This window comes from Vanellus vanellus (assembly GCF_965231255.1).
Source record: "Vanellus vanellus genome assembly, chromosome: 7".
Taxonomy (NCBI): Eukaryota; Metazoa; Chordata; class Aves; order Charadriiformes; family Charadriidae; genus Vanellus; species Vanellus vanellus.
In genome coordinates, this window is record NC_138912.1 from 37,860,239 (window position 1) to 37,921,586 (window position 61,348).

Below are 61,348 nucleotides of genomic sequence, written 5' to 3' on the forward strand. Positions count from 1 at the left end.
AAGCTGCCAGGGCCCACGACCCTTGTTTTTGTCAGGCCACTTGGTTTCAAGGACAAACACGGAGTCAAAGCAGGATTATTCTGGCCCAACTCTTGAGTTTTCAAATCTAATTCATGCCAGGCTTCTCCATGCATTGGCTAGCAATGGGTTGTCTCTTCCAGCACCAGTTTGACACAGGGGAAGGCAAGGGTAGCAACGTGCACTCGGGTGCTTTGGACTCAGGTTTGCATCACCCTCCTCCTCTGGGACACATCCCTTCAATGCAGTGCTTCTTCACTCCCAGATGCTATCATATTCCACCATCTTGCACACAGTTGTCTCCCACTTTGGTATTCACGTTTTCTATGCATTAGAAGTGGTTATGCCACTTTTATTTCCTTTTTTTTTTTTCCTTTTTCATTCTAGCCTTCTCCAGCGCTACCTGCACACTGCCTGACATGAAGGCCCCTTATCTAAAGCATCGTGTGAGCAGACCAGAGAAGCCATGATTTGTACCAGCCTCCGATTTATTTTGTTCATTGTGCTGAGGCTAATTCCCAGCCCTCACTGACTTTGATAAAATGATGCTACAAGAGGAAGTCTCACACAGGAATAATTAACGATTCATCTCTATTTATTGGGCCCTTTTGTCAACTTAAACTTGTCACAACCGCCATAAATCCCCTCCAGTGCTAAACAAACTCTTTAATTAAATCTATTGTGCCACAAAAGCAATGCTTCAGATACCAGTGGAGTAGTCAATGATGAAAGAGTTTGGCCCACCGTGGCTTAAAACACCCTTTGGGGGCTGAGGTTCACCAGGGGACTGTGACCCTGTCCCAAGCTACTCACTCAAATGCCGTTAGCAAACTAAAAATGTATTCCTGGTGAATTCCTGAGGCGCTGCAGCTGGTTAATTGTTTTCCTGCTGACTAAGCAGTTGTTCCACCCTGCCCACAACATATGAGTTTCAGTCTCATCACAAAAGCAACATCAAAGCCATAAATACATGGACGATTCAGTACCCACCAGGAAAAAATTTGTTCCCCCACCTTGTGGGCTGCTGACTGTCCTCCTGCCCTGGGTCTCCCCATCCAGGGAAAAGAGGTGAAGCATAGCATGCCCTACTCCCTCACGAGCGGTGGGAAGAAGGAACGGCAGATGGTGCCAGACCTGAAGAAGAGCCAAGCTGCATCAGTTAAAGGTGAAGCAAGCTAACAGCACTCAGGATTTTCTAAAGGCCTCCCAAAGGGACTTCCTGACACAGGATCTAGTTCACACCCTGTCTCCAGCTACAGCCAGAAGCGGACCTGGGAAACGCAAGGACAGAGCAAGCACAAACGTAGCTTCTCCCTGTTTCTGCCTTCACCTACTTTCAGCCCAGGAGATCCTCACTTGATGTGTGTTTTCCATTTAGTGCAAGACCACCAACTGGGTCCCTCCTGAACATGACAGACAAACCTCTCCCATGCTGTGCTGGAGGACACCCACCCTTCTTCCAAAGTACAATATAAAACAAACACCCAGCCCTGTGAGACCTTCTCAGCCCGTGCCATCAGCAAACATCCCGCTGCTGAGTCAGTAGCTCTGCTAACAGCCCGTCCACCGCAAACTTGCACTGCAGCAAACAAGATGGTAAAAGCCACAACTTTCTTTGCTGGTTAATCCCATTTGCCCCATGAGAGGGCCCAAGATGCAACGGCAGAGCAAATTTACCATGACCTGAACCATGCTAATGCTCACCCCATGGGTCAGCGGTTCCCAAGGGACGCCTGGAAAAGCACACCTGCAGGAAGATGACAATGAGCACATTTTTAATACCGTTAAGTGAGGAGGCAGCACAGACTATGGGGAAGGAAAAAAAAAAAAAGAGGGAAAGAAAAAAAAACAAACCACATGAAGGAAAAAAAAACAAACACCACACAAACACACCAAAAAGCAACCCAGACGACACTTGTTGCTGTGTCGGAGAGTCCCAGGCTCCTGCAAGCAACAAGGATCATGCTCTCCACATCTCTGATGTGATTGCAAGCAGTCCCACGTTGCAGCCAACACTCTCAGAGAAGGAAGCTAGCCCCTCTCTTCCCTCAAAGGGACCAAGAAAATGTTTTGGGGAACACAAAATGAGAAAGAGGGGAGGGGGGAATTCAAAAAGCAAATCTTGAGAAGACAGTACAGCAGCTTTCAGGGTCAGATCCACTTTGTTAAAGAGGTACTAACAAAATAAAAATAATAGTTGGTGATACAAAAGCTCCCTCCAAATATGCAGAAGCCCCTGTGGGTCCGTAACAGCAATGTACACCTGTGGGTTTAGCTGCCATTGACCTAGCCAAAAGAAGCACAGCTCTAAACTAGACAAAAAGGCAAGAAACAAGAGCAAAAATCTGTTCCCAGTAAAGAAGCACGTCCCTTGCACAGGGCTGCAAACTGCTCTGAGCAAACACCTTGCCCAACATCACTCAATTAATCATTAAAAGCAAATCTAAGGGGTCCCAGCTCAAAAAAGAGAAATTAAAGCTGTGCGGAGGGGGAGTTACATGCACTTAGGGATTCAGTGGTCGGAGTCAGCCAAACGATCCCCTCAGCCACAATTTCACGCTGTAGACCAAGGAAAATCCCAACTGCCCTGTTGACACTTCTCAGCAAAAGCACATCCCTCCACGAGAGATCTCTCACATGTAAGGCTGGCAGTTAAGGCTTGATTTATAACCTAGGAGGAGAAAATGCCATTACAAAGGAGCTGGGTAATCAGTAGACACAGTATAATTAATCTTTTTTTCTCCCGATGTTCTCCAGCCACAGAAATTCTCACCTCTAATGAGATGAGGTGTCTGTCAGTTGCTCTGTACTGGCAGCACGTGTATTGGCAAGGTAAATCAGACCGACTCCCAGCTGTGCTGGAACAAAATCCAACAGAGGGTAAGTGGGGTACCGTGAGAGATGGGGTATTTGCTTTCTCCCCCATCTCGAAATTGATAGGGAGGCCAACAGAGGCACTGTCACCTAGCCAAGGTGCACGCAAGGCCCTCACAAGTCACCATCATCAAAACACCCACTGCATTTTTTTTTTTTTTTAATAAAACTGCAGCTGAGACCACCTGAACATAACTTATCTGCAGCACCCGTATCTCCACCTGCAACTTCATGACAATATTATTGCTTCCTTTACCTCCTGCTTATGCCAGTATTTACAGGGGCGCTTCTGCTGGGCTGTGCTGATGAAACTGCCCGTCCTGCAGTTCAAACTTATGCCAAGAAAATGTTCTGCTGGCCTTTCCCAACCTTACAAGCAATCCCACCTCCTGATTTCATTGCTGGAAACTGTACAACAGCCCTCCTCTTCTCATCTGTATCAAAGCTTCCAGCTTTGTACCTGCAGACAATAATTTTCTTCTGAAGTACTGCATTACTTTCCAAGTCTTCTCCCCAGACAGACACTCAGGGTCTCCCAGGACACAAAAGATGCTCCTTTTTCCTTTTTATTACCCTGGCAAGCAAATCTACAGAGGGCAAAAAAGGAAAGGAAGAATTTGCTACCCTCTAACTCGCCTGCTGGAGAAACAAATCATCTCTGTGGCACCCACAAACCTTAACAGCAGAAAACAAAATGTGCACAAGAGTATATACAAGGGATGTATGTCACGCTGTATTAAAAAATTTCCAGAATCAGTTGCTTCAAGGGTAAAGAAAGCCATGAGGGTCTACTGGGGTGCTGAATTTCTGTCTACCACGTACATCAGCAGAGTACAAAATTGTTGTCAGCACTGGAAAATTGCCCATCACGTGAGTGAGTTTAGCAGACAAGGAGCTGCAGGACGCGGGCACAAATACGGCAGACCTGGAGAGCAAAAACGCACTGGGGAGCAGCACGCAGCATCCATGCAGACACCGTTCCCTCAGCAACAGGAGAAAACACCTCAAAAATGCTCAGAAGTGTTGTGCTGCACACACTCCCCCCCCCACTACTCCTGGCTCTTGGTCCACGTGCTGTGATATAATCCAGGCTGTCCGCAGACAATGCAGCCCTCAGCTCATGCTTATCACCGCAGAGAGCTCAAAGGGCTGGGGGGCACACATACGCTCAGCAAGGATGACTGTCACATTCGTCACACGTGTCGGCAGCAGCACCAGCTTTAACAGCCTCTTCTCCATCCTGTTCTGCCTTTTCCTTGTGCAACAGGTTAAAAAAAAAGAAAAGGGACCCTACAGGAGAGGGGCGGGTGGTTCAGGGGTGGACACACCACCACTTCAGCGTGCAGGGGTTCAAAGGGACGCTGTTTTAGCATCCCCCATGGCCCCTTGGCGGAGGGGGGGGTGACCGCTGCCAGGCAGCGGTTCTCCGTGGGTGGACCCGTCCCCCTCGCCACGCCTCCCGCCGCCCCGGACAAGTCGCGGCTCCACCGGGCTACGGTACGGTACGGCGTGCACCACCGGGGACGGAGGCCACCGAGACCCGCCGGCCATGGTAAGTCGCTGCTGGGAAATCCAGCTGTTGCTTTGCAGGTTGGTAGCAAAGGACGGGGCAGGAAGGTTTCGGCGGCAGCCCCGGCCTCCGAGATGAAGCAGGAGGCTAGGGAGAAAGGAGCAGAGCTTCTGCGCTGTGGTTAATAAGTAACGCAGGGCGCTCTGCCGGCTGCTGCTGGATTATCAAAGCCAGAGAGCTCCGGGCTCGGTTCCTCTGCCAGGGGGAGGGAAAGGGTCCGTCAGCAAGGCTGTGCCGCCAATGTGACCCCCCAGTCAAATTCTGCATGGCAAGTGTGACCCCCACATACCATGCAACTCACCCTGGCTGGCTGGAAATCAGATTTTTCATGGCAGCAGAGGGGACGGGAGGAAAAGGCGGTGGGCCTCATGGCACACCTCGCTCCAGCCCTGCCTGCAGGTCCTGCTCACGCCAGGGCTGTCCCCTTTACCTCCTCCTAGGTGACAAGTCCCCCTTTAAAAGGGAAGATGTTACTTTGAGCAGACAGGGTTGTTTAATCTCCAGAAAGCCCAAAGCTCTCCCAGTTTCCCATGCTGGTTCCCTTCCCTCGCTTGCACAATGCATATGCTTGATTCCCTGCTGGGAAAAAAAAAAAAAAAAAAGAATAAATATAAAAATCCCAATGCCTTGGCAGTTGAGAGCCAGCAAAAGAAAACAAAATAATTAAGTTTCTCTAATAAGAAGAGTGTGTTTTAAAAGAGTAAGCGCACATGAAAGCATGAACATGCCACACTGACGAAAACAGCAGGCTGGCCAACGTGCTGGGGTGTAGAAGGAGAGAAGGGGAAGGCAGCGGGGTGGAGGGCACGGAGGGTGCTCCGAGCAGAGGGTTCGCCACCACAAGACACAGCTGGAAGAGCCGGCATTCATGCGGTCCATTGGCCAAACCCCAGCCTAGCCATGCCTTGGAGAGGAGCTGGGCCTGGAAAAAGCCCCCAGGGCCCATCTTCCCATGGAGTTGGGATACAGAAAAGGGTTCGGAGAACAATTAAATCCGCATCCCTCCCAAGCAGTCTGGTTTCTTGCTCTGCCCCCGGGGTAGGCTGGCTCAGCACCCAGCCCCCTGCGTGCATACCCCTCTGCTCCGGCCAAGCAGCAGCTCCACCTTTACGCAGCTTTTCCTCTCTTTAGCACCGATACACAAGCAGGAGTTTCCCAAAACCTGGTAGAGCCCCTACCACATTCCCATCAGAGTCACCCCATAGCCTCGGGTGCCCCCCTGCCAGCGGCCCCGTGCAGAGCCAGCCTCCGTCCCCACGTTATCCAGTTGCTAAGCTACCCGCACCCAGCTTATCACGCCATCGCGCAGAAGGGCAACGGCTGAAGGTTTATTGCACTGAGCCGTGTTTACTCACTACCTTCCTTCCAGAGCTCAGGAAGGGACGGGGTTGACATTAGTAGGGAGGGGGTGGTGGAGCCCAGGGCTGGCAGGGGGCCACCCAAAACGCCGCACAAAAGGCTGGGCACGGGTGGGTTGCACGCTAGCAGCAAGGACGGAGGATGCACGGGCAAGGAAGGCATTCCCCAAACATCCACCAAACATGCAGCCGCGACGCTGGGGGGACAGGAACCATCCCACACCCAGCCACCCCTGAGCTAAGGGGTTCAGCACGCACCTTGGAACTCTCCATTTCATGAAGTGCTCTATGGCTGACAGCTTTCCCTAAGCATAAGGGTCACGGCTACGCAGACAGGTAGGCACCCACACAGCCCGATGGCTCAGCAGACCCAGTAACATGGGAATAGGGCATAATCTCTCCAATCTTCCTCAAAACATGCAAAACCAAAGAACAACCCACAAAAAAACATCAGCTCCATGGTTGCCTCTCTGGTTTTGTACAGCCTGTGAATAGGTAAACTATAGGAAAGGATGATTTGCTTTAGTTGCTCAGCTGTTTAAGATGCTACTTCTGAGCATCAATGTCCCATCCCTGGAGGTGTTCAAGGCCAGGCTAGACGGGGCTTGGAGCAACCTGGTCTAGTGGGAGGTGTCCCTGCCCATGGCAGGGGGTTGGAAGTAGATGACCTTCAAGGTTCCTTTCCACCTAAACCATTCTATGATTCTATGCCCAAGCAAAGCATTTAAGAGGCTGCTGACCAAACACCCACAAGAAACAGTGGGCCATATTTGTTGGGACTCATATCTAACTTGCCACGCTTTGCATACAAAGGAAAACAAATTGCAAAGAGATGTTGTTCTTTGTCATTGAGAAACAACAATCCTCCCCAACACGAAAGATCAGATCACCTACTAGGAAAGAATTTTAATTGCCAGAACATAATCCTTCTGATAGAGCAATAACCCTCCACACTCACTCCTGCCTTCCCCACTGAGCCAGAAGATATGCTGACTCACGTTAGCCCCCAGAACTCCATTTTAGTTACATCTTCACCCATATTCACTCCCCAAAGCCAAGAAGAACTACTATTACTCCCCCTTCCCTTTAAAAAAAAAAAATAGCAGCAGCTCTGCCCAAGAAGGGAAGACAATGCTAAATCACAATCCCTCCCCTCTACCCTTTGTTACTCAGACAGAAACAGCCTCTTAATCTCCATCGTAACATAAGGGAGACCAAAAAGGAAAAGGAGCTGAACTCCAATTTAGCGTGACTCATCTCTGATTCACACCGCTTCTTTCTCCTCTAAAGCAGGCTTCCAGCACAGATGACCTGCAAATAAAGCCCTCCCGCTTCAGGAAGGTACTTTGCAAACCTCAAAAGGAAGCAATTCTCAGTTCTAGAAGCCACCACAGAGTTTTGGGTTTTTTTTTTCCCAGAAAATTATATGTAATATATCTGGGAGCTTAACCTCACACAGCCATCATTTCTTAGTACCTCAGGTTACAATGAATACACTGATAAAGAGGTAGCTGTTGCAGGTCAGAGGACAAAAGCGACAAGCTGGACTTCACTTGACCTTGGTACAGGACAGGTTACAGAGGATGGCATCGCTATCCCTTATCATCAGCGCCCCCCAATTCAGGTCCGCACACACGCTCTAACCCTCCCACCTGGTCTGCAGCTGCCCCCATGGACCCATAACTCCTATGCGATTCCTCACTGCCTTGTGCAACTGCTTCATCCTACCTCTGCCACGCTGATCTGCTCCTCTTCCCTTTCCTTTCTGCGGCGTCAGGCAGGAAAAGCCCACAGGCTGAGCGCGGAGGAGAGAGAGCAGCTGCTGCCAAACCTGAGAGCCGTAGGGTGGAACGAGGTGGAAGGCAGAGACGCCATCTTCAAAGAGTTCCACTTCAAGGACTTCAACCGGGTACGAGCATTGGCGGTACAGAGTTTTACAACGCAGGAGACCTGGTTTGCAGAGCAGGGAGTTCCATCTGCAAGGCTCAGCCAAAGAAATCCCTCTGTATTTCTCCTGAAACGTAACGGCTGAGCAAGATAATCTGCCCAAGACACCAAAGTCCTCAACCCAGCACATGGTTTGTCAGGGAAAAGCTCCCCAAAAAGAGGAAAACCCATAGAAAACCCCAACAGAGATACAGAACATCCCAGGCCTTGTATTTAGTTGGGTTACCCAGAAATGTGTGTAAAATTAATAGCCGTGGGGTGAAAAACAATGTATCGCAGGGTAAGTGGTTCAGAGCTAACTTTTTGTCTTACTCCACTGGGCAGGCCTTTGGCTTCATGACCAGAGTGGCTCTACAGGCAGAAAAACTGGATCACCACCCCGAATGGTTCAACGTGTACAATAAGGTAAGAAAGAGGGATGGATAGAGGCAACCAGAACTCTTCAGGGAACGCATCCCTTCCGTGAGGCATAAAACAGCAGCAGCAAGTGCTGTTCAGATCTGTGGGACCTCATTCCTCAGATGCTCTTCCCTTGGCGTATCACAGCCAGCATACAGCTATCACCTACAAATCCTTTCCTCCCCCTTTTTTAACTTGTCCAGCTGAGTAGTAGCTGCCTGTAGGCTGGCACCAGGGTTGCTTTTATAAATCAGTATCAGAGCTAGCAGCAAGGGGAAAAGCTTCTGGAGAAAGAGCTGAAAAGCAGACACAGCTGGCTGCTGTGGCCAAGGCAGTGGTGGCAGTGACAGCTTGCAGCCAGGACGAGCTGTAGGAAGGGGAAAACCAGGCAAAATGCCAGACCACCCTTCCCACCCCAGGAAATTTTGCTAACAAGTCTGGAGAAAGTAATGGTGCTACCTGCCTCATCAGATGCAAACCATCGCAGCACTGGGGGGAACTGTTCCTGCTCTTTCTGCCAGCAACACTTGGTCAGTCTGTCTGTCTGGTTTAGGTTCACATCACCTTGAGCACCCACGAGTGCGGAGGCTTATCGGAGCGTGACATCAACTTGGCCAGCTTCATCGAGCAGGTTGCAGCTTCTCTCTCCTGACTAGAGACACACACACGAAGCCACAAATCAACTCTGCCACTGCCACAACCCGCATCTCGCCTGGATGGCCGCACCTAGAGCCTTCTCCCATATCCAAGCTAGTTCCTGGATCCAGACTGCCTAACGCCATGCCAACCCCCCCTCTGCTGAAGCTCAGATGGATGGAGGCACTTCTTGAGCACCATGCATATATCCAGCTCTGATGTTGCCACTTCCATTCTTAAACCCTTTGTTAGCTGCACGCTACCCAGCCTGCAAACTGCTGAGCCTCTGGGGCTTTCAGCAGAGGTGTCCTTTTACCAGGAGTCCTGTTACACAATTGCACCAGTAAATCTTTCCAGACACTGACCCCATCCAACCACTGTGTTATTGCTTCTTACCTACTGGAATATGTTTTCTACTTAAAAGGTGGTACATGAACCCTTTGGTTTTTCCATACCATATCAGCAACCGTGATGTGCAATTGGGTTATTTCTGTAACCTCTTCCTAGCAGTATTATAAGCAGGCATGTGATCTCACCCCTATTGTAACCGGCCTTTAGTAGGATACCAACTGAAAATGTTTACAATAAAGGTCTTGGTTAACCTGATGTCAGTTTGGAAGGAGGCCTCACTGTCAAAATTATGCCAACAGGTTTTTTTCCCCCCAAGGCAGGTACTGGTCTGATTGCTCTCAATAAGGTGCTTCTGCCATGGAAAAGCTTCTTGACTAGGCAACGCAGAGAAATGGCATGTGCCTTCACAGGCCTGCATCTCAAAGTGAACGGGGTCTGAAAGAGAATGAGATTATCAAAGCCAGAGCAGATCAGATAAAAACGGCTTGTGCTAAAATCATAACCAAGGCACAAACACAGGGAAGGCATGATCAAAAGGCACAAAAGCAGCACAGCATCGGGCCAGGGGCGGCTTACGGTGGAATTGCTCCCAAAAGAGGTTGTAGGTGGCTCTGGTGGTGTAAGATCTTCACTCCAGTAACATAGGGATCTCTGCATTCAGTGAGTCTGCAGCCAAATTGCTGCGTTTTTGCTGTAACAGGAACAATTTGCTATGAAACCAACAATAGCTGCTTTCAGCAAAACAGTCTGGGAGAAACACTATAAACATCCAATTCAGGTCTTTTTGTTTGTTTGTTTTTTTAACCCTTTAAAGTTCTATAAAGTATTAAGAGAAAATCCATAGCTCTTTAATGACAATTTTCAGCATCCTTCAGCATCACACACAAGATGTAGCTATAGACACCACCTTTATCTCGACAGGATGAAAGAGCAGTCGTCGGGCAGAGTTAGTAAGATTCATAAACCATTCTTCCTGCCACAGACCAGGCTGTGCACGAGCAAAAACCAGGAGCGAAAGGTCCCCATTCATTCAAAGGAGCATTGAAACAGAAAAATAAAGAGTTCAATGAGCCTAGATAGCTAAACGCACCATTTTAATACAAACTAGGCCCATTTCACCATCTCTTCAGCTATTTCAGCCTACAGCTTTACAGTGGCAAATTACAGCAATACAGAATACCGCCATCAGATGAGCCCATCCCATTTGTTCATGAAAAAGTCAATGTGTATTTATTGGGCAAGATATTATTGTGTCGTATGCAACCCTTCCACTCCCCCCTCCCTCAAGTCATCAGAAAAGTGCAGATGAAATCCATGGCATGAAGACACACAACTCTTCTTGGTCCATCCCATTGGATATTCTTCAGTCTAGTACCTAAGAGCACGCAAATCCCTTGGGAGTGCTTTGTACAAGCAACAAATTTAGCGTCTCGCTTGGAAAACCTGACAGTAGGAAATCTCGCAGGAATTAATAGTCGCAAAGATCCCTCCAGGTCTAAAGTACCATCCAGTTTCAGATCATAATCCAGTCCATGAAATTCTTCCTTTTTATGTTTTAAATAATTATACAGCCTGTTAATCGCACTGTTTTTCTAACACCATTTGGCACGATAAAGGCAATGCAGATTACATGTTAGATGACAAGGATGAATAAAGACTACCCACCGGTAAATTACAGTGGCCTATTGCTGACCAGAAGTTTACATTTACAGTATAGAACAAATACACATAAAATAATCAAACCCACAAATATTACTAGTAAGTGAAGCCCAGAATGGAATACACTGACTTACAGATAACATCTTCAAATACATCCAAAAAACGTGAAATGGAGCACTGATCTGCTAGATCCGTCTACTTCCTCGGAGGAGAATGCAACCAGGGAAGACGGAGCTTTTCTCTCCTTAACCCCAACCCAATCCATCCCCTCTTTCTTTTAAAGCAGAAACAAAAAGAGTACCTCCCTTTTTTGTTTTGTTTTTTTCTTTTAAATCTCGGTTCAAAAGGGAACCATCACAGTAGCCAGACACTTAAGACTGTCTCCAAAGTATAGCAAACTCAGAGATGCAGTAATGGTCACATTAGCAAGACGTTAACAGAATAAATAGGTCCAACACAAATGCTGACTGCCAGAGCTGGTAACACCATCAAGAGACTATCAGGCGATTCAAATGCGATGTTTTCAAAAGGGCTCAGAGACAGTGCGTGAAGTTACCTGTTTAAGAGCAGAAGGCCAAAACGCTTTTGTCTCCTAGCACTGAGAATAAACCTGTTAAAAAGCAAGTATTCTTCCCACAATCACTGGGCCCCAAGGCTGCTGCACTGGTTTGTGCAGTGGCTGGCAAGTAACCTTCTCGTTCGGGATAATAACTGTGCAAGTGTGTGCTTCGAGCTGTGTTAAGCCAGTGAGGGTCAGCTTTGGGCTAACAAGCCCACTGCAGCAGAGAGACAGATGCCTTAAGATGCCCTGCGCAAGACTGCAGATGTGGCACAAAGTCTTCACCCAAGTGCTGAATCTGCCCAGGAAACTCTCAGTAGCATGCAAAAAAGCTGAGAGGAAACACATAGGAAAACCCTGCAGGAGTGACTCCACCGCTGTTTAACAACTCAAGAGATTCTAGCTTGTCCTTGAGGCCACAACTGCCTCACAAGCTGCACTGGGAAAACTCTCACTGTAAAAACAGCAGAGAAAAAGAAGACAGGTGAGCCATATGCCTAAGGCTTGAATACCTCCAACTTGCTGCATCCTATCATCTACCTCAGAGCTACACCAGCACCTTTGTAATACTGTGAAGGGACCTGGCTCAATATAACTATTATTCTACCTTATAGGCAAGCATACTTTCTCTGAGGCCAGTCTGCCTTTGAGGTTTGGTTTGGGTTTTGTTTTGTTTTGTTTTTTTTTTTTCAGTATAGTACCATAAGGAAATGACCACAGCAAATTCTGCAGTCAACAGCTGAACCCTCAAACTCTCCCTGGCATCCCACAAAAAAAAAAAAGCCAGAGAAGCATCAAGGCACAATGGTGAATGCCCTTTTAAGAATGTGCCTTAAAAGAATCAGTGCAAAGAGCAGAGATTACTACTATTACAAAAGTCGCCTTTTTATACTAAAAAGATCATGGTAAAAAAAGGTCAGCTTTGGCGCCATCCATTTGCACGTGAAGTCCCTAGCCGTGACACAAGCCAGGGCCTGACTGACTCTACTACAGCGTTGTGAGAAAGTGCAAAACCTTCAAGTTATGAGCAGTGAAATCACTGTTTTGCACATCCCTCCAGAATTGTGCACGGTACAACACGCACTCTAGGTGGTAAATGCATGTCTTCTCTAGAAGAGGCAGGGAAGCAAAACAGTTACTGTGTACCTAGGATTTTCAGTACCATCCAGTTCCCCTCCCTACACCACCTGCTTGGTTTCTATTTCTGCTGTTATTCAAACGAAGAGATTCCAGGAACTGATTTAGTGTTGGCTTTTCTTCCCCTCAGCAGACATTGATTGCAGTCGCACCGAGATCTCCAAAGGGAATTTCAAAAAGAGTACACGACCGTCTTTCCTTTGCAAATTTGTCGGCTCTGCATTACACAGATATAAGGTTCCCAGCACAGTCTGTTAAATGCAGTAGCTTGGAGGAATACTCAAAAGAAAACAAAATATTCCATTTATTTTCTACCTTCAACTTCTGGGAAGATTGAAGCTTTGGAACACAACATGAGAACTCAAATCTAACACTTGGCTGGACACCGGCTCAATACCGGTTGCAAGGAGAAGAAACAGCAAGGAATGAAGTGACATGCAGAATACCTGAGGAATTTGGAGTTGTGGAATGGACATTCAATTCACCGTCAATAGTCACGATGAAAATAGGCAGGGAGAAGGGAAGAAAAGCCCTAAAATAAAGTTGGGCATGAAAATAATGCAGATTTCAGAACAGACTAAGACAGGGAAGGAAGTTTTCAAGATCAAGCCGCCATCAGACCTTCAATTGTAGGAACAAAGGATTACTGCAATCTCTTCCCCTAAGAAACTTTTCGAACCACCCCAGTGCTAGTTGGCAAGGCACCGATTGTTGCACTACAGTCAGTGGTGGCCAGGAGAGCCGTTCATGTGCTTTTCACTGCAAGGAACATCCGTGCTGTAGAGGCCATCCAAGTACGCCTGAGAAATCTCCGCTACCAAGCTCCTGTCTGGGACGGACTGGGCCATTCCATAGATGGCTCCCTAAGCAGAGAAGAGGAGGTCATTACATAGGATCATTAATGAAACACACTCACCCCAAACACACCCTCACTATATGGTGGCATCCTTACCATGCCTGTGGTCTTGGCGTTGAGGTCCTTCATGATATCCTCAATGCTGTCTTTGACATCTTTCAGGAACTGTTCAGCAACACCAGGCTTCGTGTGCAACTGCGTAATGCAGAGATGAATGCTGGGCAGGCAGGGGAGAGGGAAGAGATTAACCATCTCAACCATCTACAGCTCCACATTTTCTGAGCAGCCGACAGCAATTTAGTCCTTCACTGGTCAGTGACAACTGTGTAACTCCTTAAAATAGCATTTCAGCAGTATAATGGGAGAAGACTCTCCCAATTCAAGTAATCCCTGCAAAGTACTTGCTAGAACCAAGCTGCGCAGACTTCAGCTCTTCTTCTGCGAAATGGCAAAAATTCTTTCCCGACTTCACCATAAACAGTTAAAGGCCTATAATTTCCTCGCTTCATTCCAGGTACCTCTGGTGAGAAAAATGCAGCTGCCTGCAAGCATGGTGATCCTTGCCATCATTTCCCCTCTCCTTCCTCTCCAGCTTAGATAAGCCATCAGTCACCCACAGCGTGGAAGCGAGCATCTACCAGAAGGAACAGGGCCACTCGCATCTCTGAGCTATCGCTTCAGGCTCTCTAGACTTCGCTTCATGCTAACTGCAAGTCCAAATTTTTTTCAGTGCAGCTACATCTGAGAGCATTTGCCCCTTTTACCCACAGAAAAACAACAACTACCCACTCAGGGAAACTCTCTGACAAACATCCATTTTACACCAGGCTAGAAAGATCACTGAAAATGATCAGCTCTTCATTGTTCTTTCAATTACCTTCCTCTTCAGTGGGCAGCAAGAAGATACTAATAATAAATAAATCAATCCACAAACCCTCAGTTAACATGAGATAAAACCCTGGCTATTTATATTTTTCTGATTGTATTAGACACAGGTAAATAGAAAGGGAGCCTCAGATGTCCTCTGCCAGGTTCATTAAAATTACTGTTGCCTTACCCTCACTGCAACAACCGCTATATACCAGCAATTACAAAAGCAATTCCTTCTCTGCAGAGAAAAAGGTCCAACTTGTGCAAGGTCCTGCACCTAGGTCAGGGCAACCCCTGGTATCAATACAGGCAGAGGGATGAAGGGATTGAGAACAGCTATGCCGAGAAGGACTTGGGGATGTTGGTGGATGAAAAGCTGGACATGAGCCAGCAATGTGCGCTCACAGCCAAGAAGGCCAACCGCATCCTGGGCTGCATTAAAAGAAGCGTGGCCAGCAGAGCAAGGGAGGTGATTCTGCCCCTCTGCTCTGCTCTGGTGAGAACCTCTGCAGTATTGCATCCAGCCCTGGGGCCCCTGACATAAGAAGAACATGGACCTGTTGCAGTGGGTCCAGAGAAGGCCACAAAGATGATCAGAGGGCTGGAGCACCTCTCTTAAGAAGACAGGCTGATAGAGTTGGCGTTGTTAAGCCTGGAGAAGAGAAGGCTCCAGGAAGACCTTATTGCAGTCCTTCAATACTTAAAGGGCGCATATAAGAAAGACGGGGACAAACTTTTTAGCAGAGCCTGTTGTGATAGGACAAGGGGTAACGGCCTTAAACTAAAAGAGGGTAGATTTAGTTTAGATAAGGAAGAAATTTTTTACAATGAGGGTTGTGAAACACTGTCCCAGGTTGTCCGGAGAGGTGGTGGATGCCGCATCCCTGGAAACATTCCAGGTCAGGTTGGACGGGGCTCTGTGCAACCTGATCTAGTTGAAGATGTCCTGCTTACTGCAGGGGGGGTGGAATAGATGGCCTTTAAAGATCCCTTCCAACCCAAACTATTCTATGATCAGACGGATAACACCACTCAGCAAATCGAGAGCACTACGTGGCCTGAAGACGACAATCTTGCATACCCTGGCTATGCACATCACTCCACTGGTCTCCACAAACTCACCTTGATGGGAACTGTAGAACATTTAAGTTCCATCCTTTTGCAGCTAAGAAATTAGATAACCGATAAATGTCGAAAATGTCCGAACCGATGGAGAGGACAGACACTTCAGGTTTCCCAAAAATGAAGATGCTGTCTATTTTTCTCAACCTTAAAAAGAAAAAGGAGAAAAGAGGTGACTGACCGTGGTTACAGGGGCCAGATGTTCTGTCCATCTATCTGGAGCCTTAAAGGAAAAGCTACAGAAGAGAACAGATGACAGCACATCCCTACCAAAAAAAATAAAATAAAATAAAATAAATCACACAACCAGCCCAGGCCATTGGGACTTGCAAGAGGACTCAGGTCATTAGAGGCCCTAAAGTCAATACACTCAGGAAGAAATGGAAAAGAGGGAGGACAGAGAGGCAAGGGAAGACAGAGTAGCAGAGAAGATCAACTTAGCTCACACAGCAACACAAGCACCCCAATAAGAGAGAGTATAACCCTACTTTCGTTATTTTCATTAAGTCCTTCCAGATTCTCCCTCAGCCATGGCTGAGGCAGAAGAAACTCTCACAACAAACTCACAACAGCTAAATAAAGGCGCCTGCACCCCTCCTCTCTGTGCCTCTCAGCTATCTATGCATAAACAAAGCATCATCTCGCATAGCTGCCCGGTGGATCCCCACCCAGCAGGTAACATGCTATAGCTTCTCCATTGAGAAAAAAAAATAAAGTTGCAAGAGAAACAGAAACAGTTTGGCAGAAGGAGTCCAGAAGGGCATTAAAGAGTGGGATCAAAACGCTAAGGCACATACATACTCTGATTCGAGGAAACGAGCTGTTTTAATGATCCTCTTCGTAGCTTCAACGTAGCCTGATTCCCCTATGTGCATCAGAGTTGCCCAGCATGCGGCTATGATTCCACCAGGCCTGGAGCCTGCCACAGAGGGGGAGGCGTATATGCCCCCTTGCCAGTCAGGTGCTATAAAGAACTGGTACCTCCTGTACTTCTTGTCACTGTACAGCACCACTGAGGAGCCCTTGGGAGCGTAGCCATACTGCAAGGAGCACAGAGAGCATTAAAAAGCAGCAGGAGGGCACAGGGAACACATTCAAGCACTCACTGCATGTAGTCACCAAGACCCCACTTGCCCATAGCTTCTGAGTCAGGCAGCCCTTACCCCTGCACTTCAGCGCTCCTCCGCCTAGCGGAGCAGGAATGTCTGAAGACATGGATGGCATGGGGAATTGCTCCCCAGAAATGCATTGGAAGACCTTTCTCCCCTTCTCCTTACCTTGTGGGTATCAGCAGAAATGCTGGTCACACCTTTGACACGGAAGTCAAATGGATGCCTTAGAGGGAACCCTGCCTTGTCCATAAATGCAATGAGAAAACCACCCAGGCAGGCGTCAACGTGGAAGGGGATTTTGTAATTCAGCGCAAGCTGTGTGTGAACAAGAGATTCTGGTGAGTATCATACAATCAGGCAAGAAAACCATGTGGTCAGAGCACCCAAACTCCAGTCACCAAAAGGTACTCTGCATTTCACAATTAAAGGTTTCCTGGACCCCTTTGGAGTCATCCTGCCACTCTCAAGCTGTTGAGGACAGGAGATTTGGAAGGGCTGGGATTGGAGCACCTCCCTTATAAGGAAAGGCTGAGAGAGCTGGGACTCTTTAGCCTGGAGAAGAGAAGGCTGAGGGGAGACCTTATTATGGTGTACAAGTATCTGAAGGGTGGACTGAAGGAGGATGGAGCCAGGCTCTTTTCAGTGGTTCCCAGTGACAGGACGAGGGGTAATGGGCACAAGTTAGAACACAGGAAGTTCCGTTCAAATACACGGAAACACTTCTTTATGGTTCGGGTGACAGAGCACTGGCACAGGCTGCCCAGGGAGATTGTAGAGTCCCCTTCTCTGGAGATTTTCAAGACCCGCCTGGATGCAGTCCTGAGTAATGTGCTCTGGGCAATCCTGCTTTGGCAGGGGAGTTGGACTAGATGATCTCTAGAGGTCCCTTCCAACTCTGAAAATTCTATGATTCCAGGATGCCTTCTCCTGCCTTCCACATATTTGAAGATCGCCAGAAAGAGGAAAAACATTGTATTTTTGCAGTTTGCTGAATTTGCCAAAGAGATGTGACAACTTGGTCTGAAAGGTGTATCCTCAGTAAAGTGTAAGGGCATGATTCAAATGAAAAGAAGGTCAGAGGCCCCAGCTGGTTACATACAAAATAACTGGATTATGGAGGAAAAAAAAAAAAAAAAAAAAAAAAAACAGGAGGTGCATTTGAAAAATAAGATTCCAGCCCTTTGACTCGTACTCCCTCCAGGCATTCCTCCAACCTGTGCACCGAGTTTGTTACAGCCAGTAGGCCCTAAATCAAAGCCTTTTTGCCAGGTGGACTATTTTGCTGTTATTTCCTCTCAGGTATCAAAGAATAAGCCCTTCTGGTTGGACTCGCAGCGGGTGCAACTAAGCTCTAAGTCATGTACACAATACATACCTTCAGTTACAGCAGAATTTTATGGCACAGACTTGAGAGTTCAGAGACAAAGCATGAGCAAAAGGCTCACTGCTTTGCCTTGCTACAACACACCGCGTGCAGCAGCTCAAGTCTGAAACCCAGCCCCACATAAACAACTTTATGATAATGCCCAGAGTTACATTGTGGTATTTAAAGTCCACCTTCTCACAGCAGTTAGAGTGCAAAAAAAAAAAAAACAGTCCCATATTCCTCCACACTTCCAATTGTGTCCTACATACCCAGCTGTTGGTTAACACCTGATTTGAGGACAGTAATACCCTCCCAACCAGTCTGCTCTTCCCACCAGATTCACTGGTTGGCATCCTGCAACGCCTCTGCTCTTCTTGTACATAAGGACATGCTGGTTTGATTGCTACAGCACCCAAATGACCCAGGGGCACCTTACCTCTGCCACCTCTTCAATTGGGTCCATAATTCCATGCGGGAACTGGGGAGCGGAACAGACCAGCATGGCTGTGTTCTTCGAGATAGCTCTCCTCATTGCCTGAAGATTTAAAGAGAGAAGATGCTCACATTCCATTTACCAAGTGCCACCCTGCCAAAAAAGATAAAAAGTGAAAACGTGCAGCGTCTGGTCTTAAAAACCAACACACAAAAGCCTATAGAAAGCAAAGCAATGAGCTGCAAGCATCAGCAGACATCAACTGAGTCATTTAACTCATCCACTTGGAAGTACTAGAACACTTTTGTTCACCCTCATCTGAAATCTGGGGCTATTTCTGAAACACAAATTACTTGATTCTAAATGAATCACACAGGACAAAGGGATGGATTACATCCAATTATTTCAGACAAAACCTCATCTGCAATGACAGGCACTTACTCCTGCCATTTTTCCTTATTTCCAGGAAGCACTCGTCCCTTTCTATAGGTAGATTTCATGCTATTTGCTGCACAATGCTAATTTCCCACAGAAAGAGTGCCGTGCTGCCTAAAGCGATACCTGAACATCCACTTCCATAGCCTTGGTCAACGGTATGTGAATCAACTTCAGCCCAAAGTAGTGTGCTGCCTTGTCAAACGCTGCGTGAGCACTCACTGGGACCAACCTAGAAAAGTAACAGATTGCATACATCAACCCAGGCAGCACCTAAGCCTGAAAGTGAACAGGAGGGAAAAGAGGAAAAAAATTCAACGTGTAGGTATTTCTGTGTGACAGGCCACAAACAGGCCAACTGTATGTTTCCACTAGCTAAGAATCGTACAGACCAAAAAAAAAAAAAAACCAAAAACATTGGGGAAAATGCTCTCTGGGACAGACGAGAGGCCACGTGCTGTTCTGAACTAAAATGATGGACACTCGATCTTGAACAACCCAGAGAAAACCTATTCAAGTAGTTCTATTCCACTGCCTGGTCTTTTGTGAACCAGGAACCAGAGTTCCCAAGTAAGTTAATTTCTTGTCATATCAGTAAATATCGTACCATCTCTAACCAGCTACTATCCCCGAGAGGGGCGTATGACAATATCAAAGGGAAGGAGCAGCATAAATATACCAAATGAACATAGTATTTGCAGTCGCCCATCTCTAATGGCAGTGGCTGAACAGCCTTAATTAATCTTGTTTTCTGAGGCATCATATCTTTATCAGAGCCTTTAATAGCATGCAAAAATCTTAGAGAGGGAAGAAAAGAACCGCAGGAATTCAGCAGAAGATGAACACCACAGTGTTTCATCTCTCTTTGTGTTTTCCCCCCGTAAGCAGTTACCCAGAGAAACATTTTTGATGCACCGTCTAGAAAAAAGAAGCGCATTAGAGAGAGCAAATCCTCTATTAGCAGTGTAATGATTAGCACAATTCTTCATTTCAGCTCCAACCAGCCCCAACTTCAGTTCCAGAGTTTTCAGGCTAAACCCTCTTTGATCTGAATAAATCAAACCCCTTAAACACTTCAAAGGGCCTGACAATCTCTGTTCAAGAGGGGCCCAAAGCAGAAATGAGCAGACTCTGCCTAGAGCAGCACACAGGTATTGCCAAAATACATCTGCACAGCATAGCTACCACAGCCCCCCAGCAACATTCATGCCTCCCAGGCTGCTTAAAGGTTCCTATCCTTTTGCACCACTCCTTTTGACCCAGGTTTCTCTCCTCCAGACACAGATGGACAAGCAGGAGGTAGTAATGAGCTATGAAATGAAGGAATAGCGGGGTCTAGCAGCCACCTTCACTCAGAGAAATAGTAAGCCCCACAAGCTCCCAAAGCAAAAAGCAAGCCACGGAGGTACCACTCACATTTCTGGCTGTTTGATGCCTCTCTCGTAAGCCAGGTCCCGGTACGCTTTGCAGGCCATCAGAATGCTCTCAGTCCCCCCAGATGTCATCTGTTTTGAAAAGAAGCAAACAAGAAAAACAACTGCTTACACGGATGTTGCAGAAGAAAAAAGCAAAAAAGGCATGCTGCCACAGCATCCCTGCCCAGAGATGTTTCAGAGGCAAGAGATGCACAGGACCAGCTCAGGTTTTCAAGGGCAGCAGAACAGCTCAAGGTAGCTTTCTGACATTCAGCTTGAAATTCCACATTTAAATAAATGTTGACTCCTCTCTGTCTAAAGGGGGAGGGGGAAAAGGGAAAACAAAACAAAACAAAAAATATCCAACTCAAAAGCCTGACAAGAGGGAACCATACTGCACAGTCACTAGCTGGCAAACGTGACCGCATCTCATTAAATGACTAGTACATGCTTAGCTCTTGATTACCCAGGGATTGTTTGTCTGGTTTACAGATTAATTATGCCACGTACACAGAAACAACAAAGTTGATTCTGTATTGAGTTAGCTGAAGTCCAGCAGGGTTTATTAGGTCTGGAGCAGCACCACACTGAGGCACAGAGCCAGCTAAGGGCTGGCACTGCTCCTGAGCTACAAAACCTTCCCCAGAACCTGCAGCACTGCAAAGCGCAGAACCCTCTCCCACCTTCTCTTTGCAGAGGTCTGGTCAACGCCAGGCCAGAGGTTGTAAGTTCTCAAAGACGCAAGAAAGGTACACGCACAAGCCGTTCAATCAAGTTTACTATTGCATACTAGAACACAAGAGCTGTTGCAAATAAATAAAAGTCTTTACAGGATAAAATTCCTCAAGTGGGAGGACTGTCTCTTGTTGGCCAGCCTTTATGAGTTCTGACATGCAGCAGACACAAAATTGCCTGGGCACAAACCTTTCAAAGTAAAATTTCAACCTAGTAAAATGTGAGGTTGCTTTTTCAAGTAGCCTGCAGGACTGCCTTACCGCTATGCTGGGTGAGCCATAACTTGAGGATGGCTGACACCTGGGACAGGTACACAGAAGTGCAGGTGAAAGAAAGGAATCAAGAACTACTTATAGTGCTAATGGAGGACTGATTTTGATCCCCATATCTGCTGAACCAACTGCAACTTCCCCTTTTAACCTCTTCCCCCCAATAAATAAACATAAAAAGGCTGCAGTCACATTTGCGTGCCTTATGACATCTGCTAGTCTGGGTTTTCCTTTGTTTTTTCCCCTGCTGACATAGCTGCTAACCCCCAAAATGCAAAGAAGAAGTGTGACTGCGTGACAATGACTAAACATTAAGTACAGAGAAAAAGCACAAAGTTCACAGGCACATAAAACAGCCTGTCACATTTGTTCCTAACATGATCCAAGCCAGCAGCAGCTGCCACCACAGGCAGTGTGGAAGTGACTGTCACACCACAGACAATTTCTGCTTTTTTGGTAGTTTAATAGCAACAGCTGTCACAGATAAACCCTAACAGAGCCTCACAGTGGATAAAGAAATCATTGCATTTATTGTGAAGCAAATAGATGTTAGCAGGAACACCCTGTCCTAAGCATTTTATGGGCTGTGTCATTCACTTCTCAACCCTTTTAATAAAAAGATCTGTGAAGTTGTCAGCTATTACCTTTGGGGAAAAAAAACCCAGCTGGCATAAACATGGATTACCTTCCTATTGCTGGGTGGGAGAAGAGGAATGGGATTATTGCATACTTGTAACACTGCTTGCAACATTGCTCACAACATTGCAATGATTGTGAAAACTTTGCTAGGCATGATTTGGGGATCTTGGGATTCACGTTACTGAACACCAGACACTTCATGCCACCAGGCCTCCTCCTCATTGAGCAAGAAGTCCCTTACCTCTACTTTCATCTAGATAACTTGCTCTTCAAAGAGCAGCCTCTGCACAGTCTTATTCCCATTTCGATCCTTCCACCAAAGCACCAACATCTTGCCCTTACGCACGACAAACCTTTCTTCAAAGCCTGGCTTACCACCTGCATGGAAATGCTGAGCCACACACAATTTTGGGGAAGTCAGAGTCACCACTTTTGAGTAGTTGGTCAGATGCAGGTTAAGGAACAGCATCCAGGATGGATCCTCCTCCCAGGCACCAAGACTGGCATGTAGATAACCACACAGAAAGCTTGTTCAGGCAGCTGAAAATCCACCCCAAAAAAGCTGAATTTCAGCCAGAGCAGCTTCCTGAATTACCCCACAGTCAGCATATCAGTACCAACATGACCGTGCACCACAGAGATGTGCCAGAGCAGCTTGATCTACAGCAGCACCTTCAGCGTGGTGCAGCTACAACAGCAAAAACCCTTATGGGTTCACACGATTTGTACCTGCAGAGGGAGTCTGCTCGTTTACAGGAGGCTTTGTCAGTTTAGCTATCAACAGCAAACTCGTTCTGCTATAGCCAGGGCTTGAATCACTGTCACAGGATACAGCTTCCCCACCGCCTGCGGCATGCCGGCAGCTGGCCAACACGCAGTGATTCAGCACCCGCCAATGGCTCACACAAATATTTTTTTTCCCCCTCTCCTCTAAATGAAAGTCCACAGGTTCAAGCGATGCCATGGGGAAAAGGGGCTGGAAACAGGCATTGTTTTAAGCAGCTTTCCAACCCTGCGCTATCTTCAAAAAGCCAGGCAAAGTATGTGGAAAAAGGCAAGCAAACAGACTTTTTTGTTCTTGATTTATTTATTTTCCATAATGGGAAGGGAGGAGAGAAAGCACAGGGGAAAAAATACCCCTCCTGCTTTCTAAACTCAGTGTATCCCTTCTGTTACTCCCTCCCTCGAAATCCCAGTGCTCTGGAACCTCAACATTAAAACAGCACTAAGAGGTACAGTCCCTATTCCAGGATGATTTCTTTGGCCACGACACTTGCATGTCACTGTCAAACCGTCAGGCATAAAAGAACCACTTTGGTTCATGGTCTCCAAAGTTTTGCTTGCATTTTCACCTCCATTCAGACCCTGGAGACAAAGCTGACCAGAAGTTTCACTGAGCTGAACTACCCCATGAATAAGAACGCAAACTACAATTTATTTCTAAGGTAGCATTAGAGTAAAAGATATACCACAAAACCACTGCATGGTCATAACGTAGCGGCAGGCTCACATAAAACTCCTGTAAACCTTGCAGGTTGTAAATTCCACTAGTTGTCTCTCTCAAGGTGACCTGCTCATCACTACAGATAAAACCTGACAGATCTGCAGAGTTTAAGCCCCCCAAGACACATCACTCACATTTCACCGCTAAAAGTCCTACTTCAAACATGCAGCTATCTCTACCACAAAGTTGGGAAGCCCCAGAATAGGGGAGGAAGACAAGCCAGCTTCTACAAGAGGTTTAGGTTTACATCAGCTGATTTTGCTCCCTCTCCTGTCCTCAGCTGCAGAGAAAGTGAAAAGAAGAATTCATAGAGATTGACATCAAATACACTCCCTACACAATTTTCCCCTGCACTTCAAAGCTGCCCTTTCTTTTTAAAGTTCAAAAATCTACAAAAAAAAAAAAGCAACCCACCATTGAAGCTTGCATAAAAGCAGTGATTTCTCCCCAAATTAGAGGGGAAATCCACAGTGCCAGCACTGCAAAACAAAGCACCTCGTGAACAGGAACATATGCACACATCAGACAAGAACAAACTCCCCCCATTCCTCCTCTCTGTACCGAGCTTAATTAGTCCTTCCAAATTATTGCAAGAACGTGATTAGAATCTCCTGGGAGCCAAATTCACCGATTCCTGTCTCTTTGCTCTTGTGTAACACGATTAAAAGAAAGAACAAAAGTAGTAATTAGTGAGAAATAGGAATCACCCATCCGCTGCTGAAAATGATTGACTTTTAAAAACTGCTTAAAAACCTGAACATCTCTCGATGCAATTTAAGGCAAAAGGCATGTCTGCACCACCCCCATCACAAGGGCATTGTTGGTGGTTTTATGCCCATGCTTAAAATAAGGAGAATTATCGCCCCCACATCTCAAATAAAGGCAAGTCCTGTAAATAACACAAGCTGCTCATCTGACTTCACATTCAGAAATCTAAAAAGACATGTTTCATTTTAGCATTTATTAAAGACACCAAAAACCTTCAAAGAGGAAGCAGGGGATTGCTCTCCAGATACCCTGCTTAGCAAGACGTCCACATGACACTGGGCAGGACTGCACCGGGATCCCCAGGCTGCTGAAAGCCCTGGGCACAGCGCATAGGTGTCACTGGGCTGCTTTTCCCAGACTGGAGCAGCAGAGTATTAGCCCCATTATAGCACTGTTCTGCAACATGCTGTGGAAATCGGAGCACAAAGGAAGTGAAATTGCCTCACTGAGAAGCACAGACAGAAAGTTTTTGGGTTTTGTTTGTTTGGGTTTTTTTTCCACACAGCATAGCCACAGATACACTCTTCAGAAACACCAACAAGCTCCTTCTGCCTTCAGGGACCATTCACCAGGCACCAACAAAATTGGACAAGCAGTCCTAGCTGCTTAAATCAGGTAAATCCAGCAGACAAGGACCTGGCACTAAGAGATACTGCTTTTCAGAAATGGCAGGGATAAAATTCAGGGAGGAAAAAAAAAAAAAAAAAAAAAAAAGGCATTTGGTTTAGTTTGCAACACTGCAAAAATTGAAGCAAGTAAGCCAGAAGCCTTCTCAGTAGAAAAAGGCAGCAGCACCTCCTGAACAGATCAATTTAAAGATAAAGATAACTCAGGGCATTGCACCCTCTCTGGTTTAGCCATCTCTGTTTTATAGCCTCACCAGTTACTGAAGCGTAACTGCAGCAGTCTGAGCGACCAGCTAGAGCAGGGCCTTCCAGAGACAGAAAGAATACCATCAGTTTGAAAAAATGCTCCTTTTAAATGGCTTTGTAACTGTCCAAGCCTCCAGAAATAATTCTGAAATGTTAGTTCCGTTTTGGGGAGAAGAAAATAAGTCTGTGAGCCTGACTACTTCAAGTGCTCTCCATATATCCACCCACATCTCCAACAATGATTAGCAACTCTGGACACTCTTCACAGTCAGGAAGGGCAACGTGGGAGGGAGGAGAAAAAAGTCCACTGGAGAGACTCGTTTGGACAAGATAATTACAGGGATGCAATTAATCTTCTGTTTCCGGCCAATCAACTTTTCAACCCTCCCTCTCATCCTGCAAATTTGACTGTTCAACCAGCTAGAACGTAACTCCACAGCAGGTTACATGCTTCCCCATTTGCTTTGCTTCTGTTTGAATCCCAGCAGCGGCTTTGCAGCGCAATCCTTGGAAGGGAGGGGAAGAAGAAAGGTGCAGAGGGAAAAGCAGGATTCCCCAGACAGCATCGGTGGAGGTCTCACGTTGGCCACGATCGCTGTGATTGTTTTGGAGCAGTTTTTCATCCATTCTGAACTTCTCTTCTTAGGCAATTCTACTTTTAAATTTCAGTGAAAGAGCACACGGGGCCAAGGTTGACACTTGTACAACACACATTTTACGCAACGAAAATTGAACACGTGCATTGCAGGCTTCAGCAAGCAAAGTTCTCCAAGCATACGGTAACTGTCACAGAGCTATCTGACTGTGGTATCAATTGACATCTCAACTGTTGATAACGATGCGTTTCAACAGCTTTAAATCCAGCCTCTTCCCCACTCCAGGGATAATCTCAGCAGTGTTCTCAGCACTGCGAACAAGGGAGGAGATAAGGTGAGGTAAAATGCTTTTTATAAGCAAAGAGGCACGATCCTTCTCTAAACTCAAAGGTGGCACAAGGAATTCAGTACCAAGAAGACAAGTCAGGTCACAGGGTGCGAACTCCTGCTATTAAAAGCAACCACGTCTTATAGTCCCAGACACTGCACAGTCAAGTTTCATCTTTGACCCAGTTGGAGTTTGGTCCCAACTACCCCTACTACAAGGCTACTCCAGTACTCACCTCCTTAACACAAGTCTCCAACTGTCAGATTAAGCCCATTCAAGGCCAGTTCACCTCATAAGCTCTTCTGTCAACTCTGCCTTCCCATATTGATCTTCAGCCGTTGCTGGCCTTCTCCCTCCCTAGCATACTTACAGACAGCAATCACCTCACACCCAGCCTCTGAAAAACCTCATCTGGATTTTTCTCACAAACGGAAGTACTTCCTCACAAGTTAAGCAGCTTGTTTGGATCACAGCTGCACCTGACCACCATGCTAGGAGATAAGACCTCACTGTCCCACACATCACAAACAGGGAGAGAATTTGGCCTAAGGAATTCAGGAACCTTACCAAAAAGGTAATGCAAGAGAAAGGAGAGTAAAAAACCATGGCTCATTTTTCTAACAATAATTCACCATGCAAGTTCACAACTTCTGCTTTTTGACCAACTTTGAAATCATCAATATAAAGGACACACACCTCATTCTTGCTGGGAACTCTATCAAGGCTTTAATGCTGGTTTCCACCCTAGCACGCTGGAAGGCCAAGTAAGTCTGAAAAGACAGCTTTCCAGCTGGACAGATGACAGTACGTGCCATGCCTGCTTGATCACCAATCCTTCAAGCTGCTCGTTGGTGACCAGCCAGCCAGCCTTGTCCTCAATCTTAGCATTCTGGCAGGCTCACAGATTTCCAATTCAGAGATTAAAACTAAAGGGAGCTACTCAAAGTGACACTGCTCTGTTCACCATCCCCCAGCGACGACCAGCCAGGCTACATTACACTGGTTCTCTTTTCCAACCACCATCAAGCCTGCATCATTTAAGAGTGTGAAAAAAAGCAGAAGTAAATGGTCTTGTCTAAAGAACTACGTCCCTGAATTAAACTGTCTCTCATAAAGCCTCACCAAGAAGAGTTGCAATTAGCAACTGTCTTCTGTACAGCTATGTTGGCATGGCACGCACCAGAATGAGCTTGACCTCAGCCTCACCTGGATAGCAGAAGGTGCATTTAAACTTAAATCAAAGTCAGAAACATCCAAAACGTTCACAGGACACTTGACAACAGGCTACTTACAGCACCACAAGAGTCAGGGCCCCCGTTGAAGAGCGTACAGGCGATTCTCACTACTTCCGCTTCCATCTTCCTCAAACCAGGGAATATATCCGGATGGAGAGGATTACTCCAGGCAAACTCTTCGTACACCTTCAGAAAACAAAGACAGAAAGTTAGCCTTGCAGCTAGAGCACTGATTTATCAGTGCAGATTTGGGAACTCGCCATACACTATAAGCAAATGAGCTGCATTTAGCTGTAGACAATGCTGAAGATTTCCTTGGACTTAACTCCTGATGCAAGTAACTATCACAAGCTGGGAAGCTATGGCTGAGGGGGGAAAAAAACTCACTTGTTTTTCTAGGGCATTCTGGCCTCTGGAATGATTCTATAACATTGTAATATTTCTTTTTGTAAAGACAGGTTGAATTGTTTTGCTATTTTTTTTAAAAAAAAGAACACAAAACGCACCCTGTGATTGCTTTACACAAAGCAGGCCAAAAAACTTACTTTGCAGAACTAGTTTTCAAGTTTACTATTAAAGGGGAACTCTGAACCAGCAAGAAAAGCACAACTGCCCACCCACATTGCAACAAAAGTGGCCATGGAGACCAGTATTTCATGCTCGTTCTGCAACCGCGGGCTCACAGGATAAGGCTGGAACAGGCACGTTCTGACCTCCTGCAGTCAAGATCAAAAAGCAACTGCCAGGATGTTAAAAGAAATACAGCAGAAAAACCAGGGAATAATCAGCACAAACAGAGGGAATGTTTCCACAACACTCAATCCAAGCTGAGGCCCCTCTAGAAAGGCTGCTCTGAGCTTTATGCTTCCCCAGAAGTGGCAAAGAAAATGTCAATGAGCAGAAGGAAAAAAAAAAACACCAACAGCAACCACCAAACAGAGCTCATTACAGCTGTTATAAAAGCTGTTCCCAGGAGCAAGGCGGCTAGACTTCCCTTTCTAGCAAAAAACCTCTTGAAGTAGATATGTTTGAAAACAGACATTTGGGCGGTTTAGGTTATTTTCCAACCTTCTCAAAGGAAAAAGTTCCTGAGTAGGTAAACAGTCCTAACAAAGACGCCACTGAAGCATGCCAATGCTCCATTGTTGTAAGATTTGGACCGCCAAAAAACGTTTTACAAACTTCTTTTTTGCTTAAACCAAGAGGAATTCAATTTTGCTCAGTGAAGCTGTTCCAGTCCAAAGTCCCACAGCCTCCCAGTAAGAAGACAGCCAAAGATGCTTTCACTCCAGCCTGGGGCAAAGGCACATCTGTCAGGGGGCTCGCTGAGGCTACCTATGGCAATTTTATGCCTCCTATCATTCCCTGAATTAGAAGGTCAGTACCAGTTTCTAGTTCACTTGTAACCAGCTTCTTACTTTCTTACTCACAACAATGTCTCATTTGATTGGATCCTAGTTATCTCTACATGGTGTTTTCGCAGGGACAGTCACTTGGCCAGCTTTACACTGCCCAAATGCTCTGCTAATAATTCCCCTTCCATCTACATTTACCCTAGGCCCTGTCTTCATAGTTGGGCAGTCTTTGTTTCGGATCTCCCCTGTTTATTTTGGAAGATGCTGGAACAGTGTTGAAGGGGTTCTGGTCACCCTGAAGATGCTAAGGATATCTGCGAAGATGCAAAGTTAGACTGCTTGCACTTTACCTTCACTAGCAGACGGGTGAGTTTCTCTTCACCACTGTACACAGTCCCGGAGACTTTCCCATCCTGCCAACGTACATCCCCTGAAAGAGAAGGAAGAGCACACTGCTTGCAAACACAGCCATTCTCAGAAAGCATGGAGAAGTGCACGGAAGTCCTCCCACCAGTTCTGCAGATGAGGATTCAGCTCTTGAGACTTCACCCATGAGAAACAAGTATGATTTTCATGCCACAGAGATAGCTGTGTGCGACACTAAGCCCCTGGCATCATATATCCCATGAACTTAGCAAATTGAAAGTAAATGATGACTAAAGAGTCAGCAGATAAACAACATCTAGCTGCAGCAAGCAGTTATATTACTATGTAATCTACTTAATCCCCACTCAGTCTCCCCAAACTGACCAACTGAACTCTAAAGCGGCTAAAGTTAAAGCCTCTTTCAAAGAGCACTCATCACCACTGTAAGCTGAGAAGAGATGGAAAGGCAAAGCTTGTATTGCGAAAACCTACAGTGCCGGGTGCCTCAATTATATTTCACCTAAAACGATATGCTGCTGAACCTCTAACAAATGAGAGCAGGAGGATGGAACAGCATCAGCAGCACACTCTTGAAAAGTGTTTCAACCCACTGCCCAACGGGATGGTACTTAACCAAGTAACTTTCTGCCTCCAAATACCCCAGCAGGGTATTTCCACTTGTTTGGTTATTTGCTCCCTCTCCTAACTGTCAGCCTACTTCATAAAGCCCGATGCTATCAGCTTCACAAGCATATAAGGTGAACATAGTCACAATCCAACCTTCGTTTCCAAGCAACTTTCAAAGAGGAATGCATGTTTGTGGGAAGGATGGGGCCATAGGAAAAGAAAAAAAAAAAAAAAAAAGGAAAGAAGAACCCAATGAAGGAAGGAAATAATCATTTGAGGGAAAACACAGACAGAAGCTACATAAGCAATACATAAAAGTAGAAAAGAAGGAATTTCTTATAGGATATTCGACTGCGAAACTATTTCTGAATTTGGAGTAGATGCACGGCTCTAGCAGAAAATTTGAGGCATTTCTCAAATTTGGGATAGGAGCAGGGCAGTCACACCTCCTCTGGACAGCAAGTCACCCAAATTTGCTCATTACAAGTAATAGGTACATGAACCAGGGTGGAAATATTTACGAGTGAGGCAACTCAAATTAAGTTTCAGACACTGCTTATGTCAACTCAAGCCAAGAGAAGAACATCATGACTTTGCCTTCCTTAATTGGTATTTTCAAGGTGCAAACCATTATGACTTCGATTGAGAGACAGTCTTGGAAATCCCCTAAAAATCCTGCTTGGGTTTTTTTTTGTTTTTTTTTTTTTTTTTTTAATGAGTATTCCCTGTGTCTTCACAGAAAACATGTTTCTGGTAAAAGTCGAACATCAAGGCAGCTGCTCGGAAACTTAATCAAAAATGCATTCAAATAATTTCCTCCATATTTCTCTTCTCCCCAGCTCTCCCACCATCAGTCTAGAACTCTTGGGGAAGGAACGGAATTTTACTGTAAATACCCAAATACAGTATTAGAAGACATGAATACTGACTTTAGTCACTTCCAGAAGGAAAATAGACAAAAATTTGTGAGCAAAGAACATCAGGGAAGAAATATTTAAGATGAAATCCATGAGCAAGAGTCACCAGATCTCATTTAAGAGAGTAAGTCTAACATTAGGTCTATGAAACAGACCCACCTCTGCAGCAGTACAGACTCACATTCATACCTTTTGAGCTGTACTCTTTCATCTTCTCTAGTACTTCAGGCTGGCTCATGCCTTGTTCCGGCAGCGCTTTGATATAATCCTTTTCATCTTTCAGGAAGGATAAACTGGAAGTGACATCATTCAAGGCTTCATCAATCTTCTTTTGAATCTAAAAAGAAAGGAAAACCCTATCAACAATGGCGTTGGCCATATTATAAGTAACTGTTGAACGCATGCAAGATTTAACTCACTAGCTACATCTATACCATTGAGCAGAATACATAGGAACTGTTTCAGCTCTGTGAACAAAAAGCATAGCAGAGTTGACAGCCACACAGTTCAACTCTTCCTTCTTACCAACCTCTCCCTCCAAAAACAAGCTGCCTGGAATGGTGAACTGGCACGCGCTAGTCTCTAAACCACACTGGGAATTGCCTATGGGAATGCCAGCTGGCACAGCCCAGAATTGTGCCAAATAACCACTATGGGCAATTGCAGAGTGACACTTGGACCTCTGCTTGGCTGTGTGTCATTTAACAGCACAGACACCAGCACCACAATGTTCAGAGTATATTCTTTACTGGGTACCAATGAGCGGTGGGAGCTTTGAGCCCCTTCCTTAATGCTTGAGAAAAAGCCTGAGGCAAAAATATTGCATTTTTATCCACCAAACCTTTTTAAGTCACTGTTTTTAATTTGTAGAAGTCCTCAGATGCATTCTATTTTGTACGTTGTCTCCTCTGCAAACTCATGAAAATAGAGGGAAACAATAAAGAAATCTCCACTACAGGCACAGTTAGGAGATTTCTTTCCTCCCACCTACACCGTACATTCAGGAGGCCCAGACTTCTCCTCACAACACATTACAAAGTACAGACTCTTCTTCCAGGCAACACAGGTGGTGGCATATTACCAGCTTTAAAGACTTTTGGACATTGGAATATCTCAAAGTCAAGGCCTCCTGTAAGCAACTGATAGGTTATTAGGTACCAGCCTACAAAGGAGCGGAAACAGTACAGAGATAGGACACAGCAGGAGTCCTCTGGCACAAGAGAGCTTAACAGCGCTAGCCCCAAAAAGATAAATCTGGACAAAATTGGCATTGTACACAAGGGGCCCAGAATGTGTCCTTTTCTACCAGGCAGACAAAAAAAAATAAGCAGAAGAGAACAAGTCACTAATTCGTCTCATCAAAGGCTGCTCAAGTCACAAGGTGAAACTTAGGGCACTTAACATGACATAAAGAGGCAATGCTAGTCCCTTCCAGAGGGCTGAGGGAGAAACTGGAGAATTGCTTCCATGTCCATGGCAAAAGCAGAAAGTTCCTCTTTGATACTTTCATTTGATAAAATTGCCTATAACAGACCTGACCCCTGAATCAATGTGTAAATCTACCAACACATCAAGCAGAAAGAAAGGCAATCATCAAGCGTGATACCATCATTTACTACGTAAAAGAAACCAAGCTGTGCATTTCTCGATCATTAAGTCGTTAACGTGCTAAAACATGCTGACATTTGTAGTTTCAAGCTTTTATGCAAAAAAAAAAAAAAAAACACATCTCCGAAACACTAAAGCTTTATCTTTAATGATTACACAAACTTCTGACATCTTTGTGCTACAATGCTAACTATTGCTAATAGGTATCTGAGCTCTAAACTAATCACAGCCAGTCACCTGACTAAAAAAATTATCTTTCTGTATTGCACAACAAGCACCCGGTTATCTCCCACTTGCTCAAGAATAAGACATTGTTTCAGAAGAACAACAAGTTCAATTCTGTCCTCTTCTTCCATACATAAAATTATTTTCTTAAAAATCTCACACAGAGGAAATGTTACTGGAGAATTCCATAACTACTGCAAAATTCTGTAACTGCACTTACTGATTCTTGGTTTAAAAAAAAAAAAAGTGACACTCTCATTTTTTGAGAGTGATACTATGACAAAAAGACTAGGTAGAAATTATAACTTTCATTAAACCACACGGCAGCAGAAGACCTTCCAGACCTACATCCTTGGATCCTTATGACCACAGTAACATGACAGAAGAGATGCACAGAACTGAAAGGTCTCAGAGAGCACTATGCAGGCTGAAACAAGGACGTGGGGATAATATTAAGAAAAGTTGACCAAATACTTACTATAGCCCCGACAAATGGCATTTTTCTCAGTAGTTTAAAGAACTGTTTTTTAGTTCGGGATGCTAAACCTGAAAGACAAAAGTCAGAAATTAACCTAATATGACTCAAGAAACAAAAAAATTGGACTCTGAGCAAAATACTTCGATACAGCCTGTGATACAGGCTCAGTATTTCTGATGCAGGCTAAAAAAAACATAGTGACCAAGGGAACATGGTGATACAGATCAGCATATCAGAGCTAGGTTCAGAAATGGACCAGGCTACAGAAATATCTTGCTTGAAAAAACAGTAGCCATCTATGGGAATCAATAATTTAACTCGTTTTCTTACTTGTGCAGGAATTTGCACCCACATACGGAATTTTACAGAGAAGAGAGGGAATCTAGGATTTGCTAAAGGCAAAGTCTCCAGCAAAAAAGGGAAAATACTTCTTGGAAATTATTTTCTGCATCTTCAAACCAGAATAGTACTGTAACGTGAAAACACTCAGCAATGTGAAACAGGCTCCCAAAGGAGGAAACAGTAGTTCAGCTGTAACGTGACAAGGATTCACCCGGTGTCTGGCCATCTGACATAGGAAATGCATGATGCAACAGGAGGCGACTCAGGGGAAAGGGACGGACAGAGGGAAGAGCAGAAATTCCACAGTCCAAAGACTGAAATGAGAGAAGCCACTGATGACAAACACCAGAAAACTCCCGGGGTAGCTCTGAAGGCAGCAATGAAAGCAGGATGACAAAGATGCTTTATAGCCACCAAAAATGCATTTTGCGTCCTACAGGCATTTCAAGTTGAGCACCAGCAGTTACAGGACACTAACACCAAGAAATAACTAAACAAATTTTAAAAATCATCCATTTTAGGACTTGGCCATTTTATCTATGTTTTCCCTGCCACTTCATATATATTTTGAAAAGCTCCAGAAGGACAGTAACTGCAGTCTGGCACATTCTGTAGCAAATACTCGTTAACACTCTGACAATAACATTTCTATTGCACATTTCAGTGTGTACAGTGTTTCATTACTAAGTTCCACAGTGAAAGAAGACTGCAAACTCCTGAAAAACTCAGACAATCTAATCAGATCTTACAATAGCTAGTCAATACTTAAAAAAAAAAAAAATACCATGCAACAGTACAAATACTAGCCAAGAAACTAACATAACCCTTTACTGAGCAAAAGCATACCATTTTATTCCTTCCATAGATGTTCCCACTATTCAGTTACTCCCATCTTTAAAAATAAAAAAGGCTGGTTGAAGAACACAGAGGAACAGAAGTAAAGATCGATTTAAAAAACTCAGCTATTTTTAACAAGCTGCCACTGGAGTGTAACCCTAAGGCCTGTGGGAACTGCAAAGCACCATATTCTCCTCCGACAACAAGGCAGTTATCTCTGACCATCACACAGGCAGAGGAAACTGCAGGTTCATCAAAAGAGATCTCACTGAAGAGCTGTCAATATCAGAAACTGCTCAAAACAGGAAGATGCTCCGGAAAAAAAAGTCCCCACAACAATACCACAGGTAATTATCTTGAACATCCTGAGGATGAAACATGCCTCCAACACCAAATCAAAGCCACATCTCCTCCCCCAGCAGGAATGGAAACAACCAAGAGCAAGAGTTATCCAGACACTTTTCTCCAGTGACTAAGTTCACAAGAACCCCGCTCTCAAATAAATTTCCCCAGGTTTTGAGCAAGAAGAGAGCATTGCGACAAGTAAATGGTTTAGCCAAAAGCAAAAAGGCAATGCGTTCCAGGCTGACCTACCACACCCTCTGAAGGAATGGAGGTGTTTCATTGATCAGATGGGCTTGGACCTTAATTTGGAAGAGAGTTTTGTTAATACTAGTTGACAGCAGAAGGCCTGTTTTAACAAGATTTTGGTCTTGTTTCATCCTCTTTCCCTCCACTACTTAGGAACAACTCTGTCCCCCTTCCCTTCCCCCCAAACGCAAGAAAAAAATCCATTTCAAATACTTACTCTCGGACTGGAAGAGGAAGCCATGCAGCCATACACTTATAAGCGTAGAAGAAAACGTCAACCCAACCAGTTGCCAGGGTTCAAGTCCATCACACTGGGCATTCACAAAGCTTGTTGCTTTCTCCCAATACATCTGGAGGATTTCCTTGTAGGGAATAATGGCATCCTGGCAAAAAGAAAATGACTGATATTGACAGAAGCTCAAATGCACACACAAATAGGGCATCAAAAAGTCTATCAGTGTTGTCTTATAAAAAGGTGATTTTCAGCGTGCAGACCCCATGCTTTCCTTAATTCCTGTAAACAGAACAGGTAGGAGATACTTGTCATTTATTTCTAGTCAAGAGCTACGGAAAAAATACACATCTTAAGAGATTTCCAATATTCAGAGAAGGGCCAAGGGAAGGTAAGATGTGCGAGCTTCACAGTCCCAAGACTCATCACTGCATCTTACCATGGTCCAAGCGAATTGTGTTGATCTCAATATTTTTTCCAAGGAATTACTAGGTGGGAAGTGAAGACTGAACTACTACCCATCAGAGGGGCCACCATACATCAGGTACCACCAAAACAGGTCTATTAAGTATGCAGGGCTGGATTTTTAAAGATGTAAGTACTCAGCAAACCCTTAAGTTTAAGATCTAATTAGTACTTTCCATACAAAGGGAGGATAGAAGAGACAAACACTACTGCTGCTGCCAAAAGAAACCCCAGAAAACTGTGATGCAACAACAATTACACTGTCAAACTAGCAATTACTGTCAGGACAAAGCACAAGGACCTAATCAATATTTTCAAAGCATACTCTCTTCAAGAGCCTCAGAAGAACAAGGTGGGGAAAAATGGATCTACACATGGGGAAAAAGGCCGTTTTCCCCCCCAAAAAGAGGTCTTCAGTACAATTATCTGGGAAAAGGTTTCTAGAGATAAGAAAAATCCAGGTAACCACACCTTGTTTGGAGCTATGACCAAAAAATAAGTATTTGGGGCGGTTGTTGCATGTTGCAGACAAAAGCTTGGGCATTTTACTTTACTTTTTTCCTCCCCTTTTAACCTACTGTCAAGCCTAGTTTTCCCCAGTTTTGCTGGAGAGTTTTCAGGGGGACACCTTCAGCACTACAAAGCTTCACCCTCCAAACAACAGAGAAAATGCACAGGGCTTTAAAACAGATTGGTTAATAAACTTTGAAAGGAATACATCCTTGATGCCTATGCTGCCGTACTCTGGGTGGGTTTAGAGCAGCTTGCAAAGACAGATATACATAAACCACTAAATTAAAAGCTGCTAAAACTTCCCCTCTCAGAACCCTTTACAGATCTCACTTCGGGGTCAAGTCAACAACAGAAGCAGCATTTAATTTTCTTTTAAGTCATACTTAGGGGTAACACGTCATTTCAATACAATTGGAGAGGCTACAAACAGCCTAAAAAAAAGCCAAGTTCTCCCAAATAACCAATGGGAAAAGGCAAGATTCCTTACCAAAAAAAAAAAAAAAAAAAAAACCAACAAACCACCAACTAATGAATACTCACTCCTTTGAAAAGCAGCAAAATGCTTATAATGGAGCAGAGTTTAAAAATACTTTAGCAACCCAAACATAAAGCTAAAAAATTCCAGCAAAACAACAGCATCAACCCATCACAGAGGACTAATATCACCCACATCCCAGCACAGGCTGAAGGACACAGACTGAACTGGGCAAAACCAGGTCTCCTTATAAAGACCAGCACTCAGCTAGGAGAAATCAAATTAGCACCCATCCACTTGGCAAAAGGCAATTTAAAAATACACCGGCTACTTCAGCCTTGAAAACAAGACAGCCACATAAACCACTGCAATTAAGCCCCATCCTAGCTAATGCCTAGTCCTCCAATCCAGTCACCACAAAGCTGATTTAACCCTAGAATTTAAGGGAAGAGCTACCTTTTTCAATTAACCAGAGGTGGTACTTAAGTTTCATTGAGTTTGCACAATCCTCTCTGAAAAATCCCTGGAAAGGCGTGTTTACCCAACAACAGTGACTTGGAGCTAATGCCAGGATATCATCAAGTTTCAGAACTGCACTTAAAAGATGGAAACAGAGCCACTAACGTGCTAGTGTCTCAACAGATGTTCTCAACTGACAGCAAGAAAATGCAGCACCATCAAATAAAGTGGGTTGTGCTTTTTTTCCTGAAGATGGAGGATAGAATCACAGAATGGTTAGAGTTAGAAGGTACCTTGAAGATCATCCAGATTCCAACCCCCCTGCCACAGGCAGGGACACCTCCCACCAGCCCAGGTTGCTCCAAGCCCCTTCCAACCTGGCCTTGAACACCTCCAGGGATGGGGCAGCCACAGCTTCTCGGGGCAACCTGGGCCAGTGCTTCACCACCCTCACAGTAAAAAATTTCTTCCTCATATCTCATCTAAATCTCTCCTCTTTCAGTTTAAAACCATTGCCACTCATAACTGCATTCCCTGATCAAGAGTCCCTCCCCAGCTTTCCTGGAGCCCCTTTAGGGACTGGAAGGGACTATAAGGTCTCCCCAGAGCCTTCTCTTCTCCAGGCTGAACAACCCCAACTCTCTCAGCCTGTCCCCATAGCAGAGGTGCTCCAGCACCTCTGATCATCTTCATGGCCTCCCTTTGACCTGCTCCAACAGGTCCACGTTCTCCTTATGTTGGGGCCCCCAGAGCTGGACACAGTACTCCGGGTGGGGTCTCACCAGAGCAGAGTAGAGGGCCACAATCGTCTCCCTCGACCTGCTGGCCATGCTTCTTCTGATGCAGCCCAGGATACTGTAAGCCATAAACCCAAAATCAAAACAGAACGTGACCTTCTGGACAGCAGTCACTTTAGTCAATAGCCAAGTTAAAATAAACAAATCTGGCAAGAGATTGATCTCACTCTTGGAATAAGCTCCGGACAGAAGACCCTAGCCAACTGCATGTTTTGTTGTCAAATCACACACTCCCCACTGCATTCTGCAGCACATTGGCCCTCCACTGGGATGGGAACAAAAATAAGTCAGTTTTCCTAGACACAACAAATACCAGTGGCAAATCTTGCATCTTGTCACAGGCATAAGCAAACCCTTGGAAAAGCTCTTCTGTCCTCTTTTCCAAGAGCCCATCAAACCAGTGCTCTGGTCTGTAAACTCAGGCTGCCAGACTCTGAACTTCAGGTGATCCCAAGCACGGTGCAGCTGGGAAGTCCGTGCTAGACTACACCAGAGGAACCCCAGAGTGCTGCTGCACAAAAGCATATTCTCAGCCACATCACTAGCAAAAACAGCTCAGGTGCATAACAAAGACATCACCGATGACTGAGCAACATCCTTTCTGCTCTTAGCCTACCACATATACAAGGCACTGTGCCTCTGCCTCGGCTCACTTTTCCATTACTGAGATGCAACACAAAATATTTTACCTTTGAAGTTCACCCCAAGCTAGAAACATGCATGCTGGCTCTGATATATGGTAACTCAATGGTACGCTCAAGTTTTGAACAAATAAGAGAAGATTTCCATTATGTTAATTCTAAGCCATTGAAGAATTTCTTTCCCTTTCTTACTTGAAAAAAAAAAAAAAATCTCTGATCACTCCACAAAGAATACAGTTTGACAGGGTTAAGTTTTCTCTGTATTTCTCACTTTCTCCTTCTTCAGTCATTTCATATTTTGAAGGATGAAATTGATCAATTTAGGAGGATACTAAAGAGAGATATTAAAAAGCAAAAAAAACCAGTGAAAACTGGCATGGGAGAGGAGCCAGCAATGAAATAATGTATCTCAGCTCCCTGGCTATCCACACACTCAGCGTTTTTAAAGGGCCTCTTTGCCCCAAAGTATCCAGCAAGATATAAGACCTCTACTTTCTAAATGTCTAACTTAATCCCAGCGAAACTAGAGGGCATTTAGAAGGTTGTAGTCAAATATACTCTGTTTTTATTACACCCAACAACGCATGATTGCAGCCTCACTGCTGCAGCCCTACACCACTTCCTTATTTTAGGGGGAGGAGGCAGGGGCAATAAATATATTGCCTACGTTCAAGCCAAGTTATTTGAAACCCTTCCCATGCAGCCCTTGAAAGAGCTGCTCGTAACAGAGTAAAAAACACAGGGATTTTTTTTTTTTTTTTTCAATCAACCTCAGCCAAAAGAAGTGTTCATCACATGAAATAAGAAGGGATGCACTTCTAGGTTTGCAGAATTACAGCATCCATTCAACCCTGCTATTACTGCTTCCCCAGCTGGACTAAAGACAACAAGCTGGCCTGATTTTAAGCCTATCTACAGGACAGAATTTCATGTAAGACAATAACCTGCTTATTTGTGAAGGTATAAAAAAAAAGTTTCCTTTCCCATTACAGGAGAGTAGATAAGCTGGTTTTATTTCCTTAAGAGAACCTTCCCCCTACAAAAGCTTCAGAAGACACAGGATTATTTTAGAAGCAGTTTAAAAGCCTGACTTATGAGCACACTGAAAAGCATGGGGGGGAAGATCTCCACTGGAGGATTTGGTTTTAATTCTCAGAGCATTAAGACAGACCCAGGCATCCGATAAAATACTAATTGCTATCATTAGGACTTGCAGTGTTCATTTGTACCGATATTAATGCACTCAGCAACCCAAGCAGTTTACATATTGAATTTTTAGCTCCACAGATTAGGGATACATTCTTAGTACTTTATTTCCAAAAGCCATTAGCTAGCTGAGCTGGTTCCAGGGATAGCACTTATGCCACTACAAAAGAGGACAAATTAACTGCAGTAATGCTCTTCTGTCCCAGATGATAGAAAAGAAAGAGGGGGAAAAAAAACCCGCCAAAGCTAACGAGAGCAGATTTTGCAGTTTTGCCAGAACAGCATTTCCTCGGCTGCGAGTTTTAGGACTCAAATAAGCCTTTAAAAAAAAAAAAAAAAAAAAGAAATGGAGAGAGAAACAGAAAAGCAATAAACTGGAGGACTTCACACTTTTGTTGCAAGTGCCTCCTGTTTCTGACACTGTAAAGTGGAAGCACCGCTAAAGTTTACCTGTGAGAAGAGTAGAAAAAAAAAAGTTTTATCAGCAGAATCTTCCTTCCCCCAGGAGAGCATTTAAAGTTGGTCAGAGAATAAAAGTAGCTTTTAAAGGCAAGTCTATTTTAAGCAATAGCATGAATCTTAGGCTGACTGTACGATTAGCAACTGCTAAGATCAAACTACATCCTCAACTTTCATCTGAATCCACACATTTTCCCAAACCAGGGACCCTCTGACCACCTCCCTGTGCCCAAACCTTAACTTTCGCGTTTGCCATTTGTCTTTCGTCACTTCAACAGAGCTGACAAACGAGGCTGCATGTCACAGAAGTCGGCACGCAGTAAATCAAGGCAGAGGGAGATTGCTCATAGCTACTGCATGAGCTAGGTCAACTCTGATTAGGGTAACGCACAGAATACAAGTATTGCCACTGTAATTAAGGCCTGTGCTCCCATGCAACAAGTTTTTCCCAGGAGAAGGCTTCCTGGCTGAAAATAAACCGGACAAAACCAGCAACAACGCAGCAGCTTCGTTTATTTATTCTGCTCCTAAAAATTAGAAGGAAGACTTCAATTAACACCACCTTAGCTAACACCTTCTTGCCAATACAGGCTCTGGCCGCAAAAGGCATGTCTGACTGGTGTAACTACGCAGCATAACTGGCCTAGCCGCAGGTAAGTACGGGACTTGCAGCCTTCAGCCAGCCAGCTTCCTACCGGAGAGCCAGGGAATGGGATTGAGCAACCTCAGTCTTGGAGGGTGCTAGTTGCTGCATGTGCCAGTAGTGTTTTGATTTGCGCCCCAGTAATGAACCTGCTCCTCTGTCCCTCCCTGCCACCCCCAGCGTGACAAATAGCTTTACATAAGCACCAGGCAGAGAATATTTGTTAGTCAGCTCCTAATCATAGCTCGAGGTTTGAACTGCGTGCTGCCCCCCTCACCAAAGGATGCGGGCACACAAGAGTGATACCAGACACAGGATCTCTCAGAAAAGAAGTATCATGAACCTTTAGATGTATGGGCTGAACTATGTGAAAGAAAAACACATTCAGGTCATGCTCATCTTACCACAGCCCCTGGTACCACCACTTTCTTCTGCGTTGCATTTGTTTCCACCGCTGCCATACTGAAACCTTTTTCTTCTTTTCCAGAGGGATGGCAAATTATTTTTCTTTTTGCCATACACAGTGTATGTACTATCCCACCAGCCCTGAGAGTTCAAGGGGAGTGGCTAGACAATAGCTAATTATAGGTTCAGCACAAAAACAAACAAAGCAGCAACTCAAGAGTAAAACCAGCAGCATCCCAGCTTCCACTGCAGAGAAGGAACTTAAAGCTATCAAAACAACATGGAAAAAGGCTGATTTGAGGCTCAGAAAACATGTAGTTTTACAACAGTCCAAAAGGACTCCAAAATTAGGTGCTATTTCAAATTTCATTTAACCCAAAACATAGAGAAGACATTGTTAACTACTGTTCACTATGCTCACTACAAAGCAACCAATTTATAAGAGCAAAGTTTCCACAAACATCTAGGCACACTCCAGGTAACACAGACCTCAAATCTCACAAGAGACAGGATTCACTTGATAGATGCCCTACGTGAACCCATTACAGATCTCCTTGTGGGTCACCGGCTCCAAGAAGGTGCAGTTTCTGCAAGGAAACGTCCTTTCCCAGCATCCACAATAAATAGGATAAAAGCAGTGCTCAGTTCCCTGTGTGCTGGCACTCATCTGGACACATTTGTTCATTCCTCCGCTCAGCATCCTCTCAGATGCAGATCACGCAGTCTGCATGCCTTCTGGAGAATAAAACGGGTATTTGTTTGAAACATTTTGTTAGTAGTTCAGTGCCATGCAGAGGTACACGCAGCATTAAAAGATAAAGTCTTGGCGGGAGCTGTCTGAAAGCAGACGATAGTATGGCAATTGTTCTGGCAACGGGCATCCACGAACAAAGGCAGCACCAAGACCTGGCACAGCTTCCTAGGAGGGTTATGCAAGCCTCCGACAAAACCCCTAGTATCAGCACAAACTGAATGTCGCTATTATACATTAAGGGCCTTGTTCTCGGGCAACTTTGATCACAGCACAGGATCCTCAAAGACTATCTTATCAACACCAATGCACAAAACCCTTCGGCCCCTGGTGATATCTGATCACATGCCCTTCCCGACACGTGGCATGGATGGACCTTGATAAGCCAGGAGGGGCAAAGGAAACGGAAATGCTCAGAACACAAGGACTTCCAAGCAACTTTTAGCTGCAAATTTCTAGGAAATGCAAATCTTTCCAAAAGAGAAGAAAGTCAGTCACATCACAGTCACAACAGCCCAATGCAAAGAGACCAACACACCTGCCACTACAACGTCAATTGACAGGATTCAAATCTCAGTTACACATTGCACTCCAAGGACCGTACTAAAATGTACTTTAAAGCCCCTATCACTACTCTAACCGGTAAAGGGCCATAGCCATTTAGTCAGAACACAAAGAGATTTCACTACTAAATACTCCAGAAGGAGTGCCTGCTAATACTTGAAAGGGAGTATCTTTGACTGCCTGGGACGCAGGGAACGAGAGGAATAGCTGTAGGTCAAAAATGCATCACTCTACCAGATCAGGCCTTCTAAAACAACCCTCACTGCACATCAGGGTCTGTGGTGGCAGATAGTTGGTGCAAGAGGAGGTCAGATTGAAACTATGCCTTTTTATTGCCAGAACTGTGTGTTTGGCAGAAAAGACAAGCAGCACCTCAAAATCCTTACTCACAGAAATGGGCTCTACTGAATCCCTTTTGCCAAGACAGTCATAGCAAGGTTTTGATCACTGCCACACCAGTCAAACCACATGCACGCAATAAATGCTGTGATTAGGTTTATCTTAACACCACCAGACAGTGGAAATACACACTGGAGAAATCAAAGGCAAGGAGCAAGGTGCCACCTCGGCAGACCCTCCCCTACACAGGTTAGCAATTCATATATGACTTTTAAGGGTAGTGAGAGGGTGGAAAACTCTTAGTAGGCTGGAAGCGTGCAGTAAATGGAGCAAGATTTTTCTTCACCTATGTAAGAAAATTTCCAGTGCTTCGCAATCCCTTTTCCTAAGGTCATGGGAAAGACTACAGAGGAAAACCACAATTTAGGAAAAATGCTATGTATCGGTGTTGCTCCAGAGCAAGCTTCAGCTCGAGTATACAGCCAACTTCCTTAGCTTTCCAGAAGCCAGGAACCCGGTACAACAGCTGCTGTTTAGTCTAATGAATAAAATAGCAAACCTGCATAGGTCTTCCAGACACAGTAAGTAACCGTATTCTCTGCAAAAGCCTTGGTACAGAGAGACTAAGGTGAGAACAGCCTGACCACACAGCATGCTTCCAGAAACCCCAGGCCAGTCTAGACCACACGGTGCACAAGGTGCGCAGTATTTACTCAGTTCCAAAAGACCTAACTTTTGGCAGGTGAAACCAACTGAAACACAAGCCGTGCAAGCTCTCGATGCTGTCCCTAGGTACGTGCACTGACAGATGAAAAGCATGCCATGGGCCTTGCCTTTGTCCCACACACGGAGGTGGTGACACACTGGCTGGGCACAGCTCCACACCAGAGTGGGAAGATGAAGCGGCACTTGAGTGTTTGGGCATGGACAGCCGCTCCCCGTGACCAAGTGGGAAAAGGCAGTCAGCCAGAGATGATGCTCTTTCAATCGTGGTAGCAGCCATGATTTCAGGCACCTTTCTGGGGGGTGGGGGGAAGCTAGAACCCCTTTCAGGTTTGAGGACTCGGAAAATGCATGCCATTACCACTGCATGCCGGAGCCGGCTGTATTCCAAGCAATCCCGGGTGCGACTCAAGAGTTGGCTTCTCTACTTCTAGCCAAAACAAAAAGCAATAAAGACATAAATAAGCAGGCTCTCTAGTAGGCAGACAACTTCTAGCAGACCTCAGGCATCTCGAAGCAAGGGGCGGGGGACTGGGGGGGGACACACCATTTTTCTCTCCCTCACCCCGCTGACACACACCCCACACCCCCCCCAGAGCCAGCCGAAAAAAATACCATTTCTGACCCATCCTGCCCTGAAACTAGACACCTGCGGGAGGCAAGGAAAGCACTGCAAGGCTAGCAGGCCTGCAAGGAGGACCCGTCCATCGCGTTTAGGGGCACAGCTTGGGCCTTCGGCCCCCTCCCACCGGACCCCCTCTCCCCGGACCCCCACAGGCGGCCGGGCGAGGCCAAGGGGTTCCTGAGAGGGCGACCGAAAGCACCCGGCCCACACTCGCCCCCCCGCCGGACGAGGCCCCGGCCTCGCCGCCTCAGGACCGGGCCGGCGCAGGCCGCGCCAGGGGGGGGGACACCCTTATGTTCCCCACCCCCGCCCCATCCGCCAGCCGAGACGGGGACCCACCACCCCACCGCTCACCATCGCCGCTGTCTCCTTCTTCTTCCCCCTCCTCCTCCTCCTCACAGGGTCCCGCCGCGGCGCCAACACCGAGATTACCCGGCGCCTCCTCCTCCTCCCCCCCCCCCCCCCCGCCCCGCCCCGCCGGGCCCTCGCCACAGCGCCCCCTGCCGGGCGCGCTCCCGCCGCCGCTCGGGAGCGCGCCCGGCGGGGGGCGGGGGGAGGCCCGTTGTAGGCCGCTGCCGCCACGGGCGGACGGGCGGGAAAGTCAGCGGTGTGGCGTTGGTGGGGGAAAGGCTGTCTATCTGTTAAAAAGAAAAAAAAAAAACAAAACACACACACACACACCACACCACAAAATAACCCCCCCAAAAAAGGGTTTTTATAAGCCCGTCCGGCGTTGCCACCTCAGGTCTGAGGCATTGGGAAACCTCCTCAGGGAGAGGAGCTCCTGATAATGGCGATCAGGAGAGTTAAGGAGCAAGGATTCATGGAATGGTGCGGGTTAGAAGGGACCTTAAAAGATATAGATTGGGTTAAGGGATGGATTTGGGTTGGAACTAGCTGGTCTTTAAGGTCCCTTCCAACCTAAGCCAGTCTATGGTTATCTAGTTCCAACCCAAATCCATTTCCTTGTCCAACCCATATCCTTTGAGGCAGAGACATCTCCCCCCAGCCCAGGTTGCTCCAAGCCCCGTCCAACCTGGCCTTGAACACCTCCAGGGATGGGGCAGCCACAGCTTCTCGGGGCAACCTGGGCCAGGGGCTCACCACCCTCACAGTCAAGAATTTCTTCCTGATATCTCATCTAAATCTCTCCTCTTCCAGTATAAAACCATTCCCCCTCATCCTGTCACTCCACGCCCTGATCAAGAGTCCCTCCCCAGCTTTCCTGGAGCCCCTTTAGGGACTGGAAGGGGCTCTAAGGTCTCCCCAGAGCCTTCTCTTCTCCAGGCTGAACACCCCCAACTCTCCCAGCCTGTCCTCATAGCAGAGGGCCTCCAGCACCTCTGATCATCTTCAGTTCTCAGAGCTTGAGTCCTAATTAGCTGCTGCAAAGCACAAGGAGGCCCCCTTGCTTCAAGAGCGCTGTGATAGCACAGTCATCCCTGTGTGTGAGGAATACTTGGTTAGCACAAGATCAGCTGAAGCCGATGAGGAATCCCATTCAGAGGTAATTCCAGCATTCAGTTGCTCCTAACCCATACGTCTGTTTTTACCACCCATTTGTTAGTTACACAGTCTGCCCACATTTTTCAGAAGGCGTTTTTGTTATGTATGGCAGGAGCTACCAGTCAATATACAGCATTAAACTGTTCCAAGTGAATCAAGCATGACCCCAACGAAACAAACGTTGGGTGCCAGGTTTCTAGCCACAAGCAGAATATAGTTTGGGACTGACCTCCTATAAGCAGAGTCAAACACCAGCTGGCAAACCTCCAAAGGGTGTGCAGGGGGTTTAACTGGTAGGATGCAAGTTCAGAGAAAGAAAAAAAAAATCCCATTATAGAGCAGTTCCAGTCAGAAGGGACCTACAACGATCACTTAGTCCAACTGCCTGACCAAAAGTTAAAGCATGTTATTAAGGGCATTGTCCAAATGCCTCTTAAACACTGACAGGCTTGGGGCATTGACCACATCTCTAGGAAGCCTATTCCAGTGTCTGACCACCTTCTTGGTGAAGAAATGCTTCCTCATGTCCAGTCTGAACCTCCCCTGGTGCAGCTTTGAACCATTCCTACATGTCCTGTCACTGGATCCCAGGGAGATCAGCACCTCCCTCTCCACAGTAGCATTTGACCAAAAATTAACGCACAGATCAGCATGTCACAGGGGGCTGCCTCTGCCACATTACCTTGACCAACTGCCCTCCCTCCCCTGTGACCACTTTCTTTAGAGATGGTACCAGGAGCAAGGTGCCCATCTTCACCTGGGCTTACACAGGAACTCTTGGAGAGCAGAATCTGAAGCCCACACTCAAACCGGTTATTAAAGCGTCATTGGTGTCTTTGCCAGAGTTGAACCAAAACCTGCAATTTTATTTGATATTGATTGTATCCATAATAAAGTATGTTTGAGGTGTACCTTTTGGTGCAAGCTTCCAAATTGATCAAGACATTCAGACTCAATAATGTGAAAGGTCCTGCACGTGGGTCAGGACAATCCCAAACACAAATCCAGGCTAGGTGGAGAACGGATTGAGAGCAGCCCTGAGGAGAAAAGGACTTGAGGATGTTGGTGGATGAGAAGCTGGACATGAGCCAGCAGTGTACACTCGCAGCCCAGAGAGTCAACTGCATCCTGGGCTGCATTAAAGCAGCATGACCAGCAAGGTCAAGGGAGGTGATTCTCCTCCTCTACTCTGGTGGAATGAGATGATCTTTATGGTCCCTTCCAACTCTAACCATTCTATGATTTAAACCAACTGAAGATTTCTGGTTAGTCACTCCAAACACATCTTGGTTTTAAAACATGTAGATCTGTGTACGTTTGCTCACACAGATTCAGGTGTGGCTTTTGAAATGATTGCATTTAACCTCCTGTGCTTTTGTTTTTACAGTGTTTTGAAATGGGTGTACTAGTATCAGCTCTTGGCATTTGTTGTTAGTACAAATATTTAACTCTGTGCTGCATTACAAGCCGTAACTGTTTTGGTTGGCTGTCACTGTGCCATCCAAGCTGTCTCCTCGCAGAAGATGGCATCTTACATAAGTCGCCAGATAGCACTTTTAGCTCAAGAAAACTGCCCTCATGGGATTGTTTTTAGAAGTATTCCTAGATATCAGATGTCCTTTTTAGCAGAAAAGAGAACAAACAGATCTGTTACTAACCCACTATCAGTCTCACAAAGTAGGTCTTCTTCCCGTGCGCTTGCCAAGCAAGAAAGCATCTGAAACAACCCTGGAAGAGGTTGTTTTTTTTTTTTAATCAGAAAACCCAAAACAAACAAACAAACAAAAAAAAACCAAAAAAAAACCCCAAAGTACTCAGCAATAAGCACTGAGGCCCCCAAACTCCCAGAAAAAAAAAAAAAAGTGTTGCCACTTGGAAAATATCCTTCAAAAAAAAAAAACATTTATGTCTAAGCAGCATTTTGCTCAAGGAGGTGAGAGGAAATCTTATTTGTTCCTTCATCCCTGGAAAAAAAGCCTCTTAGGCTGCATCACTGCAAGCCTTGCTAATCTTCACGCACACCTTTGCATAATGCCAAGAAACCAAGAGCTTGGTTTGTTTGACCTGGCTAAAAGCACACATAGAGAGGAACACAGTGCCTCACTATAAATACCCAAATGTGGGAGGAAGAGACATGCTGGGGAGGAAGATCCATTTGAGTGTGAGGACAGTGGTCACACGAGAACAAATGGATGCAGGTTGGCCCTGAACCCCATTTAGGCTGAGAACTGGAAGAACATCGCCATCCAGAGGGACCTGGACAGGCTGGAGAGGTGGGCCCAAGCCAACCTCATGCAGTTCAACAAGGCCAAGTGCAAGGTCCTACATCTGGCTCAGGGCAATCCCAAGCACAAATACAGACTCATCGGGGAACGGCTGGAGAGCAGCCCTGAGGAGAAGGACCTGAGTGTGCAGATTGATGAGAAGCTCAACATGAGCCAGCAGTGTGCGACCGCAGCCCAGAAGGCCAACCGTATCCTGGGCTGCATCAGAAGAAGTGTGGCCAGCAGGTCAAAGGAGGGGATTCTGCCCCTCTACTCCACTCTCATGAGACCCCACCTGGAGTACTGCATCCAGCTCTGGAGTCCCCAGCATAAGGAGGACATGGACCCGCTGGAAGCATGTCCAGAGGAGAGCCATGAGGATGATCCAAGGGCTGGAGCACCTCTCCTATGAGGAGAGGCTGAGAGAGTTGGGGGTGTCCAGCCTGGAGAAGAGAAGGCTCTGGGGAGATCTTATGCAGCCCTCCAGTACCTAAAGGGGGCCTACAGGAGATCTGGGGAAGGACTTTTTACTCAGGTATGTAGCGATAGGACAAGGGGGACTGGCTTTAAACTGGAAGAGGACAAGTTGAGATTAAACATTAGGAAGAAATTTTTCCCTTTGAGGGTGGTGAGGCACTGGAACAGGTTGCCCAGAGAGGTTGTTGAGGCCCCATCCCTGGAGATGTTCAAGGCCAGGCTGGACGTGGTCTTGGGCAACCTGGTCTAGTTGGAGGTGTCCCTGTCTACAGCAGGGAGGTTGAAACTCTATGATCTTCAAGGTCCTTTCGAACCTAAACCGTTCTATGATTTGTAGCCGTGAGAGCACCGAGGTTCTGCAACAGCTTTTCCTTTAGAGGAATAACAACTTACAAGCCTCAAAAGCCAGAGCCGCTTCTCCAAAGCGCATTACAACAACGGACCATGGCTTCTTCACAGCTTTATGTCCGAGTTTAAAAAATTCTCTCGAAACTGGGAGACTTGCTCCATGGAGATTGGGTTTTTCCATGTTCATTTGAACCAGGGTTTCGATTTTTCTCTGGTCCATCTCACAGCTCCTCTGCAGCCCAGGCAGAAATTACTTTTGCCACTGAAGAAATGAAAGTACCTTGGTTTCTCCTTGCAGGCGGCAAGATTAGTGTTGTTGCTGTGCCAAAGCAGCAGCTCTTGCAGAGAAGGGGCTTGCCTTTCCCAGGAGCAGCCGGCCATCACCTGAGCTCCTGGCCCTGCTCTCCATCCATCTCTGCTGATGCTGTCCCCATGAAGGGCTGGGGCTGAGGAGCAGGACAGCTAGACTGCTTGCGTGAGGAATAAAGCCAAGCAGATGGGTCTGCTGGAGGATCAAGGCCAGGTTGGATGGGGCTTTGAGCAACCTGGTCTAGCGGGAGGTATGCCTGCCCATGGCAGGGGAGTTGGAACAAGATGATCTTCAAGGTCCCTTCCAACCCAAACCAATCTATAAGCACTCTTAGCACTTGCAGCCTCCCAGCAATGCCAAGAGGACCTCTCCCCATAAAGCTGTGGTCTGGACACTTCCGCTCTGCCAACATCGTCCATGCAAAGTCAGAGCTCTCGCACCCTCCTTTAAAGGCTGTCTTGGAAAAGGGGCTGGAAAGAGAAGAAAAAAAAAAAAAAAACAAAAAAAACACAAAACCAAGCGAGTCCTGGTTTTGCAACGCTCTGAGACCCTCTCTTCCAGCGGGGCTGTGTGTGGGTATTACAGGTTGCACATTTATAAGCGAAAAAAAATGTCATTGAGACCAATCCGGCAGGACTAATCCATTGAAGGGCTGAGGCAAAAAGCCAAGTCTGAAAGCAGGCGAGTATGAAAGGAAGAGTGCTTCTTCCTCTTTCCACAAAGTAATGAAAAGAGGGGATTTAACAAGTTTCTGAATGGAGCAAACCCAGTAGCTCAATCTCACCAGGCAGAGAGGAAAGACTAGATTTCAATATTTCTGATCAGGGTGTTAAAGGGATATTGCATTCTTGATGTAGTTTAAGGTGGTAACAGCTTCACCTATTCAACCCCTATTTGTGTAGATCTGGCAGCCCTGAAGAGAAGGTACGGGCTAACCTTTGAAAGACGGGGAGAAGTAGCAGGATTTAATGTAGATTTAAGGTTCTTGATCTACATCAGATCCAGGGGCCTCTTTTAGAGACCAAATCGCTTTCTCCGATTCCATAGGGCTTGCGATCATTCATATTTGCCGTTTGCAAGCAGCTTAATGTTGCCTACCTAAGCGTATCACCAACACCCCATTAAGAAACAAATCAATAGGTGAGCCATTAGCAAACCTCCAGCCGTAATTCTCAGACACGAGGAAGGTACAATAAGCTCCTACGTGAAACATCACTCCCTGCCTTCAGCGAGAGGCGGGAATCACAGTCTCTGCTCCAGCCAGCCACAGCTCGTAGGAGACGGAAATGAGAAACACATTGGCTTGCTAGAATAGATCGCCACATACATGTTCGTGTCTCACCCCAGACTCATTTCCTTTCCACACGCTTCCTTGCCGATTGATTAAAGACCACAGTAGGCATCGCTGGGAAGTTCACGAGCAGCTGCCAGCCACGCCGAATAGTTGTCGAGTCAGCAGGTCTGGACCTCCAAGGGTTCCCCTCCACCCCGCTGCACTGGCTAAGCCCTCTGTGCCACACGGCCAGGAATCCAGAGCACACAACCGAGGAACCCACACGGCCCCCCCAGCACCCAACCCTGCCGGAAAAGGGTCCTAAGCAAGTTCACATGAGGCTCCAAAGTTCACAGCTGTGCAGCAGGAGCGCAGAGCTGCTGTTCTGTTTGATTTCAAGATGTGCTTCTGAAGTCTAAAAGCGGGGTCGATAAAATTAAAGTCACATGCCTTGCCTGCTAATGTTGTTTGAGCTGAGGCTTGAGATGGGATGGAAATAGTCCACTGGCTGGTTTCACTAACTTGTTTGGAGCGTGTGAAAGGCCCAAAGAGGAGATGCCATTCAGGCTTCTCCTGTCCGTTCCCCTGCCTAAGCGAAGAACTCACTGAACATCCACAAAAGCGTCCGTAACTCGTACAGAGCAGATGCAGCCTATAAGCTAAGCAGGTAACCTCATAAAAAAAAGGTGATGTAGTTAGCTGAATCCTTTCAAGAAAAAGAATCTGACCGCAATGTAGGAACAGAAAGCAGAAGCAGCAAAATTAAGTAAATGAAGGGTTCACCACAAGTGGTTTGGGTGGATCAAGACCCATATTTCCATCCAAACATCCATGATATTAACATTGTGGATGTTTGGATGGAAATCTGTGTTAAAGCTGTGTTAACAGAGATATTAATCACACTTCTCCTGTCATTCAGTCTGTTTTGGTAGCGCCCCCCCCAAGTCTTGGAGGAGCAGAGGACGAGAGATGTTGATGGCGAAGAGGAACGTTTTCCTTCCCTTCTCCCACCCACCACTCCATGACCCCTGTCAGGCAGATGGCCACAGCACGTGCAAGCCCACAGAGATCCACCAAGCAGCTGCTGGGGGGCGGGGGGGGGGGGGGGCAACCCATCACATTGGATCCCAATGCATGCTTTTACAGACACAATCCTCATTCCGCAGAGGTGGAGCGTGATGGGTTTCGGCCCAGCGTGCTCTGATCACACTGCTCCCATCCAAATTACGCGGGGCACCCGTAACTCGGCTGCGAGGTGCTGCTGTAAGGGCAGCCCAGATTCGGGCTGCTGCCAACCCTGGGTTGCCTCAGGGGGAAAAAAAAAACTGCATCAGCACCCTTGGAAGAATTTGTTTGCCGTGTCGCACACGATGTCAGTACGCACACGGGTGCAACATGTTGCAGAGGTATATCCAGCCTGACTGCTCCATAAAAATGGAGTTATTTAGACTTTCATCAACAGGAGCTTTCTTCCCCCGGCTTACCCTGAAGACCCCCAGCGGCAGGTCTGGTCTTGAGCAGATGCTCTAAGCCTCGAATATACAGCACAAATATAATTAAAATTTACAGTGCATAAAATTAAACACATGAATACACCTTTGAGGGACCTGGACTAGAAAAAAAACCCTCATAGCAATCGGAGGAAGAGGCTTTTTTTAAAAAGCAATATAAAAATAAATGAGCTCAAAGGGCCCTCACAATGAAAACCTAACATGGATTTACATAAAAAAAAATTGTCTGGTTAACCTGGAATTTTCCAGTTGATTTGTTTGATTTACAACTAAACAGGATCAAGAACAGTAGCTATTTTCTACACTTGCAAAGTCCTTGCCTGTAATCTTCATTGATGCAACTTGATATTGTGCACATATGGGCTCAGCTCCCGAAACAACGGTACAGCATTCCTATTTGGCAGGCAGCATAGGTTCTTGTCTTATAGACAGTTATGCTGGAATTGGTGGAATTAAAAGAAATCTCATGTCTTTTCTTGTTCCCAAGTTGTTCAGGACAGAAGCTACTCAAAGCACTGAAATATGAGTACTTGCAGATAAATATTTATGTTATGCATTTTGTGTATATGTTAAGAAAGAAATACAAAGCTCTGGTTTTATATAAACTACAGAAGTTAAAAGGACACAGTGTAATACATTTTCAACATTTTCCCCCTAGAAACTTCGGAAATGACTTAGCTTAACGACTGCAGCACAAGATTGGGAAATGGCAAGTCAGTTAAAGAGCAGCAGTTCTCTGGAAGAAAAACAGATACAGGGGATTATTCCCCCCCCCCCCCCCCCCCCGCCTTTCCAGCCCAGTTTTACAGCCCTACATGTAGGTCCCCACAAGACATTTCTGTTGCCTTTCCAGAACATTAAAAAAAAAAAAAAAAAAAAAAAAAAAGAAAAGCCTATCAAGTACCAAGCCATCAGCATTAGACACCGTTTACCACAAGCTGAAAACAGGAAATGTTCAGCTCCTTGAATAATCCAAAATGCTGAGTAACAGATTGCACTAGCTACATTTTCCAGCCAGCCTGAGGGTTTCTTGCAAGTGCCGACCCCAGCGCTCCCAGACCAGACCTTTCTGGCAATGTTTATGGAAAAAAACCACAAACCTTTAGGCTATCCTTTCCAGGGGATGGTCCCGCTGGAAGGACACCAAACCCCCTCCTGCCCCAGTTAGCACTCACAGAGGAGGTGTTGAAGGGTCGGTTAGGGGGCAACACCTCTTTGCAGCACCCCAGACATGTCCTAGTGGCACCCTCTGGCCCTCCCCAGCCTGTCCCTCCTGTTCCCACTAATGCTCTGGGACTCTGCCCTTGTTCTTGTCCTGGTTTCATGTCGGCTTTTGCATCCATCTGATCTCTATAAGTCTGACAATTTCCCTCCTCAAGACACACATGTCTTTCCAAAGGCACTGGATTTATTAAAGACCAGTGGCACAAAAGGACAAGATGGACCAAACGGCATCAGTGTAAGCACAGTCTTCCTAGTGCACTTGCATGCGATTTTACCATCAAGCCCCATCTCTACTGCCCCAAAAAAGCCTCCAGACATGCACTGAGAGGTACCAAAAAAATTAAAGGTCATATTGCTGCTAGGAGGCAGGCCTCGGATGCCCTTTGGTACCACGTTGCTCCCCTCTCTGTTAAGGATGTTCTACGTGCAGGAAGGTCTTCACCCAAAGCAGGGAGGTTGTTTGTTTCCATATCCACTTTATTAGCATCACCCTTTCAAGGCAGCAATGGCCCCCAAAAACATCCACAGAACCCAAAAGTCACCGGGGAAGTCCAACTAACAAACCCCTCTTCTCATGGCACAGCTCGCAGGTCTCAGTGCGGAGCAGGTTATGGGCACCCAGGAGCTGGCAGAGCTCAGGTTTTGCCCCTGGACTTTCTTCCACAGCTGCAAGAGTTCAGAGGTCTGGGTTAAGTCACCTGTGAGATGCTTTCCATGCCCTTAAAACAACTTCGGGAATCACTATGTCACATTTTGGTTTAATTGCACAGCACAGGCAACGTGCAAAGGCACATCAGACAAGGTTCGGATGAGATCCTCACGCTTTCAGCTGTCATTTAACAGACTGAGATGAGATATGAGGAAGAAATTCTTTCCTGTGAGGGTGGTAAGGCACTGGCGCAGGTTGCCCAGAGAAGCTGTGGCTGCCCCATCCCTGGAGGTGTCCAAGGCCAGGTTGGACAGGGCTTGGAGCAACCTGGGCTGGTGGGAGGTGCCCCTGCCCAGGGCAGGGGGGTTGGAATGAGATGATCTTCAAGGTCCCTTCCAACCTAAACCTTTCTATGAATTCCATGAATTACCACATCCTGCTGCATGCTGGTTTTGGTCAGCCATCCAAGCAGCATACTAGCATCACTCCAGAAACATGTTGGGGTTTGTGGCAGAGTTTTTGGTTTGGGTTTGTTTTTTGCTCAATATTACATAAGGTGATGTTCTCACGAGTTGCAAAATAAGCTTTAAAAATAAGCCAGACTTGTAAAATCAAGACAGTGACAATTCCCAGTGCAATGGCAATAATTTTGCCATTGGACTGAATTAGCCCAATAAATATTAAAATACTTGGATACAAGCTTCTTACAGCTCTGTCAGTAGAATAAGTTCAGTCCAGGCTGGAAAGCAATGTCAGCCATTACCAGACAATGAGACCACAACTATGGCAGCTTCTAAGACCTTTCCAGCAGCAGCTGTTTGAATTCAGAGAAAATCCTGTTTGCCAAGGACTCGGTGGAGGCACTGCTCCCTGCCAGAGGCACCTTTCCAACTGGATTTGGATTACTGCAACAAGTACCTCCTGGGTCCTGGCTTCAGAGCGGCTGTAGTAATATTTGCGATTTCAGCTTGCTCTTTCGGTGTTGCAATGGTTTCCCACCCATTTCTGAGCTTCTTATCAGTGAAGAAAAAAGAAAAACACAAAAACAAACAAACAAAAAAAAAACTTTCTAGCTTCACTCTGGAGGCAGAAGCAATAACCTCTCCCTTCATCATAGAAACCCCAGCATTGTGCAAGGCAAGCAAGCAGAAATTAAAAGCCGTGCTTTTTACCAGACAGAGCCAGAATTCTCTCAGATGTCACCTATAGGCCAAAGAATTTCCGTATTTGTTTCTCTGCCCTCGCAGGCTGACACCAAATGTTCAGTAACAGGGAGATAAAGTATTGACGGTCCCATATTGCACGGCAAATTGAGCCTCAACAAGGTGAACTCCCCCCCCCCCCCCCCCCGCAGAAAGCTAATTGCGAGATGGGTACCTGGAAGTCAGCTAACAGCCTCGTGGTTATAACAGTAAAAACTTGGGAAACTGTATTTGATCATCATCTGCGCGCGCTCACGCGTATCAGTATCATCTCCGAGCCTCACAAGGGACCTGTTCCTATAACACAGCCACAGCTGCAACCACTGTATTTGGTGCCTAGACATGTAATAGCACTTATGGTCCCCTTCCAAAGTCTAACGACAGCAAACTACTCTCAACAGCCCTGTGATGGGAATTGGCCTGAGAAGACTCCAGAACTGCCCATCGCTATCTGTGTGGCACTGAAACCACAGCCTGGATTTATTCCACTTCACTGAAGTGCCCAAGCGGCATTATCTGCAGCTGATAGAGAAGGTTCAGCAGGAGGATCTTCGCCTCCATGAATGGGCTGCATTGCCTTCAGAGATGTGTGTCTCTTGCTCTCAAGAGAGCAGCTCAGAGGCGACCAAGCTGCTAAAGTGAACTTTATCATTTCAGCCCCCAAAGCGAGGGAGGAGGAACTGCTGCCCACATCATGCCTTACAGCTCTGCCAAGAGGCATCTAGAGACTCCAAACCCGCGTGTGCTCAGCAACCGAGGATGCAAACCTAAAAATCCCACCTCTGCATCTCTCTGCCATTCTTTGAGGGGTTCCTCTAGTGGGATCAGCCACAGCCTCACAATTGCAGCAAATCCACCCAGGCTCCTGGCTGAGAAAAATCACATACTTGCAGTTCTTCTGCATTAGCTTCATCTCACCTCCAGCGGCCCTGGGGCAAGAGTGCCTCACACACTGAACATCTCCATTTCTGGCCAGATTTTCAGTTCAATATGAAGGCATTTCAAGGTCTATTGTCTTTTAATGGAGAGCGGTATCTCCATACTGGTCCTGCTTATTTTTTATTCATTCAGAAATGCTTTTGCACCTCTTGTGACACCATAGTAGGTGCGTTGGCCCAAGCACACAATTCAATCCACAGCTCGTGCACTCCAGAGATTTACCACCTTGAGTGGAATTTACACCACAATTTGAGGAGGAGGAGGGAAGACTTCAGCTACAAAACAGCAAATACCCAACTCTGGAAGAGCATGATCTGGACTGGAAGACCGCCTGAAGGAAGGTGTCGCTCCCTCTTTTGACCATAGAGGGAGCTGAGTCTCCAGTGTTAACCTCTAAAAAAAAAAAAAAACCTAAATAAAATCGAGCACTCAAGCTCCAGGTCCCAATACACAGCCCAGAAATTATATCGGCCCCCCTCCCCAGCACAAGACCCAGACCTCACACGTAGAGGAGGGCAGCAGTGCGGATTAAATAATTAATGCCCCAGGATACCGTTTCCCTCCCTTCCCCCCAAACTACAGGGGATCACGGAGGAAAAAAAACAACACTTCCTTAAATATGATTGATTGCTCTTTGCTGGCGCAACAAGAGAAAGAGAAATCAGTCAGGAATATTCTCCATCGTTCCGCTGGGGCTTTGTCAAGCACCACCTCTCCCGCATTTCAATGCATGATAAATTGCTTTTAAGAAGCGACTTTTATGTCAGTGAGCATGTTATTATTGATTACTCTCATCTTGCACTGGAAAAGAGTCTTCATACGCTACTGTTCTTTAAATCACCCAGAGAGTTTAGAGGTTGCTGTCTAACAAGCTCTTAAACCGTATCTCCCTTGTCAATCTTATCAACCCCTTGTTTAATTGTAAAAATGTAAATAAAATGCAGCGAGCTTTGGCCTAATGCCTCACAACTCACATCTCTCTTCTAAAGAGAGAAATGAGAGATTCTTCAGCTGCACGTGAGGCTTGTCAAGCATCACTTTAATTCCAAGCAAGTTCTGGCTTTCCGAGAGCCACATCCAACACCAGAGCACAGCAGTGGTTTGATGGGTAACGAGAGCCACATGTCAGAGCCAGGAAAGCCTCCCCGATTTCCTTATGTGTGAGGAATATCAGTTTAAATACCAGTTAAAGAGCGAGACCCTCAGGACCACCCATGACTGTTCTCCATCCTCACTACGGGACAAGGTGATGCTTTGGGTGGCAGCAGAGATTAGGAGCAACTGAAAGATGACCCCAGCATTAGCTTCTCTGGACACTTTGGTGTTTGTTCACAGACCCTACTCATGTATCCATCCAGCTTCGATTACACTGATAAATAGAATATCTTGCTTTCAACATCGGGATGCTCAGCAAGGTAATCTAGTAGTTACATCCCAGCACGTAACCAAAGGCATTGCTGATGATACCGCGTATGTTGAAAAAAAACAAGCAGGACTTGAATGCCCACTGACATGAGGCTTTTCATGTCCTCTGGATACTCCGACCTCTGCAAGCCCAATGGCTGCATCTCCTCTTTAGGTCTCGGAGACGAGATGCTACAAAATGACTCCCAGCATTTGCAGAAAGGCATCAGTCAAGCAGAGGGGCTCCTGGCAGCTCTCGCTCAAGAGCAATCTGCTCTCCTGGCATTAATCAGAGTAAGAATTGACCACCAGAGCTGGGAAGGTGCACAATGCTCTGAAGATTTTCTAAAACATATCACTGTGCCATCAAAAAAAAATATTCTCAGACAGAACAAGGCTCTTGACTTTCTGAAAGCTTGATCACTTCAAGGGACCTTAGCTCAGGAAACCATCTGATTACAAGAATAAAGCATGTGAGTGAAGAAAACTAGCCACTAAAATTCAACAGAGGAAGCAGCAGCAGGATTGGGAGGTTCTTCTACAGTGTTTCTCCCAAAACACTGTGTTAAAAAGTTAATGCGTGCATATATATATTTTTAATAGGCAAAGAGGAAGAGTAAAATATCAATTACTACACCAGTGATGCTCCAATCTATTTCTGTTCTCTTAAATCCTTTCCACTCAGAGCATCTCTAAAAATCCTCTTGTTCACATCCCCTCTGCAGTTGCACAGCTAGATCCCAGGTGCTGAGCATCACCTATTAGCTTTTTTTTTTTAATTTATCTTAAGAAAAGCTGCTGGGGAGGACTATGCTTCAGGCACATCAGTGGGATTTCACGCGTACAGCATATGAAGCTCAACCTGTGCCTTTTCCTCTATGTTGCTGGGCTTAGCCCAGACCGGACACATTTCATAAGGGGACTGACCTCACATTGATCAAAGGACACATTGGCCATCCACATCAGGTGGATGTCCACACTTTACAGTGCAGCTTTATCTTAAATAGACCATTTTCCAAAGTAATTCCAGTGCCTTAATTTCACTGAATGCAAGTTACACAGAATGGCTTTAAAAAAAATAAATAGCTTAATACCTGGCATTTATAAACAACTACTGGGCAGCACCTCTTCCATCCCTGTAAATGTTATTCTTTGACCCTTGGAGAAAGGCATTAAAGAAGAGCAGCAAAGATCTTGTTGAGCAGCAGCTTACTAAATCAAGAATTCAAATCAATAGCGTCGGCATAGCCTGACTTAAAAACCTATTTTAAAACTAAATTAAAAAGCAGTTGCATTGCCAATTGACAAGATTAGAAAGGTTTCCCTAGCAATTGTTGAGATTACAAAGTAATGAACCATGCAGAGAGAAGATGGAGCACAAGAAGCTGGGAAGGGGAAAAATGAACGTGCATTTGCACTGTTGGTTTTTAACAAATATGGTCACGTCTCAACGACTTAGAGAAAGCATTATAACCTCAAAAAAAAAAAAGGAAAAGTTTCCCAGGTGTTTTTTCATTTCAGCAAGTGCTTTGCACCAGCCTAAGGAAGCCCTCATCAGTGCCAAAGTCCAAAACAAGAGCAGCGGAAGGAGATTAAAATAACAGCAAGATTGATTGCTTGAGCAAAGGGAGCAGGATGGGCTCCTCAAAGCCAGACCTTTATCCACAGCTCCCAGAAGGTAGGAGGGGAAAGCAAATACCAGAGCCTTAATTGAGGAACTGGACCCTCTAGTTCAGCTGGTTACCAAGGGTTTGTAGGGAAAGAACAGGGGTCTGGAAAACATGACCTGTGTGTAGAGAGGGAAAGAAATAGGATTGCAGCCCAGGATACCTTCAAATTCATCTCATAAAGAAGAAAAGAAAAAACTTGCCCTGTCAACCGGGGCTGGGGTTAGAAGCAATAAGGTAAAATTGCAGCAAGATGAGACATTTTTATAGCAGTAAAGCACTGGGATAAATTCACTATAGAAACCGAGACATCTCCATCAGCTTTACAAAGAGGCTGGGCATTCATTCATCATGGGAAAGCCAGCCACAGGGAGATGGGCCAGGAGACCTCTTTAAGTCAATCCCAGCCCTATTTTCCTCAAAATTGCACAAAACATCATTGCACATTGGACACAGCGAAGTCTTTTCTTCAGCTCATCAGACCTCGGGAGACGGCAGATTGAGATGTAAACCCAGCTCCTACCACTTTGCTGTGCCCGGGCTCTCCCTGCCTCAACCCCATCGATTGAGAACCCCCTCCACGAGACGTAGCTATGGTGAGCAACCAACAACTCACAAGGAGCTGAGCCGGGGGTTTGTTTCGCAGCCCGTTTCAGGCGGCGGGACGGAGAAACAAGGAAGACAAAAAGGAGGCAGGCTTCGCTCGCTGCCCTGAGAAATGCAGCCTAGCAACCTCCACACAATAAAGCACAAAGCGCGCAGACAGTCCCATACAAAAATGGGGGGCAGGGGGGAGAGGGTAGGGGTGGGTTGCAAGCCTGGGAAGCAATTGCCTGAAAAACAGTTCTGGCTGCCAGACTCAACTCACATGAGCTATCTTTAAAAGGGCCGGTCTAAGCCCACAGCTGCATGGAAATATAAGACAGATTCACAAATAAAATAGCTCCAAACCTCTCAAAGCCAAATATTTATTGTCGCTGCCTGAGCGCGCTTGAGTTTTTTCACCTCTCTTTGACTATTTCTTGCTTTTTAAAAAGGTAACACCAGCACCAGTCAGATAATTCCCTGCCCTTGCTCACAGGGCAGGCGATGGGCTGCTTTGCAGGAATATACATCATTTCCTAAACCATTTGCTTGTAGAAAAAAGTAAGTCAGTGCAGTATTGCTCCTGGTATCTCATTGCGTTTTAATGATGTGGCAGAGTCAGACCTCAGGTCCTCAATATACCTGGCCCAACAGAAAATCCTCACGCAGCATAGAGTCACAGGATTCATCCCACCTACCTCAGAGACCTGTGCAAGAAGAAGCCGGAGGATGATGCAGATGCTTTGGGAATGATAACAGCTCCTTGGAGGATCCATGGCCCCATACAACACAGGGGGATGGGCTAGGGCAACCCAGTACAGGCAGTGCCCTCACCAATGAGGTCCATCTGGAAGCATCTGAGGCTGGGTCCTCATAAAAGGCTCCATCAGCACTCTCCAACACAGCAAGGGCGTGAAATAACTTTGCGTCCATCCAGGAACAGCAGATATGGGACAGACAGAGCAGGTACCAAGGCTACAGCACAGGGGCTGAGAAGCTTATCCAAGCTGGAGGCTGAGCTTAAATGGGCTCCTGGGCCCATCATGTGGGGGGAGGCCCCAGGTGATGCTCCTTAGGGCCGTTAGTGCCCTCAGCTTTCTACTGGACACACTTGGCCCTAAGTGTCCTCCTGGCCAGTACATTTCATATAACCTCAGGGCACCTGGACCATACCTACTTCTCCCCATCTAAGAGGCACTGCAGAGGAGGCTCCCTCTGTGTTAAAACAGGAAGGAAGAGAGTCTGTGCGGTTTTATAAGCACAAGAACTGGAAAAACACTAAGGAAGCACCCATCAGGCACACCTGAATGCATGTTTAGAAACTGTTGCGTGGCTGTATTTACCTCTGACCACTCTAATAAAGTGCTGCACACTTTTAGAGGAGAGCATCATCGTCTGCTCTAAGGGGCTGCAGAAGACACTCCTAGGTTTCTCTGTTATCTCCATGATTTCCCATGGAGGAGTAGCCTCCAGCCTGGAGAAGAGAGGCGGTGCACGTTTAGAGGGGCAATAGCTTAGATGAGGAAGGGACAATTCAGCTTCTCCATTAGGTACTTGAGCATTGGCTATTAAAAGTTGTTGGTGACCTTTGCAGGATGGTGGCTCAGCTGCTGCATAAGTAAACAACCCATGAGTGGTCACCCTGTGGGACAGCATGGACTTTACATTTGAAACATGTGGCTGTAAAGGCAAAATCAGGGGCTACCAGGTCCCTTCCTCCACCTGGTAATTTCTCCTGCCAGTTGGAGCTGAAATGGCTCTGAACCACAGAAAGATGTCATGATTCAGAAGTTTCACTTGTCTCCCGCTGCGCAGTGGGGAGAGCATCTTGGGAAGGTCTCTACTGGTGACAGGTGAAGGTCCACCACCTTCTGCCAGAAGCAGAGGCCACGTGGCCCCAGTTGAGACCCGCTGTGTCACCTGCCTGTTTCCCAATCAAGTGCAATTACCATGGAAATTAAACTAGGTAACACAACCATCGAATTTCATTGTGCCTTTATCTTGGTTTGCTGCAAGCAACCTGATTAGAAGCACCCCAATTAAGTGGAGAAAGGTGGCTCATCAGTCAGAGAAGGTCCTGTCCTGCCTGCTCGCTACCTCGCTTCCCTCACCAGACCATTTTGTTGCAAGCCCAGTTCTCCACCCAGCTCTTTCTCTAGTAAGGTGAAGGTTTGGTTTCACCCATCCGTGGGAGAGCATCAGACAGAGCTTCTCCCCCAGGTCCCACCTCTGGTGTGGCACCAGCTTGCAGATGTGGCAGCATGCAAAGACAGGAGGGTGAAA

General features: G+C 46.1%; 2 protein-coding genes across 2 annotated transcripts; one reads left to right on the forward strand and one right to left on the reverse strand.

The window, feature by feature from the left end:
- The first annotated feature begins 4,404 nt into the window (after positions 1–4,404).
- PCBD1 (pterin-4 alpha-carbinolamine dehydratase 1) lies at positions 4,405–9,184 on the forward strand. The gene is made up of 4 exons (XM_082486731.1): positions 4,405–4,444; positions 7,598–7,729; positions 8,092–8,172; positions 8,720–9,184. The coding sequence occupies exons 1-4, from the start codon at positions 4,442–4,444 to the stop codon at positions 8,816–8,818; spliced, it is 315 nt and encodes a 104-aa protein (XP_082342857.1). The 5' UTR covers positions 4,405–4,441; the 3' UTR covers positions 8,819–9,184.
- Positions 9,185–13,101: 3,917 nt separating this feature from the next.
- SGPL1 (sphingosine-1-phosphate lyase 1) lies at positions 13,102–44,107 on the reverse strand. Its single transcript, XM_082486372.1, has 14 exons — positions 44,061–44,107; positions 34,627–34,792; positions 32,640–32,707; positions 30,518–30,665; positions 28,769–28,848; positions 27,121–27,249; positions 20,119–20,207; positions 18,829–18,934; positions 18,271–18,369; positions 16,634–16,783; positions 16,158–16,396; positions 15,357–15,503; positions 13,461–13,581; positions 13,102–13,371 (listed from the first exon to the last, which is right to left on the reverse strand). The coding sequence occupies exons 1-14, from the start codon at positions 44,061–44,063 to the stop codon at positions 13,231–13,233; spliced, it is 1,686 nt and encodes a 561-aa protein (XP_082342498.1). The 5' UTR covers positions 44,064–44,107; the 3' UTR covers positions 13,102–13,230.
- Positions 44,108–61,348: the final 17,241 nt, after the last annotated feature.

What these genes read in the sequence shown, in the direction of transcription:
- SGPL1 (XM_082486372.1), bottom strand. An exon ending in TTTCTGCTGATACCCACAAG is followed by an intron (nt 16,397 to 16,633) that starts GTAAGGAGAAGG and finishes TGCTCCTTGCAG; the next exon opens with TATGGCTACGCTCCCAAGGG. An exon ending in GCTCGTTTCCTCGAATCAGA is followed by an intron (nt 15,504 to 16,157) that starts GTATGTATGTGC and finishes TTTCTTTTTAAG; the next exon opens with GTTGAGAAAAATAGACAGCA.
- PCBD1 (XM_082486731.1), top strand. An exon ending in ACTTCAAGGACTTCAACCGG is followed by an intron (nt 7,730 to 8,091) that starts GTACGAGCATTG and finishes TCCACTGGGCAG; the next exon opens with GCCTTTGGCTTCATGACCAG. An exon ending in GGTTCAACGTGTACAATAAG is followed by an intron (nt 8,173 to 8,719) that starts GTAAGAAAGAGG and finishes TGTCTGGTTTAG; the next exon opens with GTTCACATCACCTTGAGCAC.